The sequence below is a fragment of the Brachyistius frenatus genome, unplaced genomic scaffold (assembly GCF_029030835.1).
Source record: "Brachyistius frenatus isolate BFR_SWC_R1_liver_20210118 unplaced genomic scaffold, ASM2903083v1 Contig_285, whole genome shotgun sequence".
NCBI classification, from domain to species: Eukaryota; Metazoa; Chordata; class Actinopteri; family Embiotocidae; genus Brachyistius; species Brachyistius frenatus.
In genome coordinates this window covers 1-68,240 of record NW_027210884.1, presented here as the reverse complement: position 1 = coordinate 68,240, position 68,240 = coordinate 1, and the positions used below count along the sequence as shown (strand labels likewise).

Here is a 68,240-nt window from a genome sequence, read left to right as displayed (position 1 = left end):
CTCCTCTGAATATAAATACCAAAGCATAAAATTGCTTCAAAGACAGTTCATTTAATTCTTGAAGTAAAACGCTTTGACTAAAAGAGCGTGAAGTATGTGTTTCAATGAAATGGTTTTCCTTTTTCAGTCGCACTGTCGCTGCAAAGCAAACAGGCACAGCAACTAAACTCGCTGCAGATAACATGACCGTGACAGTGGGCTTCGGCTTTAGTCTGGGTTAATGCAACAAGTCCTGAGTCTAAACTTGAGATAGCGTTATGTCCCACCACCCCAAGACACATGCACGTTAAGTTCTATGTAATATGAATGTATTTAAAGCTGGGGTGGTGGTTACTTAATCCCTATCATGGTTAGCTGGTTAAGCCTCTGCTGGGCCCTGCAGTGGGGTGGGTGTTATACATGTAACGTTATCCATTAACGAACGATATCTCTCGAACGATGAATCAAGTCGACGATGGCACACTCACAGATCCTGGATCACCCTCGAAGGCAGAATCGTGGAGTCATTTATTACCTGTCTTGACCCGGTTTTCAGAGATGCAGCGAAGTTGGGAGAAGTTAAAGTCGAGTGTCCGAGCTCAAGTTCATTTTCCTTGTGCGTAGCGCTGGAGTACATCCGCTGGCTGTTGCCATTTACGCACCGCGCCAAGAGTTTCCTGACGTTTCTTAATCTGCTGTGTCTGCCAAACACGCGGCAGTACACGCTCGCATGAGCAGCCATAGCGTGCCTTTCTGACAGCTCTGAGGTCCTCTGGAGCTGTTTACGGATTTCTGGGTGTGTGTGTGTGTGTGTGAGAGCCGAGCTGTTCTGCAGTACAAGTCCGTTTATCTGGACACCGGGAGGGGGAATATCAGAGGCGGGGATACGTCAGCCAATCATAACCAACCCTACGCAGTTTTGGTGCACGCTGGGTAATGTAGTCCAAAGGCCGGACAGCGCGGAGTATTTCCGTTTTTTTTTTTTTTTTTACACAGAGATCATCATAAAACTACCATTGCGTCTGAGGCCGCCGTGTCTGTAGAGTGCAGGTTTGGGCCCCCGAGATAGGTGCCAGATTTGTCCACTCAGGGTTCCAGTCTTGCAAGGCATTAGACTTTTTTTTTTTTTTTAATGTTGTGGTCACGTGGCCCTTGCACAAATGCAGTTGTGCATGCGGATTTGTTGGGAAATTAAACCATTGAGTCCAACCAAAATGTACGGAACCCCTTTTAGCATGTATGTCCAAATGCAGTTCTCATATGATCCTATATTGCCCTGCAGAGACCAAATATCACTGTTGGCCTGTACAGAGAGTGCTATTATTAATAGCTTTATTGTCCACCTCAGAGTAGATAAATTAATAATATGCTTTTTTAAAGAGTAATAAAACAGCTACATTGAAAAAAAATTCCTGCCACACTTTGTGGCGACCCTTACATTGCATTAAGTATAACATTTACACATTTTGAGAAGGAGCAATAGCCTGATGAAAATATGATCCATCACACATACTCAGTTAAACAAGTATAAACACACAGGCTGACAAGAAAGCCTGCCTTTTACATGTAGGCCTACAGTGAATTACAACAAATGACTTCCAGTCTTTATCGGGCCTTCGGGGCCACTGATTGTTCAGCCCGGCTTTCTGTATTTCATTATTAAGTAAATTTAAGGAGGCGATATATATATATATATATATATATATATACAGTGGGTACGGAAAGTATTCAGACCCCTTTAAATTTTTCACTCTTTGTTTCATTGCAGCCATTTGCTAAAATCAAAAAAGTTCATTTTATTTCTCATTAATGTACACTCAGCACCCCATCTTGACAGAAAAAAACAGAAATGTAGAAATTTGTGCAAATTTATTAAAAAAGAAAAACTGAAATATCACATGGTCATCAGTATTCAGACCCTTTGCTCAGTATTGAGTAGAAGCACCCTTTTGAGCGAGTACAGCCATGAGTCTTCTTGGGAATGATGCAACAAGCTTTTCACACCTGGATTTGGGGATCCTCTGCCATTCTTCCTTGCAGATCCTCTCCAGTTCCGTCAGGTTGGATGGTGAACGTTGGTGGACAGCCATTTTCAGGTCTCTCCAGAGATGCTCAATTGGGTTTAGGTCAGGGCTCTGGCTGGGCCAGTCAAGAATGGTCACAGAGTTGTTCCGAAGCCACTCCTTTGTTATTTTAGCTGTGTGCTTCGGGTCATTGTCTTGTTGGAAGGTGAACCTTCGGCCCAGTCTGAGGTCCAGAGCACTCTGGAAGAGGTTTTCTTCCAGGATATCTCTGTACTTGGCCGCATTCATCTTTCCTTCAATTGCAACCAGTCGTCCTGTCCCTGCAGCTGAAAAACACCCCCATAGCATGATGCTGCCACCACCATGTTTCACTGTTGGGATTGTATTGGGCAGGTGATGAGCAGTGCCTGATTTTCTCCACACATACCGCTTAGAATTAACGCCAAAAAGTTCAATCTTGGTCTCATCAGACCAGAGAATCTTATTTCTCATAGTCTGGGAGTCCTTCATGTGTTTTTTGGCAAACTCTATGCGGGCTTTCATATGTCTTGCACTGAGGAGAGGCTTCCGTCGGGCCACTCTGCCATAAAGCCCCGACTGGTGGAGGGCTGCAGTGATAGTTGACTTTGTGGAACTTTCTCCCATCTCCCTACTGCATCTCTGGAGCTCAGCCACAGTGATCTTTGGGTTCTTCTTCACCTCTCTCACCAAGGCTCTTCTCCCACGATTGCTCAGTTTGGCTGGACGGCCAGGTCTAGGAAGAGTTCTGGTCGTCCCAAACTTCTTCCATTTAAGGATTATGGAGGCCACTGTGCTCTTAGGAACCTTGAGTGCTGCAGAAATTATTTTGTAACCTTGGCCAGATCTGTGCCTTGCCACAATTCTGTCTCTGAGCTCCTTGGACAGTTCCTTCGACCTCATGATTCTCATTTGCTCTGACATGCACTGTGAGCTGTAAGGTCTTATATAGACAGGTGTGTGCCTTTCCTAATCAAGTCCAATCAGTTTAATTAAACACAGCTGGACTCCAATGAAGGAGTAGAACCATCTCAAGGAGGATCAGAAGAAATGGACAGCATGTGAGTTAAATATGAGTGTCACAGCAAAGGGTCTGAATACTTATGACCATGTGATATTTCAGTTTTTCTTTTTTAATAAATTTGCACAAATTTCTACATTTCTGTTTTTTTCTGTCAAGATGGGGTGCTGAGTGTACATTAATGAGAAATAAAATGAACTTTTTTGATTTTAGCAAATGGCTGCAATGAAACAAAGAGTGAAAAATTTAAAGGGGTCTGAATACTTTCCGTACCCACTGTATATATATATGGGGCAGTCAGAAGATACTGTTGAAGGGAACTGAGGATAAATGTAGTTTAATAACAGTAATTAAATGGATGAAACAGAACTAAACACTGAAACATTGTTTCATCTTTGAAAAAGACATTTATTAAAATAAATAATTTTAAATGACCACATTTGAAATATGACTGGTGATACCAAAGATGTGCTTAAGATCATCTGACATTGTAATGGGATACATAAAAAAAAAAATGGTTTGAATATAGAATACATGTACTTTTTTGCCTTTTTTTTTACAACTACTTGGTCAGGCTTTGTAGTGAGTGCTGGTATATGCTGTGTTTTGCAATAAGGATCACTGGGCTTGACCGTCAGTAAGTGTAAAAGCAATACATATGCTATCCACTAGATGGAAGTACAATGTTGAATTCGCTTTTTGGAGTCTAGAAATACTGTACTTGCTGTCTTATCAGACATCAAATAGAAATGAACATTTTGTTTGTAATCTTAGAGGATCTTGTAGCATAATCAGCCTAACTTGTACACATAATGGTGGGAAAATGACAGACTGTTACTAGTAAATAAACATTAAGAAGGCAGCAAATCAAGGTACATTTTCTGTCAACAGTGTACTTATATGTCAAAGCTTTTTGGTAAATTCAACTGCAGAGTTGGCATTTTTGTCAATTTCATGCCCTCAGACAATATATTTGTGAAAAATTACAACTTTCTGACAGAGCTGTAAAAAGGAGAACCAACTGTTAGATCTTCTGTTTCTGTTTCCTGATATGGGATATATATTTGAATCAAGTTACCGTATTTGGACGAAAAAGCTGTTTGTTTGTTGAGTATATTTTTTCAAAACCCCTGATGAGTTCTGCCCTGCCAGTAACTATTTCCACAATATTTTCTATTTCATAAATTATTTACACGTGAACCATAGTTAAGAGTGATAATATGTGTTCAATACTGTTCTCATAAAACCCAGTTCGACAGATCTCTGTGTATCTGAACCATGAAAGGAAAATGTGCAAAAAATACCACAAACAGATGATCTGCCGAGTCCTCCTTCATTTAAATGATGTGCAGTGAGATGAGATGCACTTGTGAGAGGAAAAAAAAACAAAAAAAACTTTCCTATCTGGAATTCAGTCATACCAATAATTTTCCTTTCTCTTAATAGTTAGGTGAATTATATTCTAACTGGTTCAGTGCACATTGCAATGAAGCCATAGATCATCGGCGGTGATTTACTTGAGAAATCTTTCAGCAATTAACATCTTGGGTCATCACACACACCAGAGAGGTCCAGCAGTGGGTGGCAGAAGGCCCTCACAGGTCTCCATCAGGGCTGTGATCAGTGAACCAACATGCAATTCCATCCATCATCATATTACTATTTTGTTTACATTTAAATCTAAATGGATTTATTGACACTACAAAGTCCCCTTAGTTGTAATTTGTTTGCATTGATTTCACAATTAAAGCTAAGACACCTTTAAACAGTATGTGCTTCACACCATCCTGCAAATCTAAGACTGCCAGCTTGGATCATTTTGAGCTCCAAATTGACACCACAAACATCTGATCTGTATTCTAAGATCTATAATTCATGTTTCATGAACATGAGGAAAATATATATTAGCATTTGTGGACTAATATTTACATTTTATACTTTTTATCTCTCAGAAGTGTAAATTTCTTTTAAATTAGTGCCTCCTATTCTGCTATAGTGAAAAATAATGTGTTCAGTCATGTCTTTATTGTCTGATATGTGGAAAATTTGCAGCATGAAAATAAACAGTTAAAATGCAGAAAGACACTTGAGGCCCTTAAAAGTGCTTGTGTCACACAAACAATACAGAATGTAGTCAAAGTTGTATATGACTTTTCATTTCAGTTAGATGAATGAAAACCTAAACATGTTGCACCTCATTTTATTCTCTCTTAAGTGACCAGAGGAGTGCATGTCAAATTTATTTAAGAGAGGATCTTCCAGATTTGCTAAGATGGATGGAGCTTTGTAGGATTTGCAGGCTAAAAATGTGTGCTTCCGTTTTGCTCAATGAAATTCTCCAGTGTTGGAAAGCAGCTGAAATGCATCTACTCAAGTACTGTATTTAAAGAAAAAAATGTAGGTACTTATATTACAATTTTGTCTAACTCTATTTACTCCATTTCACTATATTTCAGAATAAATGTGTTTTACTGGACTACATATTATTTATTTAACAGCTTCACTAGTAGCTTTTCAGAATAAGATTTTGTTCAACTCCAGTGCTTTGTTCAAAATATAACAGTTTTAGCTTGTAACGCTTTCCTTGATGCCGCTTGTGTTTTAAAGTTCTCACATACTTTCATTCAAAAAGCTGATCAAGGTCCAGAGAAGTGAGATTGTCCATCATTTTACTAATTGTCTTATTTCATCAATACAAAAAAAAAAATTGCTAGATATAACTTTTTGTTTTCTTTTACAAGTAAAATGCATTAAAACATCAACATTTTTCTGCTCATTGGTACTTTTTTCGTTACTCTAAGTGTATCATTACATTAGTACCGACGTAAATAATCAAAATATGTTTCTGCATGACTGAAAATCCTACACTATAAATCAGTGGAAAGATCAGCACCGATCCGATGATGGATCTGTAAAATAACACAAAAATGCATAACCTCTAAAAGTTATACCCTTCATAGCCCTTTTTCACATTAATAATGCATCAACACATTAGAAGGAAATAGGTCTGTATCCTGAGTTGCCTTTGTTCACTCAGGGTGCTGATAGATGCGAAAGTCCGTCATCTCCAAGGGAAATTATTTGAACATTGTTACATTATGTTAAACAGGAACAGAGCGTCATAACCTTGCGACAAAGCTCCTGCTTTGAATAATGGTTAGAAAAGGAAAAAAATGATGTTGTGTTGTGTAATATTCTGTCTCTATCGTTTTAGTGGACAGGGTATTGATCATAAAGATTATTGACTGCATATTCATCAGTCAGAAATATGTTTGAACACTTCACTGCTCAGCACATTCCCAAAGACCTCTCCAACAATGGCTTATTCAGGTTTCTATTGCCTTTCACCACTCTCCTTTTAGCACCTGAAATGCATCCAGCTCCACGGACCACTTCAGCTGGGCAGAAGAACATGTAATCACAGCCAGCCAAGAATCCTGTGAAAAATGATGATTTCTTCAGTCCATGTGAATCTCAATAAGATTTGCCTTATGCTTAGTGCATTTTCCTATAGTTTTTTTTATTTTTTTTTAGCTCTTTCTCCATCCAACTGCTTTAATGTCATTTTGTCTCTGTATTTGTAGTCGTTTGAGTTCAAAGCCATGTGAAAGCAGTGCTCAAGACTGCGGATGTTGGCAGAATGTCAGTATTGCCACAGCAATCATTTTTAAAATGCAGGTTTTACATACTGCAAATTGGGGGCATAGGTTTGCTCCAAAGCCCCACGACAACTACTACAACAACTATTTACTGACGACATCGAGACTTAAAAGAATGCAGTCGAAGGCTTAAGGCTTAAGCTGAAATGATTTTCTGTACAGTTATTCACTATATGGAAATATGCATCACACAAAAGCTGTGAAATAACCCATTTACAGATGGCCAGCAGTGTTATGATCTGCAATTACATCCAGTCTGGATTTCAACCTTATCAAAGCCATTAACACTGTGTTGCTGTGTCTTGCCACAGGTGTGAGGAGGACATTAGCACAACTGAACAAGTGCCAACCAAAGCTGGAAAGAAGGAGCTTTGAAGCAGTACATCTCTCCTTTGAGTGTTCACACCGCCATGTTCTCTAAATGCCACCTGGGCTCTTGTGTTTGTCTTATTTCACCATAATTTTGTTGCCACCCAGTAAACACAATTCCCTCCAGAGCTTGCCAACAGACAAAAAGTACTCAGTAGTCTGCAGACCGATTAATCCCCTTGAATGGTTGGAATGACGGTGGTAATTATCCTGTCATGACACAGCAATTAAACAGGGGTATTTGAAGCCAGCATAGATTGTAAAAGAGATTCCTTAAATGATAGGCTTACTTCCCACTCTTGTCCAGCAGTATTCTCTCTTATTCTGTGTGGGTGTGATTTACTATCGCAATAGAGGGAACATGAATTTGCATATGGCCAACAGCAAGTGGTGTCACGCTATAACAGCTAATATCTGGAGTTGTTTTTCTGAGCGCTGCGTAATGGAAGGATTAAATATGTTCATCCTGTCCTTCAATTTAATCATGAGCTGAAAGGAAGACAACATTAAAACCTTTACAGTTTAATTTTCACTTGAGACGAGATATGAAGATGTGTATTATTTACACATATCCTCTTATGTCAACATGCCATTTTTTCTCAGTTACAGATCATCTAAGACAACATGTGACAATGACAGGGGAGATTTTTAGTCAAGCATGTCAAATTAAGCCAGTTTTCTTTGGTTGGTATGAAATAAGATTAACTAGAAGGACACTGGAAGAGCACATGCCTCTGCAAAAGAATAGTCCTTTAGTTCTCCCCGATGAAACCAGAGTCCCTGGGAGCTCAATGAAAAAGCTTTGTGTCTTAAGTTTGAGCAAGTAAATGTGTACCTCAGAAGATTACTCAAAGCTATGACTGGATTGTCATATGGAGTCATCATATGTCTACAAATTCCAGTTTTGTCACCACTGAACTTTACAATACTGCCTCCACATCGGGCCTGGAAAAAGGCCCAGTGGATTGGGGGCTGTGAAAAAGGTGGTATTTATGGGAAGTTCTTCCATCTCAACACAGGACACATTATGTTTGATTAGAATTACTGTTGAGTTACAGTGTTGAATTATGCCAAATGTGTTTTTGGAGAATATTATAATTTGACAGTGAAGTTGACCATTGACCTTTGTGTGCATTGATTTTGTAATGAGTGTCTGAATATTTTAGTTATGGCCACAAACATGTTTTGTGAGGTCACAGTGACCTTTGACCGCTGAAATATAATCATTTTATCCTTAAGTCAAAGTGAATGTTAGCAGAAATCTGTGAAAATGACAAACGGACAACCTAACGAAACAAACACATAATGCCGGATGTCTAATATTAACTGCAGCACGCTTTTGTTCTTGTTAGTATGACTGGTAGCGGCTGGATTACAGTAGGAGGCTTGAGGCAGAAATGAGGTGCAACAAGGTGTTTATTCTCCTATAAATGAAAACAAAACAAAATGATTGGCAAACCAAAAAAAGTGGGGGTGGCACTAGCACCTAAGAGCAGCAGCCCTTTATGTTAACTGGCAGCCTGCTACTGACTAACCCTCAAATCCTGATCCACCAAACCCATACCAACAAACAGATTACATACAGTAGGCCTACATTTCACTATGAATTGATCATTTAAAAGTTTCACACATCACATTCTAGGCTATCATCACCCAGCTTGAATTTGCCTATTTGCTTCACCCTGAACCTTTAAATATTATTTAGGCTTCCCATGGACTCCTTTGTCCTGAACACCTTGAAGATGAAGCACAACAGCAAATGTAAGAAACTCATGTTGCACTCATTCAACATGACACAAACCTGCATTTAGACCTCAAAACAAGATATTGAAAGTATTTTCTACACCTTACAATAATCATGAATACGTGTAATTGTAAATTACACACCATAATTGTGATAAATGCGGCATGTGTTGTGTTCCATTTAGTTGTGTGAGCAATGCAAAGGACCTTCATTACAGGTCTAAATGTAGCCAGTGAGACCAGTAGGTCCCACTAGGAGTCAGCAAAAAATATACTGAAATAGAAATCTCCAGAAATTAAGGATTCACTTTTTTTTTAAATCATGGATTCAACTTTTTGTAGATTTGTTGTTGACTGGGATGAGCTGAAAATCACTGGTGACATTCCTCTTTACAGATCAGGTTGATTTCCACTGACTTGCTACAGGTGTCCTAGTTAAAGTAATTTCTGCCCTCGAGCAAGATCTCATTGTGATGCTGGCATCGGTGAGCCTCACTCGGTAAGCAGGTGGTGCAGCTCTACGAGGCTATTTAGTCATTAGTCATATGCATTTGTCATGCAATTTGGGATGCATAGAACCTCCATGTGTTTTGGTTGTATGGTGGAGAAAGCTGGGCATCCTCCTGTTCCCCACTGATCAAAACCTGGCAGCTTTGGAGCTGTGATGCATACATCACACCGAGTCCCAGCACAAGATGTGGAGAATGAATTATTCAATGGTGCAAACAGAAAATAATAGTGAAAGATGATGACAATATGCAGAGTCTTTCTAGCGGTTCAAAAGACAGAATGACTCCAGAAGCAATGCGGTTTTTCACCCCTTTAATGGAAGTACAGACTAGAGCTCTTTGACTCAGTCAAACCATCTTCATCTATTAGGTTGTAAGGAGCAGCACGACAAATTATGTGCTTTTAGATTGTCAAAGAAAGACCACATTATACTTTAATATTCCTGTCGCTGCAGTTTCTCTGCAATAAATGGCAGAAAAAAGGATACATATCTGTCTTCTTCTTTGCATCCGTACTGCATTATATTAGAGGATTTTAATGATCATATAATGTGTGGGAGATGGGGGGAAGTAGATTATTCAAGTGTCCAAGTTTAAGTATCTTTGACTGTCATCTGCCAAGGACAGTTTCCTCACAGGACAGAAACATAACAACTGAGATGTCATAATGGATGATGAATAGAGAGACAATGATGTTTTTTTTTAAATTAGTTCAATCCAGCTGAGTAATGGCACATGGCATTGTCAACTTAACACCCTTTACATGCTCACAAAGTATCTTAAATTATAGAGCGATGATAGTGGACATTCACAATTTGCAAGTAATTAAGGTAAAAAAAATAGTTGTCTGCCTAGGACAGAAAAAGAAGTATGGCATTGTTGTACCGTTTTACTATCATTATTCTATGAAGCAATAGCTTCTGAATTATGTACAGAGAGATGCTACAACTACAATCACCTGTTTATTGCTCAATTATTGCTGCAGAAAGGCTCGAAGGTGACTTTCATGTTTGTGCCTCTAAACAACATCACCCGTAATGTCCCAGGAAAAATGGCTCCTCTGAGATAATAACAGCTGAAGGGTGGTTTCTGCGCTGCTACTGTGTCCAGAGTTTTCAATTTTCACACCAAACACTAGAGTCCAAAGCCCCATCTGTGTTTAGGTTTACTCAACAGCTTTGGCTAATGTTCGGGAAAGATTATGGTTTTGGTCAAATGTAAATAAAAAAATGTCCTGTGGACTACTTCTGTATTAAAGCAAACCACAATCTTTTCCAAACAAGCTGTCAGTGAACAGAATACTAAAATGCAAACAAAACATTTTGTTCTGTTGCAATGTAGTTGTATGGAAACATAATTTGATTTAATGTTTCCAAGACAGAATAATTATAATTATGCATACGCAGCATTAAGGACATGCTACACCAACATCCCAGGTCATCAGATACTACCATTTTGTTACAGCTCACTGGCCTCTCACACACACTCGCGCGCGCGCACACACACACACACACACACACACACACACACACACACACACACACACACACACACTTTTTTTGTCACATTTTGTCAGATTTGGGAACCAGAGCTACGTGGTTAGTTTAGGAAAATGATCATACTTTGTGTTGAAATAAGCAATTTTACGAAAGCCAAAGGGCACCGTGTGCGTCTGATGTCAGTGGCTTTTACACAGCAGTATGTGCCCCAGGAATGAGAATGGGCTACACACAAAATATCTATAAACAAAAACTACTGTAAATTTTACCCTCCAAAGAACTGGTCCAGTTAAAATACATTCTCCATCGCCCAAAGAAAAGTATGTTACGTAGTTTCAAAGAAATGGTGTAAGCAAAAGTCGAGAAGAGTCTTGAAGTCAGCAAAGTGACGCTGATGTCATTGTGATAATGTCATTCGATTCATCCCCTGTATCTATTGAACTGGGCAAGGGTGTTTTATTTGCTCCTGAACATAATTTTTTTTCTTTATTTGAGGATGATTGTTATTTCTTCTTTCAAAAATTCCCATAGTCAAAGTGTACATCAGTCTGATTACCCTATACATGCCTTTTCATGGTTCCTCTGTGGCCTTGCACGCTCTTTCTTCCATCACCCAGCAGTGGTTAATCCACCAGAGAGGGTAGGGGGGGCAATCACAACAGGCTGGATCTTCCACTCACTCTTCATCTGCCAACTAACTAATGTCACACAGGTGGACCTGTTGGAAGAAAAGTATAAAAACTAAATTGCCGCTCATTGCCATACTCATTCAAACTGCGGCAGCCAGACTCATATCCAGGTCCAACAGGAGAGAGCACATTACACATTATTTAAAAACACTTAATTGGCTCCCTGTCCATTTTAGAATCGATTTTAAAATTTGAATGATCACTTATAAGGCTCGCAGGGGGCCGACGCCTGAATATATAGCGGTCCCCCTACGAGCCTACATGCAACCTGAGATCCCCTGGTAGGTCGTTCCTGACCATACCCCGAACTAAACATAAAGGTGACCGGGCATTTTCCGTTCGGGCCCCTCAGCTTTGGAACGACCTGCCAGAGGTGTTTTCACACTGTTTTCTTTTAAGTCACTCTTAAAAACACCTTTAGTTGACTGCATTTCATTTTATTGATTGATTGTCTGTTTTTTTGTCTGTTTTACTTCTGTTGTATTTTATGATTATATATTATCCTGTTGCATTTTGTGTTTTAAAAGTAAAGCGCTTTGTAACTTGTTTTTGAAAAGCGCTATAGAAATAAAGTTATTATATTATTATAAGTGCCACCAAAGAAAATGAAAAGTACAAGATTGTGAGTTTAAACCATTAAAAGAGAACTAGTGTCTCCTTATTCTTGCGGGCCTATATTGACTCTGGATGTGAGTTATAAAAAAGATCATGTAAATATGCACTACCTAGTACGCAGAAACGTAAAGAATTCTCACAGACTAATCAGGATTGTTCACGTAAAGAGATCATAACGTCTTAAAATCCATATTTCTGACAGTTAACCTTTGCTGTCTTTTTGAGCTGCAGCTTTATGTGTAGCCATTTTGCCTGCTGATAGTCTGTTTTTGCAGTTGATGCTCTTGACCTTTATGCTGAGCATCATCAAGTTGCAAAATGAATCTTTCTTTAGGATTAGTAGCTTCATTCTGCACTGGAAGACAGCTTTGCTAAATACATTCCACAAGGGATAAACACAAACAATAATCAATATCCTCTAGAGCTGTGCTTCTTTGACATCCAGCGTCCTTTGGGGACAAGCCATTGTTCTTTGTTGACATCTTGCTTTAGCTGAAGGACGTGGGAACTCCCGGCACATGCAGTGCCTCTGAAGTTAATCCTCAAGCCGTTTATCAATTTTCTGCCGGAGATGGTGTTAGCTACAAGAGACTGCTCAGAAAACGCTGGGACATAAAGATCTTAGGACTTGAGAGGAGAACAGCTAAGAATTAACTTTGAACATCAATTGATAAGAGTGGTTTGGACAAAGGATTTTCTTGTTGATGCAATACTGCAAATGCACATTGATTACAGCCATTGATTATACAATCACAGTATACAGTTTCCCAAGCAGACAAGGGGTTAATGGAATCGTGCCCACTAAGCATTGTGGTCATTAAAGTTTTAGATCGTTTTCCCTGCAAAAATAGATAGGTGTGTTCCTTCAGATGTTTTACACTTTTGACTTTTAAAGGGTTGGGAGATGTTGCAGGAATTTTACTTTTACACTCACAACATGAATTGCTAATTGCATTTCTTGAGATGCTTCAAAATTAAATGTCTTTGTACATACCCACAACTGATATTAAACACCTTATTTTAAAATATGGGTTTATAATGGTTTGTACTGGATAGCTGATAGTGAAGATTGAAATGACAGCAAATATGGTGTCAGACGATGGACCCACTGTTAGACTTGTTCCATATGCGATGTATTAAACATAAAAAAAAATTAAATGTATACGTGAGAGGCATAACAAAAACAGGGACTATAAATTGGTTCTTTTGGCCACTGCAATTGGTTTTGACAATTGATTACCTCCAGGGATAGCAATGAAATTAAAAAAAGCTTCACCCGCTTTTTGTGGTGTAGTTAATTCATTGCCTTACAATAAAAAATTAAAAAAAGCCCAGGTACTGCACACACAAAGATTTTGTTTGACATGTTGAAACACCATCATGTTCTGTATCTTAAGGTTAACTCACTGTCTTCAATTACTTTGAGCCTCAGTAGTTTGGACTCTCCTCCATCCTTGTGCTTCTTTAAAGGAGCTATTAATAATTTCTGCAGAGGTGAAGCACTTTCTAGTTCTCAGAGATTAATGAAAAGGTAGTCAGCTCGTGAATAATTTAGGTTTGTCCTCTTCATTCATTGCTGAACTCAATTTGGACACACTTAACCCTGTAGTTTCTCCTCCTTTCAGCTGAAATCTCTTCAGGATTTGAGCGTAATTGTGAGATTTTCATTACAGGATTGTGAAGCTTGCAGGAGCTGTGGGTTTATTGCAGAAAGAATGAATAAATCATGAGTGAAACAGAAATATATGGTCATGTGAGAGGAATGAATATGCTACTGTATGAGAGGCAGTAATCTTAAATTGCTAAACCTCAGCAGTTTAGCAGTGCTAATAGCATCACTTGACATCTGCCAGCCGAATTTCTGTTTCAAACATCACCTAATAGAATTTATAGAACTGCTTATAATGCATTTTGGAAATATTTGTAATCAATTAAAGATTTTTCTTTACCTCTAAATCGATTGTTTACCAATGAAAAGGCTTAAGTAAGTAAGCAAGTACTAAAACTTAACTTTAGAATGGACTCTCAGAAAGTTTACAGTCCAATCATTGTTTTCTAAAGATGTTCCCACAGCTACAGGTAGCCTGTATGCATCCTTACAAGTAGCACTGAGGCCAATCAAGCGCCTCTCATTCTCGTCAAGACTCCTGTGGCGCAGCACACTGTCCGTTTCTAATAGCTGAAGTAGGAGCAGGAAACTGACATACCTGTCCAGGAGGTTCAGGCTCCTAATTACTGAATTATGACACTGTAGCCTCCACGGTCTGAATATGTTAAAATTGGCTTGGGATGAAGTAACTAATATTACAAATAACTCTTCCCCTCGTGTTTTGAATAGCTGCCCAGTGTAGGAAGTGATTCAGTAATATAAGACCAAGACAGAAAGTCAGACAAATGAAAACAAAGAGTCCGATCAATTTTCTCAATAAAACACCCACGTGCAAACTCCCGATTGTTGAGGATAAGGTTAGTTTAAGGCAGTTTTTACCTGAGGCGTCCAAAAAGTGATAAAACGACAGTAATACCACCAACTAAGATATGTTCAAACATTTTAAGTTGTGGTTCATCCCTGGGAATAAACACTGTGGAGCTAAAATAAACAGTTTTCGAAATACGACTTTCCAAGAAAAGCGGTCTCTTGCCCTCAAGTGAGGGGTAAGTTTAGGCACATGGTTGTAAATTGTGCTACTAATTATGTTGAAGTAAAACTGAACATTTTCACACTCAAGTTAAGCAAAATAAATTTAATAGAGGTGGCTGGCTGCGTTTGTGCAAACAGAAATAGCTGGTAATGTATAGGTGAAAAGGGAACTGATGGTTACCCCTGTGTGCAATCACGCAGCTTCTGAAACGCTCCCGGTAGACTATGAAGGCGTGCAGAGGAAAAAAATAACCGCCTGTGCCCAGTGGAAAATGCAGGTTAGTTCTGTTTTTTTTTTTTTTTTTCTTCTCTCCACTTAAACAGTTCTTAAACCCGAAGATCTTTACCTGCGTGATTCTGTCAAGCGCAGATGAAATGTACAGGCGCTTGTTTCACAAAAAAGTCCTCTGGGATTTTGTCGTGGTTTTATTTTTAGTTTACCTCGTCTGTAATTTCTGGCACACATCAGACCCACAGCTGTGAAGGAGACCCTACATCTTGCACTACTCATTTATCCATTATCCACAGCACAGAGCCTCTCGAACCCGCTGGAATAATTAAACAATCTGAGCGTGGTGATCAAGTCGAGCCTGACCGTTTAGGTTATGAATTATAATATAGTGTTCAGACTTTTGCAGAAGTGAAATAGATCTGAAATTTCTAACTGACAGAAGCTCCAGTGACCTACAATGTTTTATTGTGTTAAATGCCTGTTGCTTCAACTCCTCTCCTGCGTTTCTGGGCACGCTCATGTGATTATTTCCTTGTATATTTGCATGATGTGCATGTCCATTTGCTTACAAAGCAAGGGAGTGAGATCCGATCACAAGTGGTCACTCGAGACGCATGTTAAACGCAGTTTCACAAAATAAATAGATTATTAATAAACTCAGAATGTGACCAGGTATTTAAATTCCAGTAATATTTACTAGTAACTACTAAAACAATAATAAAAGAACATAATAAATGGACAAAGGGACATGGAACCGTTACATGCAATCTGTCTGCCGTCCTCCTGTATCAGTCTACAAAGTAATGCTGAGGATATCCGTCCATTATCGATAACCACTTATTCCTGAACAGGGTCATTGGGGGCTGGAGCCTATCTGACTTGGCGAAGGTGGTGAGATGTCCATGTGAAATGTGAAATACAGTTAGTATAGCTTAGTTGAAAAAAAAAGAAGAAAACCTCCATTTGCCTGCAAGTAAAGAACAAGTTCTTTCCCAATCAGTTTTACTTTTAGTTGCTTGTCCCCAGGTGATCCGAGCTGGAAATGCAGCTCTGTACATGTGGGCAAAAGTACACCATGGACTAAAATATTCCCATCCTTCCCTCGAGACAACATTTTGCATGCTCACAGCAGCACTGCAGCAGTGACATTTTAAAGAGCAATTTGCTAGTAATGGATGTGAATAAGAAGCTAGTTCAACCATGTGATTGAGTTTTCCTCATGTCCTCAATGATATTTAGAAATGCTTACAGCCCAGAACAGTTGTGCTATGAACACTTTATCCTCAGTTGGGTTTTCTCAAGAATCACAGTTATGTGTCTGTCATGACTGTGGGAATGCTCATTTCATATGGGATGATCAACAAATGCACAAGGTGATGATTCTGTTATATTTATTTATAGATTAACAGTCAAATACATGTTAATGATAATCGTTTTTCACTACTTACCTGTATTTGTATCTTGAATAACTTTCCAATTACCCATATTTTGAGATGCATAGATACACCGGCATTGTTATACTTACATCCCCACTGTTAGCATTGCTGAAAGATCAGACCTCAGTGTTGTTGACTATTTCTTTAGTAAAATATATATTTTAATAGTTTCATTTAATGACATTTTATTTCTTTTTTTTGTGTACTGTCATCCATTCACAAATATATAATATTTAAAGAGGACCAATGTTTTTTTTTTTTCAATCCCTTCCGGCCTAGGGTGTACCTTTAAATTATAATTATAATTATAATTATAATTATAATTTATAATTTATAATTATAATTTAGTTGTGTTGTATTAAAACACAACACCAATTTGAATCTAATCTATTCAGTATTCAGCTATCTAAAATGTATATCTGGGTTTCTCAGATGTAGAATTGCAACATTTTAATGTGTCTCTGTTTACACCAACAAGAAGTCAGAAAAACTAAGACGTCAATCTGCAATCAGTTAAGTACTCTGCAGGGCTGTTCAGAGCTATGCCACTGAGATTGTATTGTGTCTGTTATGTGTGGCACAGATTAGAACCCTACACATAGATTAGCACACGTTCATACAACATACCAGGGTAAGCTCTTCATTCACCCACCAGCAGTGGCCTTTGCAGAGAGAACATGCATTATTGACCAAGAAGTGTCTCCAGCATCGGCGCTTGAAAACACATTCTCTGAAAGAGGCGAGCTGCCCTAAAAACTAAACCAGGAGTCACCAGCTGTGAGCAAGTGGGGGCCGACAAAGAGTACAAAGCAATCATCGAGTGGGCAAGGCTGAGTGCTCGCTCCGCACCAGACCAGCATGCTGGGAAAAAAAAAAAAAGTCTCAAAGGTCACCATCCTGCTTTTACAGATTAATTCTAAAGATCAGGCGTTTAGCTGTCAGAAGGACTGTTGAATCTAAAGTAAGGACACTGAAGTGTTAAATTCTTTTCAATAAACTGAAATGTTTCTTAAAAACAGTGAAGTGAAGTTTATCCTGATGGAGCTTTGTGCCTTTCCTTTATGCAGACACTGGGAAAGCTGAGAGGGGTGACTGAACAATATGGAGCCATGAGAATCAGTTTTAGTCAGTCAATATAAGGAGTAATATGAGTTGCTGGTGAGGTATACACACAGAAAGTTAAGACATTTCTGGGAAACTGTGCTTTCTGTTTTTTCAATCTACGAACGCTGAATAGAAAATCACAAAAGAAACACACTTGGACAGTTGATGTTTTCCTGAAAGCCACCCCACAAGTAATCAAACATTGCTCAGTCTCCTCTTGTTACCTCTGATCACATCTAGCATGCGCATAATTTGTCAAGTTTAAATGACAAAAATAATTATATGCATGCACAAGCACACGGATGAAGCCATGTGCACCGCTAATGCTGCTCTAAGAAGAAGTCTACAGGCTAATGCATGTAAACAATACAGGTTTTAAATGAATCCTTCACAGTTTTTCCAGTTACGACTGTCTGGAAAAGCAGTCCACTGAGACTCAGCACTCAGACCCTGGGCTACAAAAATACATATTATACTTTTACAGCCGCATAGCTTGTTGATTAGCCATAGTTGTTTTACCACTTTCTCGTATCCTACTGTTATAACTTATACAGGATTTATAGAGGACATATTTGGTAAGAAACTCCAGGCACCTGGGAAAAAGGCGGGTCAAAATCCCAAAGGTAAGAAAGACTTTACAAATATTTTATGAGGAAGGAAGGAAACACATTAAGGTTTATCAAGCACTAAAACATCTGTATTTCTCTGAGACAGAATTTGATTCCTAATCATTTTACCCCGGAAATGGACAAAACACATTTGAAGATGGACTGACCATCCCGAATCAATGTCGTCAGTGTAAAATTAGTAGGAATAGAGTGGCACTGTGACCAATTTGTCAACTCAGCTGTGACTCACAGGATGTTACTTCCTCATTAAAAGCACATTTAAAGACCTTGAAAGCGCCAGAAACAATAATACGATAAGTCAGCCGGAAAGAACAAGCTGCTTGGTGAGCAACCTTATGTGCAGTGCTTGTATAGTTGTATATAGAACAGAACATGGCCGCCAAGACTTACAACAAACTGAACAAAACCCTGAAATGACAGACTGAATCGCCGTTGAATGTCAAGCCATGTAAAAGTGCAAAATCATAGTGACTACACATCTTTGAAAAGGACTGAACAAAGTGATTCAAAGTGACCTAAGCCTCTACTTTCATAGCAACAAAACGTAAACACAGCATCCAGGTTATTGTACTTGTAAAAGGAATGTGTGCCTTCTCAGCATGACATCGTGTTGTTGAGCCAACTTTACATTTTTTGGGCCAGAAGACCTTTGTTTTTTGTTTTTTGTTGTTGCTGGAGCTGTCTTGGAACCAGGGCAATTTATGCACACCTGCATTGATTTGAATGATTGGAAAGTAAATTATGCACACTCAAAGGTCCCGATGCAATTCACTTATTAACACCACAGCATCAGTGACATTTCAAGCACATTGCTTTTATCAGTGTTGTTTATAAAGGAATTGCATTGGGAGCTTTGAGTGTGTGTAATCTACTCGTGTCCTCAAAATTTTTCCAACACCCGATTTCGCTATACTAGATGAGTGTTCTTTTTTCACTTTAACATTAAATTCTTAACTAATTATCCACATTTCCAATGCATCCCCTGATATGCCGATCAAGACGCCCCAAAAACCCTTGATGCTCACTGCCGAGATCGATGAGGCTGCAACATCCACCGTTGGGGTGAGTATCTTGGCCGTATACTGTCAATAGTAAAGTGTGTATATAAAGCAAACAAGGGCTACTTTTAGGAATCTAAAATACTGTATGACATATTTTGATTTAACACTTTTTTGATTACTAAATAATTCCACGTGATTTGTTTTTCGTAGTTTGGACGTCTTCAGCTTCAGTTCAACAGCGTGGAAAATAGTGCAAGTCAAGAAAACCCCTTGAATGACTCGCTGTGTCCAAGCGTTTGATTGGTCTGAACAGATCCTAAAAACCCTTTCAGACAAACACCTCTTTACGTAAAATTGTTGGAAAAATTACTGAGGCTTGGTTCAAAATCAAACATATCGGACATTTATTCCCGCAAGAAGGAGCACATGCATGCACCCTCAAAGAGAGGTGTCCAGCAGTGCTCCACGTCACTCCTCCGTAGGGCAGCTTTTATACAGTGTGACAAACAGTTGACAAGTCACCCCCATTCCCTTTGTATCTGCTTTCGTATGGTAATACTGAGTTGGTTGTGGGTCACAAGATAAGGACACAGGGGAGTCGTCAATTAGATGCGGAAAGTAAAACAAAAAGGAATCACTTGCAAATAAGAGAGAAAACAAAAGAAACCTTTCAGAGCCTGCTTGACAAAGAGACTTTCCAGAGCCACAATGCAAACAAGAGGAAGAGACAAATCTTTTTTCCCATCAAAAATGGTCGCATGTTGAAGTAAACCTCACTTTTATGTAAAAATTACAACAGAAAAATGACTTGCCTCTGGTAATATTCAGGTAAAATTTCCAATACAGCACATGTCTAAATTGAATGTCATCAGATAGATAATTATTAAGCTTAGTCTCCAAATTTTATTTTTCACCTTGTTGCGTGACAATGGCAAGAAACGAAAAGAAAAAAAAAACACTCACGTATACAACCACGGTAACAAATAGACCAGCTGGACTTATTATCTCTTAATAATAAATGAATGATGGAGTGAGTTTTTGACTTTCTCTCCCACATCAGGTGTCAAATGTCAAGTACAGGCGTAAGTCCTTGAATGTCCTTGCATGAACCCAAGGGAGGCATTAACAGAAATGACCAAAATCCCTGTAACAGCTAGATAAAGCCATTAACCTCATGCGTTCCATGTCTGTAAAGGGTTTATAAAATGTAGCAGATGCACATTTTACATGAAAAGCAGGGCAGAAATCCACCACCCACCACATCAGATTATGTGTTCACTTATTAAAGCATGGAAGCTTTACTCACAATCAGCAATTAAAATTACTAATGAGAATTTGATTGCAAGCGTGAAATAGGTACTGTTCTTCAGATGGTAATCTATCCCCAGTGCAATGCCGATATGTTGAATCTTGTTACATAGGGACTTGATCAGATTTCAAGTAACACAACTCCTTTTCTATTTTCATGTCCAACTCAGCAACACCTCAAAATATCTGTCATGATTCATTCTTGATACGTGCATTAGATGAAAAACAAAAAAAAACAGTGTTTTGTTCTATTAAAGCTATCACAATGAACTGCAAAGTGCATTGGATGTGGGAGTCCGGTCTGAAAGCAAAAGGCTCCGTTGAGGCAGAATAATGAGAGCGAGACTGTTATTTAAGGACTGGAGCCATGACAACAGAAGACCACTGCTGGCGAAGGGAAATTAGTTGTGCTTTTTTGAGAGAGAATTAAGAAACAGACGGGGATGTGATGCTATATTGGTCTGCATGACATGCTAGAAAGGATACATGTTTTTGAGTTGAGGACAGTGAACTCGAATGACAGATGTTTTGTGGGAAAAGCTGCCCGCACTGTCATTTGCTGCAAGTTCATTTTTGTTACCAAAGATGTCTGGTAACACAGCATGTTCCAATCAGCGAACCCTTTGAATTTGACAGACTGGATTCATACTTACACAAAGATGGTAGAAACTCTGAAGAAGAAATATTGCACATTCACATACTGGTGAGAAGGTCTGGCGTCTGTTGTTTTGTTCATGTGGGAACAAAATCAAACCCATAAAAACATGAACAATGCAGAGACTGACACAAAGATATTATATTTTCATACTAACAGACTTCAGTTGGGATTGTTTTTAAGGTTAATGTAAAATAATCCCTTACATTTTCCAAACATGAAATAATTATTTTTTTTAAATGGAAAAAAATAATGATATTTGTGCATTGGATTATTTGAGATGGTGGACTCTTAACGTCCAGGTAACTCAAACAAGACACATTTTTGTTTAATTCATTTTTTATATGATACAGTCCACACACAGCTCAAATTTGTACTGCGCAAAGTAGTCCACAGATTTTAAGGCAATTGTTTTAAGTAGCTGCCTCGCTGGAAAAAAAGGACCACTTTATATGTTTATAAAAAACAGTTCCAATGCTGAGTCCTAAGAGACTGTTGAGTTCAGGTAAAAAGATCTGCAGTATTCAATTGAACATAAAGCGATGACCAAAGAATTTGGATTTGTATGAATTAAAACAGGAGTCATGGAAATGTTTTGGTTTAAACATGGAAGATTATACATTAGCTGCAAAAACATTTGATTAGATATTTATAGCACAAATTACTCATTTGTGAGGTGGCATACATTACATAAAATGTGAACTTATATCAGCACTAATGATAATTACAGGCTCATTCAATAACGTGGATTGGGGATGTTTTTAATTCCTTCTGGTGCCAGTGGCTGCACCTGCAGATTTATGGACCATAACCATCTAGCTACTTGCTGAATGTTTGTGTACTCATGTGAGCACACAGTCTTTCTTGTAAGTTGGTAACTTTCGTTTCAAGTACGTTTCGTAGGGAAAGAAAAAGCAGATGTAATCCTTGAAAGCCATAAAAGTAGATGAGTTGGGATGCTCCCGCTGGCCAATCAGATTTATCTTGCTGTAATTAATAACAAAAAAATGTTGATGTGTTTTGTCGTTGTTATCCATGCCATCCCATTTTCTATCCGTGTACTTCAGATAGCACATCCAGACGTCTCAAAACCAGGATAAGGGCTTATCTGGTTCCTGAACCCAGAATCGGATATTTACATGCGTAAAATACAACTGATCATAGCATGTACAAGAACTCACTGACTTTTTAAAGCATGACCGTGATCATTCTCTAATCTTAACCATGTGTTTATTACTGCAATAATGATAACGAAGCTGCTCTTAGCTTAACAAAGCAGTTACATCATAAAACACCGGTGACCTGTAGGGATTTTTGGAAGGCCCAGACAAATAATGTTGATGAGAGGAGATTCCTTGTGTCACTCTGGATAAACAACATATTTTGTTCCAATAAATCCACAGAAAATAGTCACGAGCACAGGTGTGAGCTCATCCAACTGAAATCCCAGCACACACCAGTGAAGCCTGAATTGTCTTCCTTTATCAATTATCACTTGATCACGAATCTGTGAGCATACAAGGCATTTCACGCGTCTCCCTCTGAGTATTGGTTGAGTAGCATTTTGTTTAATTAAAGAAAATTTGAATTATAAAAACGAATAATGAGCTTCTTCTCCTCTCTATTGTTTCAAGTTGTCATGAACCGAACCTTTAAAACTAAAGTCTTGACATTTGAAAACACCACTTTAAAAGAAAAAAAAGAGGAATCATGTTTTCCTCTACAACCAAACCTATTCACATGCCGGCACTCTCACTTACCAGTGGGAACTAATTAAAATGACTAATTACTAGTTAAACCATTCTTTAATCCAACGCTATTTACCATCAAATCCTCTTCCAGACACACACACCCACAGACACATATGTGCACTCTGAGACTGAGGATCGTGGGAGATCTCTCTCGTGAAGCATCAAAGCACACAGGGGGAAGTGAGGTATTGACAAGGAGGTTCTTATGTCTTTGATGTGTTTATTTACAAGTTGCCATCGATCAAACAGAGAAGAGTCACAGCAGTAAATCAATTGTGTATTTTTAAATGCTCATTTTCATAACACCTGTGCATTTCGAGTTGAGATCAGTTCGTCTCTTCCCCTTTCAAAGGTCATCACCGATTCTGGTCAGCAACTTGTAATTTCAACCTGTGTGCATCCGTGCCGTACAGAAGGAGTAAGGCTGAGTCATCTGTAATGGTTGCTGATGCATAACATATGAAGTGCTATATTTGGCTGAAGTCAATGTCAGCTAAATTATCTCAATTTCCTGTCACCCTTGCACAAATTTTACGCAGGCTTCTTGAAGGTCGATGAACAGTCAAACATTTAGTCCTCCGGGTTTTGCCTCCAAAGTGCAAACACATTTTAAAAGTTTGAAGCTGTGAAGTCTTGCCTCACTGCACACCCTTCGAAACATGACAGCACTAACGCTTTACATATCACTGCGTCTGATCAGGCTCTCAGCCAGTGAAGCTGACATATCATCATCTGAGACGGAGGATGAGGAGGTGGAGGCAGGACGAAGGAGTGAGAAGGAGACAGAGAGCAACAGCGGGTGGGGTGGTGTGTTTTTCAGTATTGAGTGTGCGTGGGTGTACGTAGCCTTACTTTGAAGCGTGTTCCCGCTGGGGACAGCACTTTCTCACAGACCACTGCCTTCGGATTGTGGCGAACATGATCCACGAGCACGGATCAGCACGGAAACTTATATGGCAACATGGAGATGAAGATACAGACAGATGGATAGATGAACAAACACACATACACACACACACGCACACACACGCACGCACACACACGCACACACACGCACACACACACACACACACACACACACACACACACACATAGAGAGAACCAACAAAGCCATTCATCTAGATTAAAACACTGACCCATGCATCGCCCAATCTCAGTGAAATTAAATTCTGTTCTTCGGTCTGACCAATCAAGCATTGATTTCTCAGTGCTGTACAAGATGTCTGCAGGACGGAGCAGTGAACCGCTCTGACACCTTGAAGGCATCGTCTGTAGGATTTTGTACAGTTGAAAAGCAAATGTAGTGAGCAAGTGAAAAAAAAACCTCTTCTAAGGATGTCTGTAGATTGAAAAGTTGTTTTTATTATATTTCTCAAGGTCTTCTGAGGCTTTTAACAACATGATTATATTTCTTGTACATACAGTTCATTTTTAAATTAGTATATTCTAGATTTTTACCTAGATTTTTATTGTGTCATTTTTATTGCTTACCCTGTATCTTTGCATGCTGCTGTAGTGGAAAGATTTCCCCTTGTTGGATCAATAAAATTAATCTATCTATCTATCTATCTATCTATCTATCTATCTATCTATCTATCTATCTATCTATCTATCTATCTATCTATCTATCTATCTATCTATCTACCTATCTACCTATCTATCTATCTATCTATCTATCTATCTATCTATCTATCTATCTATCTATCTATCTATCTATCTACCTATCTATCTATCTATCTATCTATCTATCTATCTATCTATCTATCTATCTATCTATCTATCTAAAGACCCCACTGCTGTAGCCTATGTCTAAAAAGCAGTAATTGTAATGTAAATTAATGTAATGAAATGAATAATGGAATATGAATGTCCTTATTGTCTGACCTAATTTAAATTAAATATGTGGAAAAGCATAAAACCTTTTCTTTGCCCATTTTGCCAAAAGATGTATCCTACATAAATGCTGTTGCTAATGTTTGGAGTCAAAAATGTCAAATTACACACACACACACACCCCACATTCACACATTCACACACAGTTTCCAGCACTTCAGTGGACATTGACTAACACTCATTTCCTGGACACGTATGCCTGTTTTAGAGTACCTAATATAAGCATGAAATACCCAAAAGATGGAGGGTATGGGGACCATATAAGGGCATCATGTCCCAACAAAAAGACTAGTCTGTCACAATTGTTTTACAATGACAACTTTCACAACGTATCAGTTCGATTGAGCACTTCTCCACTTCCATTTAAATGTGTTAAACCGATATGTCGGAGGAAATGATTGGCTGGAGGAAACCATACTGTCTCATTTATTTATTTATTGGTCTTTTCTGCAATTAGAATGCACCCCGCCAACAATTTTAGAGGGCTGAGCATGGCACATTCAATGAAGAGGCCATCAATGCCATGTGTGAAATGGATGTAATCTTGTTGTTAATCGGCTGCATGAAATTGGGGTGAGTTTCAGATGATAATTTAGAACAGGTTCAATACCTCAAATACATGTTTACTGATTCATTGTTATGGGGATGTTATTTAGTGGAGTCTTTCAGATGCCACTCCGGCCTTTTCATGGGAACATAGAGACATTGTATTTAACAATTCCCCCAAGTGTCTTTAATCCATAAAGACCAAGGTTGTTTAATTTGGTAACAAAATGGTCACTTTAACCTTGTTGTCTATTAAAGCTACTAGTTCTTAAAGTTACGCAACCTTTGTCATCATGGCAACAGTAAACATGGTTTTAAAAAACTGCCTTGACTTGTGAATGCAAACAACAAAGACTCCTGCAGTTAAGTCCACTGTTGTATCTAATTATCCACCCAACATGCCTCTTTGTAACAAGGAAAAACTCATATAGATGTCATTTGAAGTGCATCATTTTATATGGGACACCAGATTGTCATTATTGTTACACCACCACTAGATGTCCCTTAACTTTAAAACTTAAGTGTGAGTCATAAAAAGCTGCTTGCACAAAAGATACACTATTTGGTTTGGGGTTTTTTTTGGAGGAGGAGAGGTGTTATTTCAGGTGAATTTATTTTATTTATTATTATTTTTTAAATCATATGGTTCAGGATTTAACAATAACATGATTTAGTTTATGAAACCAGTCTCCACAATGTGACTACTGTGTAATCAGTCTCATGCCCCCAAAACAAGCAACGCACACATAAACAAACACATGCGCTTTGCTTTGGTCTTCTCACTGACTTTCCCTGTCTGTCTGTGTTGGAACTACCAAGACCTCAAATTAGTCAATGAGACACTTTTTATTGTAGCCTTCTCTGTACATTTTCCTCTCAAATATGAAGTAATTTGACTGTAGAGATTCATCTTTTAGTCAAACATTTGCTTTCTTGGTGTTGCAACCTATGACTACGTTGTAGTCATGATGTTAGCTTATATTTTCCAATTCAAGGTATTTCTCCAAATGATCCACCCACAGTATGGCTCCGTTCTTATCCAGAACACATGCCACCAGAGACCAAATTGTAGCACATTAAATAAGTTCACAATTGCCTACTACATATACTTTGAAGCAGGCTATGTTTGCTGTAATCATTCTTCTTGTTCATAATGAGGAATGAACAAGAGCAACATAGGCTCATTGACAATCTTCCAAATATTCCAAAGGCTGGTATGAAACTTCACCATTCCCTCAATGTGTTTGCTGTCCTCCCACTACAACAGGGAAACAATGTCTGTGGAAACTCAAAGAAAACATTTTGTACAACCGCTTGACTCAACTAAATCAGCTGCCAAAGCATTGTATTTATATGACTTTTTATAAAGAATGAATGTGGATTTTGTCCTGCATCATTTACACTGATGGTACTTTGTGAAGGGAGTTATGATATTGAATCCATCAAGAAGTTTTAGTTTTGATTTACCTTTACTCACACTAATTGAAGTAATGATTCTCTAAGCAAAAAAACAAGTTCTTTTTTTCATGCACAAGTTTTAATTCTAGCTTCACAATGACAGGAGCGGGCAGGATAACTGGAACACAGGAAAAAGCAACACATCACTTTTTGCACAATGAAAACAACGGCACAATAAATAGGAATAACTGTAATATGACGGTATGTACAGGAGTCAATGGAGTGTCCCAAAACATCTAGAGTCCTTGAAAAGTATTATATCAAAGTCTTGAATGCAGGGCTTCATTGCAAATTGTATAGGCTCCCTAATTTTAATTTGTATTATTACAATTATTTGCTTTTCCCTATGTTTTTACTTTTTTTTTTTTTTTTAAGATTTTCAGGCCAACAACAGTTGACTGATTTTAGAGAATGTTAAATGGCTCAAACGTTTGTTGTCTCCTCTTAAGTGCTACTTTTTCTGCGAGTCTCCCTGCCAGACTTCAGCTCCATCAGTTCCACTTCGTGCTTTGCTGCAGTCTCCAGCACTTTCTGTTTATTGTAGAAGACAACGAAGTTATTAATGATGGGGTGGATGGGCAAAGCGATTGCTATCACCCCGCAGAGAAAGCTCAAGGCAGCGTTGCACTTGCCGAGGGTGGTTTTGGGGTAGATGTCTCCATAGCCCACCGTGGTCATGGTGATAATGGCCCACCAGAAAGACTGCGGGATGCTCCTGAAAAGGGTCTCCGGGTGGCTTTGCTCCATGGTGTAGCCTAGAGCTGAGAATACAAAGATACCCACGCCCATGTACATGAGGAGCAGCCCCAGTTCTTTGAGGCTCCTCTTCAACGCGTAGGTCAGAGTCTGCAGTCCAGAGGAGTGGCGCGCCAGCTTGAAAATACGCGCGATACGCATGATGCGAAGCGCCTGGACAGCCTGTTGGACGTTTGCCAGTTCCATCATGGATGAGGTGCCGAGGTAGGTAAGGGACAAGACCACGTAGAAAGGAATGATAGCCATAAAATCGATAATGTTCATGAAAGAAAGCACAAAGTGCAGCTTGTTCGGAGAGGAGGCGAGACGCAGCAAGAACTCCGCAGTAAACCATAACATGCAAACGGTCTCGATCGCCTCCAGATTAGGGTTCTCCACCAATTTCCCCTCGGCGTTCGTCACCTGGATCTCCGGGATGGTCCCCACACACATCACTACTGCCGAGACCAGAATGGAGAGAAAGGAGGCGATGGCGATGATGCGCGCCGGCAGGGAGGAATCTGGCTTCTCCATCAGCTTCCACAGAAACCTCTGGCACTGCTGGGTGCGCGTAATGCACTGATCCACCTCCAGATCCTCCAAAATGACTTTCACTTTGTTTGAAATCTCTTCCAGCTCTTCTTCCTTCTCACTTAGGTAACTTTTACAGCATTCATCTAAAACACTCTGGTCTATTTTCCAGAACTCCATCTCCTTGACGAAACAGATGGGGCAAATGCCGCTTTTAATGTGGATTTCATCAAAGTAGTAAACATCGATGATGCACTTGAATGCATCAGGATCCCGATCAAAGTAAAACTCTTTTCTGCCCGGATCGAAATCATCACAAAGTGAAGAGATAACTTCCGAATCCTGAGTTGAGCAATTCACCAACTCCGCCAGTCTGCTCTCTGGGTAGCGGTTCAAATCATCCCCGAAAAGCACCACTCTAACTCCACCAATATTTACAGCAATCTCCCCCTCGGCGCACAAACCAGTTCTGTATTTTGGTTTCGGAACTGTCCACATTTTATAAATTGTTTTACAGAATGAATATTTATTCTAAAATGCAAAAGTAACGGGTACTAACCAGAATTAAAGCCCATTATCTCGGCGCGTAAAATGTTTCTTCTCCAAACCCGTTTCGCGCACTGAATGGCACAGCTTGAGCCGTCAGGTTTTCCGAACACCTCTCTCTTTCTCTCTCTCAGTCTCTCTCTCTCTTACACACACACACGCGCGCGCGCACGCACGCACACACACACACACACACACACACACAGTTCAGATTTAGACTGTTGAGTAAATACGATCCTGTCGTGTATTTGATGAAAGACCTCTTTTACACAATGCTTATCGTCATATTTTTCATCTCAAAGTCGACCTAAACAAAAATATTTTCCATTCGGCATCATGAAGTAAAATCAAGTAGCCACTTAGTTACTGTAATTGAAACAACAGTTACTAATATCCAAATTAAATCTTTCAATAACATATGAGTCAAATATCATTTATAAATGCAGTGAAACTGGTTGCTGCACAGCAGAGATAGTGCTCTCTGGTGACTGTGTACTGTATAGCATTCAGTGGTGGAAAGTAACTAAATATATTATTTTAAGAAGTAGTACTCAAGTAGCTACTGCATTAGCAACAATGCAACTCCACAGCTGACAGTTCAGTCTGAAATTCTGGTGTGTCACAGCTAACAGTTATGTAATCTGGAGCAGAGGAGGGAAGTGCGCACCAGAGACCTTTTTATCTCACTCCTTTATAACACTTTTTTTTTCCCCCGAACACACTGCTCCTTTTGGAGCCACCAAAGACTTTGTCCAACTTTTTGTTGTTGGTGTTAGTTGATAGCTAAAAATGGCTGTTGTTCCCCATTAAAACGTACCTCCACCTTGACAAGCTAAACAGTAAAATACTATTCCAACCACAGTATAATAATGCAATGTATAATAACATTATCAGCCACAAGAGTGATGACTATACTTTGTTACTTTTACTTGAAGTCCTGAGCCTTCAAATTTCTGTGCTCGTTGATTTGGCAACACCTGGATTTACCAGTGGCTGAATGCTTGCTGAATGGCTGGTCCAGACAAAATCCTTACTGCAAAAAATGTTGGCAGTTGAGATTATAATTTAAATAAAGATTTTGATTGCAGGACTTGTAATGGAGCATTGCTATTTAATTGTATTGGTGCATTCTGATCAAATATGACTTAAAATTCACGATATCCGGGGACTGCATAATGCACTTAAAAATGTACAGGCCTGTTTCATTGGATAACATGTGACATGAAGAAATCCACTTTATTAGTGTGATGGCTTTACAATTTCTAGTAAAAGTGTGCTCTCTTGACATGTTTGAAACTGTACACTCACATTGACATTTACAGCTTAAAGTCCTTCAAAATAAATCCCTGAAAAACATTGATACACTGATAAACATATTTAAATGGTTCCACAATTCCATGTGCAGCACATCACAAACTGTTGTCCACGTGCAGCTGGCATTGTGGTGAAGATAACCCAAATACATCCACTGATGGGATTATTTACACCACCTTCCCAAAAAGTCAGTTATTTCTGATTTAAGAGAAATGTTGAAAACCAAGATATTCAAGGATATATTCTCTGCTGGATGTGTTTTATCTCAGCGATGAGGGTCTTCATGTTTCTGGCTCTGATTGGCTAGTCTGGAAGAAGCCACAGCATGTGTGACAGAGCCCTCTTTGCGTTGTCATTCACGTTGCTGACTGCTAGCTGATCTCCAACACGTTGGTGCTGATATGGAAGCAGATGTAAGAGAAGTACTCCTGCTGAGAGAGGCCTGGGATGTCACAGCTCACCTGATTGGCAGATAACAGAACAGCGTCACACATGCCTTGAACCAATATAAACTGATCATTGTACCGCAGGAGAGTTTTTGCACCATTCAAATTGTGTTCTACGTATTTAATGCACCATGGGTGTCTTCCCCTTATTTGAATGCAGTAAAAGTGCCTGCAGTACAGTTGCACAAATTTAGTTTTTCTCTCTGTGGTCTGGCACAGTCATGGACAAATTTGCATGAGACAGATGTCATTTCATGTAGGCTGAGCAGCAGATGGTTGACAGTGTTCTTCTTCACGCAGGCATCAATATGAAATCTGGACTATCTGAACACTCCACTTGCTGGACTGTGATTGCCCTTATGAAAGTGAAAAAAAAAAAAAACAAAACAGTATCACATTCCCTCCAAAATAATCATCACAATTAATTTCTGAAGAAATTTACTGTTGACTTGGTTTTTTTGCCTGATTCTTGATCGTAAAGCCTTCAGTATGGTTGAACCTTCCAAACACTGGATGCAAGCAACAGGTTAAATGAAATAAAGCTCTAATCAGCAGGCTCAATCAGTCAAATTATTATATGCCTGGCACAGAGGTCTCATAGTTACAAATCCACAGACGTAAGAGCAACAGGTCATTCACACATCCAGAAGATGTGGACCAACATTAACTGGAAAGTTGTTGATAATGATCTGGATGCTCATCATCATGAGCGACCACTTTACCGTTAACATGCAATTTGACCCACTGTTGAAGAGAAATACTGAAGACAGCGCCTTAGATATTACCGGCACAACAATCAAAAGTGCAACGCAATCATGGTGTCTGTTGTATATTTCACTGTATTAACATTTTATGGGACTATTATGATCATTATTGTGCATTAAAATGAGGCGCATTTTAATGTCGCAGGTGGTCAATGCGGACCCAATTTTAACCACTTATACCACTTTTGTTAGATCACAATGGATAGTAGATTTTTGAGGCTCAAAGCGATATTGATATTTGAGATTTTAAAAGATCAGATTTTAGCATATTGGTGGATATTTATGAACTGAAACACAAAAAATAAACAAACCTTTTTGCATATGGATAACTTTGACATACGTTCTGTGAAAATGTACTAAGGGGGGACATTTTACAAGTGAAAAATAAACTTGTCAGTGCTCTCTGGTGGACAATGTCTGCAATGGTGCCACCATTTTTAAAATGATTTAAATATACAGTATTTTGTGTATGTGAGTACAGATATAACTGAAATAAGCTAAAATTGGTATATAATACCTGTCTGGCTTTAATTTATCTATATCTATATTATATATTTTACTGTTTTACAACAATGTATATCAGTTTTTAAAATGGCCATACATTTTGTATTTATTAACTCATGATATGTCATCTGAAAAGTATCCATCGCTGTAATATAAAAAAGAGTGTAGTAAATAATATTTGGCTCTGAAACATAGTGAGCTGAATGTATACAGTGGCACAAAATGTCTACATCAATAAAACTTCTTGAAAATTGGGCTAAAGTCTTCTGCTTATTGGTTGATGCTCTGTTGTAGAAAAAAAAGTTGTTACATTCAGACTGAAAGTCCATCATTACTTTTAGTCGGCACTGGCTCAGGTTTCATCATGTCACTGATGTTTCACAAGCTCACCTGAGTCCGTTCTGTTCCCATGAAGGGCAGTGAGATGTGAAGAATTAAAATAGCTGGTGAGTGGAAGTTAAATTGGAACGATCTTATCACAGATACTGATGTGTGACTTTGTATGTTGACGTATCCTTCTGATTCTGCTTTATATGGAAATTAATGTAATGACGGCATAACGATAATCAACATAAATTCAGTGAAGTTCAGTTTGGCCTCTTACATCTGTCATGCTGGCAGTGGGGTCCAGATGCATGAACAGTGAGGAAAGTTCTTCCCTCAGTTTCTTTGAGTGCTTCCTGTCAGTCTGCAGCAGAAGAGCCTGATAATTCACAGGTAATCCATACCTGAGAGGAGATATCACATGGAAATCAAACGTGCCATATTTTTCATGAATGCTGCGAAGGAAAATGAAAGCAAATCTCTGCCGTCATCGGCACTGACCTGAGGACTGATTCCACAAACACCCTCAGTGCTTTCAAGTGAATCCAGGCAATGAACACCCCACTGAAATTCACCTTCAGCCAGCGTACAAAGATCCCCTGTGGAGGAGGCATGAACATTTACAATACACAACAACACCCACACACATCTAAAAAATCTCTATAGCGAACATACATAATGATTGACTCACATATTGCTCCTTTTTGAGAACATTAAGCTGCTTCATGTCCTGCAGCGTCTTCTCCTCCAGATCAAAGCTGTACTCGCGCACGATGAACCTGTGAAGATCATAGGCTACACTATGGTAATTGACACAGACGACACAGCTTTGACGTGACTCTGTATTTTCTGGCAATCCATCCTGCTTACTTGCTCTCCAGGGCTTTGGCTTTGAATTCACACACAGCTCTTTTGAAAAGTGTCACTGAGAAGATTCCCCCTTCTTTATCCTCATGCAGCTTCCTGATGGTCACACGAAATAATGATAAAAAAAAAAATCTGTGATATCTGAGTGATATATATCCATATTATATGTTATCCCTGCTAAATCGACACTATGCGGATGAACAGCCAGGACTTGATCTACTGCTAAAACCTGGACGGTTAACTCATTCAACTCTGTTATTGTCCTTATGCCATTTCGTTTGTCGGTCCACAAAGCGCTCTATTTTTTTCATGTAATTTAGTCTACTCTATGCTTCGTGTCCTGGCATGACATCATAAATCATTCAAATATCATAAACTTCAATTGGCAACATTTTATCCACTGAAAACAAACTTTCCTTTCCTGCTGCTGATCCAAGCCGCAGACTCTTACTTTCTGCTGGTAATGGAACACCTGCGGTGACTCAGCCTGACCTTTCGGATGCTGAGAACAGGTACGATTCGCTTCTACCTGGATCGAGTGGAATGGCTTGTCTCACGGCCAAAACGCAGCTCACCTGCTCGACCGCGGGACAACAAACTTCGACAAGGATTCATAGGTCCTCTCCCACTGCAAGTAACTCCCTCTGTGACCAGAAACATGTGCAGAAACACAGTTACACATGAAGAATATCACAGGAATACACACACACACACACACACACACACACACACACACACACACACACACACACACACACACACACACACACACACACACACACACACACACACACACACACACACACACACACACACACACACACATGCTGTGTCACTGACCTGGTCACCACCACCAGAAGAGTGGTGAGGTACTCTGAGACCACCAGGTCTTCTGTCCTCACAATTTCATTCAGACTGAAAGTTTGCAAATTCCCACTGAAAAGCCAGAAAACCCAGTTCAGTTGTACACAGTAAATAGTTGATAAAAAAAAATTTTTTTTTTAAATTCATTTATATGATACTGATGTCACTCACTCTTTGTGCTTGAGGCTTTGTAAGCTTGCTTTCACATTGTTGTAGGCTGCAGCACGGGATTTTAGTTCTGTCTCCACCTGGGAAACTTCCTGACAGACATGTAGGTATAAACAGCACATCTACTTTAAGTATGTAATGTACAGCATATATGTAATGACATTTAATAATTCTGTATCCATGCTGCTTGCAAAACTGTTCATCTTAATTTAATTTACATTCCATCTAATCTGGTCGAATCTAAAGTCCCTCGACATCAGTGTCAAAGATCAACTGATGAACAATAGTATAATAACTTCTGTGGCATCCGTATTGTGCTGTATTTGCAAGGGACACATCTACTTTTGGGAAATCTATTTACATCTTAAGGATTTTTATAAAAATCCCTCTTATAAATATTTGTTGGAAGATGAACTCAACTAAAGTCTAACTGTTTTATTGAAGACTTCACTGTGACTTTCACCTGTTTGTTTTGTTTGTATCTCCGAAGTTGCCTTTTAATTAGTTGGAATGCCCCTTTGTTTCTTTGGTAATAAGGATCTGTCATAACTATATTTACATATATTTATCCTTATATAGCCTTGTTCATTTATCCTTACTGTCACTTTCACAAGTTTGTACCTTGTTGATGATGTCGGCCAGGCTGGAGAGAGGCAGGGCTGTGGGATACTTGGCTATGTCCCACTGAAACTTGGTCACGTAGCTCATCAGGTCCACTGAGAAAAACACACACTGGAAGTCATGACATGACTAAAAACCCGCAGCATCACAATCCTGAACACCACACAGAGGCACGGGAGTGTCTTTCAGAAAACATGGGAACAAGGGACTGTACACATTTTTCAAAAACAGCACACTTTATATGAGTCACACAGCACTGCACTCCAACTCAAAGAGCAAATTGACAGCAGATAAAATACCCCTCAGAGACTTCAGGTAAGTTGTCAGGGGTGACAGGACGGCTCTCTGATTCCTGCTGTGGTCTGATGGGGGAGAGTGATCAGAGATGCTGCTTAGCCTGGTTTGTGTTTGGGGGTCGTTGCCCCGTCCTACTGCCTGCGTGCATGAAGCTACAGCACAGTCAAATGATCCATCTAAGCTGTGTTTACATATAGAGCTCTGTAGCAGCTCTTAGTCTCATTTGCAATGTGCATGTAGCCTGTGGCCTCTGTTCACTTACTTAATGAGTTTCTGTTCTATGTAATAAACACCCTCGGCATGTATGTGCACGTGGGTGTGACTCACCTCCATTGGCTAAGGCGTTTTCCAGAACTTTGTCACCGGACTGCTCCATCACCTCCCTCATACACTGACATGTTTTTTTGATCACACTGACCAGGCGACAGAAAAAGTAACATTATTACAGAATATTTATGTTATATAAACAGCATCTTTTCCCCAATTTCTTATGTGATGGACGCCATAAGCTATTATTGTCGATCCATGGTTTATTTATCATAGTAAATGCCTGTGACTGAAAGCAATGGATCACACTAAATATAAGCTTTTGGACTAAACTGTAAAAGAAATATGTCTGGTTTAATCCACACATTTTGTGTTAGCATCCCCGCTTACACTGATTCAGCTGAGATACACCTCCAGTGAATTTAAAATCAGAAGGGAAAAGTAACCGTCAGCTGCCCCTGACCATCAATTAATCATGGCACAGACCGGGCATAAGCTCAGTGTTACTACTCTTAATGAAGGACAAAGCTGCACATTAAGCAACAAAGCTAAGAAACAAACGGGTTTTGTCTGTAAGAACAGGTCAGTGAACACGTTCAGCTCGCTTCATCATTTTGTGACTGGACCTTTTTACCTTTCAGTCAGTGTGTCAAGCTTGGAGAGATCATCTGACACGCTGAGTAGACTGTCCAGTATTCCCACCTGAGGTCACAAGCATAGGCGGCGCAGTTAATGTCACTGTGACCGCGTGTACAGGATGTAACATCCATCTGACATCACAGAGAACTCAAATCAAGCAACAGTTTTGCTTTTATAATCGCCTGTGAACTTACTAGCTTGTTAGGATTCAGCCCACATGTCATATTCAACACCGCATTATAAAGTTTTTAATGTTTGAACTTAAGCGAATCGGACAACAGCAGTTACAATGCAATTTCAGGCAGGCAAGGTCAATATTGATCACGTTGAGTGAAATGGGCCAGATGGAAATTTTGCCTCAAACTGTAGAGAGCAACCTGAGCCTATATCCCTTCACCAGAGAAGGACACCAAACACCATCACTCTCAACTCTACTGTACTGCTATAAACACAGAGGAAACACACAATATTACCTCTTTATTTTTTTTAACAACGCTTCCCTGAAGTACAAAGACACCCTCTTATCTTGGCATATGACAATATGTACTCAGTGTAATTTACTTTGCTCCTTCATATCTGTCAATAGCACATGACACACAGCCTCACCTTCAGTTCTGGAATGGCGAACTTGGAGCAGGAGGCCAGGTTGGTTTTGGCAGCGGTGCGCTTGAGTTTCTCTACACTGGTTAAACTGGTCTTGTCCAGTGGGACAGAGATCAACCAAAAGTCTGTCATGACTCCCAGTGCTTCGCATAGAGATCACCAGTCTAAAATCCTCTCCACAAGAACAGGATTTGGCACGAAACAGACTGTGGACAAAAGCAAGCAAATGGAAATACAATTATCTATATCATCCAAAACATAACAATATATCTATATATCTATATAGATATATAGAATATAATTACCTATATAATCAGAACATAGGAAGCAAACGGAATACAATTTTCTATAACTATCATTGAAAACATTAGCTGGGTTTTTATAATAATCTGATTTTGTAATGAAAACCTGCAAAATTCTGCAACAGAAACTTAAAACGAAAAAGAAAGCTTTCAAAAGGGGCTTTACCTTTAGTTTATCTTCATGACCGTCCTGAGAGTAGGAGAGTCTGAGCAGCAGCTCCACCTGACACAGACTGACAGTCAGCCCTACTGTTCTCCAGGCAACTCTGGCACAGGTTACATTACTGCAGGTGATCTGGGCAATTATACCTTAACCACAATACTTGAAATTCGCAACGCTGTCGCTGAATGTTCAAAATAATTCATATTTCAGATTGACACTATTCATTTGACGTGCTGTTTTCTACTGAATACATATGTGTTTGCCTATATATGGGAACAATTAAAAAAAATAAAAATAATAAATAAAGAAATCAGCTGATAATGGTACAAGTGAATAGATAAATAATTAGTTATGAAAAACGGCGACATAGTTAACCTTATTATATTTACGCGCAATCAATTAGTTAATATAAAGTAAGATACGTAGCCTAACTCAATTAAGTTAACGTCGTAGATGGAATAAAACAAAACGTGAAAATGAACTCGAAATCGATTTCATCAACACTAAACTTCCCGTTCAATGTTTAAACCCAGAAAATTCGGAGATGATGGGAACTGTGTGCAATTATTGGGGCTTTCTACACGGACCTATTTGGCGAAACTCAACCTCCACTTCCTGTTTTGTTTTGTTTTTTCTCTCTGAAGCAACAACGTGGATTCAATGCAGCTCACCGGTGCGCAGTGACCGTGTTAGAGCCCCCATTCACGTTCAACCATGCAGATATCCAGTGTAAATGATGTGAAGATTTACAATTTAAGCCACGGGAAGTCTCTCCCAGAGGTAAGATGTCGGGCTCCTAATGCGCAGCGATGTTTCCCGGAGCTCGAGCTTAGCTTAGCGAGCTAACACAAACTCACGTTCAGTGACACGCTGCCTTATTGAAACCTCAAATAAATAAACGGAACTAATTGTTTTGTTTTGACAAAATCCTAATCGGCTCCGTCTCGTTGATACAGTGGCTGTCAGATCGGAAGAAAAGACAGCTCCAAAAGAAAGATGTTGGTGAGTTAACAGCGATTTAAACTTTTTTTTAAAAAAAAACTGCTTTATTTTCTCTATAATGTGTTTTTTTTTTGTTGTTTTTTTTCCTTCCAGACATCCAGCGCAGGATCGAGCTCATCCAGGACTTTGAGATGCCGACAGTGTGCACCGCCATCAAGGTGTCCAGGGATGGTCAGTTCGTCCTGGCAGCAGGTAGATGAGCTCTGCACACTCAGTGCTCCACAAAACAAGTGATGATGACATGATTTTGTCCCTCCGAGGGGACATCCTGTCTCAAGGTCATTTCTCTTTTTATTCTCCTCTCTTTCCAGGCACTTACAAACCCAGGATTCGCTGTTACGACACCTATCAGCTGTCCCTGAAGTTTGAGCGTTGTTTGGATTCAGATGGTAAGATGGAATATCAAAATTAATCATTACCTTTTTATATATACATATATATATATATGATTTATGATTTTCCTTTCCTCTCTCAAAGTTGTGGCCTTTGACATCCTGTCTGACGACTACTCGAAGGTGAGACGCTGAGAACTTCAGCCGTGCTGCTGGAATTGTTGGTTTTGATGTACGATCTGGTGACATGATACATGCAGATATGCCAGTTGGATTTGGTTTATAAGGTTCATGATTTGTTAATGCTTAGTATTGTCGTGCCATTTCTAAAATATACAAAATGCAAACGGTACATTTATGAACAGCGGCCTGATTCGCACAGTCGCCTCCCGAGGGTGGATATTGAGATGCGTCCGCCACTCGAACACCCGTTGTGTTCGTTTCAACTTTTTCCGTTTTATTTCGGCGACAGCCTCATGAAGCCGGTTAAGAGCTTGTCAACGGTATGCAAAGTTTTCATCAAGGCAAACCGTGGCGATTTTGAGGAATTTAAAAATCCATCCACCTATCGCCTACACCCGCTTTATCCCGAACAGGGTCACGGGGGGGGGGGCTGGAGCTTATCCCAGCTCACAGAGTACACCCTGGACGGGTCGCCAGTCCATCACAGGACCAACACATAAGAGAAAGACGGAAACAAAGACCATTCACGCCCTCATTCATACCTAGGGGCAATTTGTAGAAACGCCAATTCACCTGAGACGCATGTTTTTGGATGTTGGGAGGAAGCCGGAGAACCCGGAGAGAACCCACGCAGGCACAGGGAGAACATGCAGACTCCGCACAGAAAGGTCCAGGCCCGGATTCGAACCCTGCACCATTTTTGCTGTGAGGCGACCATGCTAACCACTGTGCCAACCAGAATTTAAAAAATACGAAACATATTTTGCTTTGTTTGGTACATTTTCTGGTTATTACATAATTCCCTGTTTTATTTAATAGTTTTCAATATTGTCCTACAATGTAGAAAATGGTGAATATAAAGGGGGGGGGGGGATCATTGAATGAGAAGGTGTGTTCAAACTTTTTACTGTTTTAAACAAAACTGCCTTATTTTCCCACATATCTTTTGAGAATACTACATAGCTGCCGGGACAGTTCTCTTCACATCTTTTATTGGGTAATCTTGATGTATATCACACTTGGTTATGGTCAGATAACACTGTGACATTTGTTAAAGTGTCGAACCAAAATGCAGAGTGATTTTTCAGGATTTTCATTAACTGTTGCCTTTTAAGTTCCTTATTTTGTTGATTTCTGTTTGTCCGTTCAGTTGGTGTTCCTGCACTGCGACCGCTACGTAGAGTTCCACTCCCAACACGGACACTACTACAAGACGCGTATTCCAAAGTTCGGACGGGACTTTTCTTACCACTATCCTTCCTGTGACCTCTATTTTGTTGGGGCGAGGTAAGAATTATGATTCGACGTTGTGCACCGAGAGCAGGCGGCAACCTCCCGGGCTAAAACACGGTGCGCCAGAGCCTGCAGTTCCTCGAATGGCCATTGGACGCTGACTCCAAAGAGCGAGTCGATCCTCTTCGACTCCCGTGTTAATGTGCTCAACTTCACAGCAGAAATAAACACGTTTACAGCCTGGTACAAAAAATGTGTTCGCTGTCTAGAGCTAATTACACCGTAATAAACTTACGTTTTATATAACTCACTTATTTAAATTGTATTGAGGCTTAAAGTTATACATCATTTAAGGCAGGGCTGTTTTGAGTGACAGGTGGGTGCTGTCTGCAGGTTACACACATTGTGCTGCACTAGCTTCAGCAATGAGGATTCATTTGGACCACCTCACCTCAGCTCAGCTCAGCTCAGTCCACCCCAAAACCACTTTTTCGCACTGCAAAGATGGCAACGACCAGAGCCACCCAGAACTGAGCTCTAAAACTGCTCTTCAGGAAGCCTATGCCGCGTGAATATTTTGTATATACAGTCTATGATTGAAACCTAGTTGCATTCAGGTGTGTTTGTAGACTCCTGTACGTGTCGTGGGACTACGCTGATAGAGAGAGTCCATTAATGGTTTGAATGTTGTCTCTTTCAGTTCGGAGGTGTTCAGACTGAACCTGGAACAAGGGCGCTTCCTTAACTCACTTCAGACTGATGCCGTGTAAGTACAGCAAAGCATTTCCCTGAACTGCTGACAGATTTTAGGTTCAAAGATAATCCTTTAATCTGGTGTGTTCTGATAGGAACTAATCAGCTGTCATGGCTCTCAGTAGGACCGTCACCATCATATTTTAGTTGATGTTTAATTGTCATACGAATAGTTGCTATTTTTTATTTTATTTTTATGTTTATTGTTGCCACTGTTGTCGTAAAACTATTCCAGTTTAAAAATGCACATACACCTTGTAAAGGAGTTCATTATCAGCATCAAACACTGGAACAGATAAATGCAAATTACATTTCTGTTTGCCTTTTAGTCTTCGTAAACAAAAAAAATACACTAGGTCATTAAAACATGAATATCAACTTTATTATTCAAAGCCTATGACTGAAATATATAAAGAAATTACTGACTGATAATCAAAATAAACAATGTACTATGGTGGCGCTAATGTGCGATTAAACCACAGCAGAAAAAGGGGAAGCAACTCGTCAAAACTAAAACTGGGGAAAACAATGTCGATATAAAGATGGAAATATTTTGGTTTTATCCAGCTGTGTTCATACAGATTAACGGAAACGATTCCAACAATTACGAGAAATGATTGCAGCCTGCTCAAATAATCGTGATCAGACGATTCTCCAATAATTGTGACAAACTTGGCTCTCAGCTGATGTTCACGATGCCTCTTTTTCGTGACCAGGGAGAACAACGTGTGCGATATCAACCCCGTCCATCATCTGTTTGCCACAGGATCCTCGGAGGTAACTGCCATCACAGGCTGTGTGTGTGTGTGTGTGTGTGTGTGTGTGTGTGTGTGTGTGTGTGTGTGTGTGTGTGTGTGTGTGTGTGTGTGTGTGTGTGTGTTTTCAGAAGAACGAAGCGATTGCACGGTTTTAACCTTTCATTGGTTGTTCTCAGTAAGAAGCCAACAGCTTTAACAAAAAAAATAAAAGAAAAGAAAAGAGGGTGCTTTGAAAACTCCGGTATGAAAATGTAGCTGCACACCGAGTGTTTTCATATTTGTAAAGAAATAAGTTTGGTATTTTCCAGTTTTGAATTCCCCAGTGTCCTCTTCACGTCACACACCAGCTGGGCTGACAAAAATAAGTGTTTCGCAGGATTTCTGAGTGTCAAAGTTCAACTTTTTTCAAACCGTTTTCGTCTCACTTTTAATTTTCAGCTGCCCACGTTAAAAAGTTGCCGACTACAGCTTTTTATTAGTCTTAAATTCTGTCCCAGTTAAGTATGGCAGGGTGTTTCTCCACCATTATAACATTCGGGCTCAGCGCCCAACTGGTTTAACAGCACCTAAGACAAAAGAACGTTTGAAAGTTTGAGATCGTGGGTTGTGTCGCATATTGATTGTGCAGTCAAGAGAAACGGAGAGAGAGAGAGAGAGAGAGAGAGAGACTGGACACCAGAGCAGAATATTTTGTACAGCTTGTGTGTAGTATATGAAGTATAGCTGTGTGAGTATATCAGTACAGTGTGTGTACAGTTCAATCTATTTGTCATTGAATAAGTGCTGCAACTCCTTAAGACCCAATTCAAGTTCCCTCGTCTACTCTCCTCCTGCTGAAGAACGCAAAGCAGGTTAAACCTGAAGTTAGCGAACCAGACCAGGCGGACGTGTACGGTCGAGCGGCTTATCTTCATTTTAGTGACAATCGCAGCTGAGCTAAACAAAGAATGGAGAAATGTCAGGCTGCTGAGTTCAGTTTAGTTTGTAATATTTATTAAAACGAGACAAACTCTTGTTTAGTTAGTTGCTGGCCGCACCCTCTTCCCCCCCTTCCCTCCCCACCCGATACCGACTGATGTCTGTGTTCTTCTTTCTTTCTAAGCTTCATTCAGTATTTTGATACCAGTCTTTATTAGTGAGATAATATTTAGTTTGTCGTGACTTTGCTGTCGGGAACATTGCTGCTGCTGTTTGAACAATATTTTGTTACACTTAATGTAAATAATTCTATTGTAATCCTGTTCTGAATTTTACCGAAAGGATAGGAAAGTTATTGTCCAAATCCATTCACTATAAGCCTCGTCTTACCAATGTTTTATGGTTATGATTTGAATTACACGCAGTACATTTTTCAAAATAGATGATGACAGTTCATGTTAAAATGCATCATTTGTAGTTGATTAACTTCCCGCCGCGACCGCAGCGCACGAGATCCTGCAGAAACCAGAAGGGAACACGCTGCATGACCACTTGTCGGACTGTGTATCATTTCCTCTGTTCGGTCACCAGGGAAGGGTCGAATGTTGGGACCCTCGCGTTCGGAACCGAGTGGGCTTACTGGACTGTGCCCTCAGCAGCCTGACTGAAGGAGCAGAGTAAGTACAGAACTGTCAAATGATTTCAGATCATCCTATCTTGACAACGCGTATGTAGCCACGTGTCACTTTTCTCCACTGCCTTCATCATCAAGAAAAACACGCTGCAGAAGTATACTGATTTCTTTGATTCAGAGTTGGTATACTTCACTGCTGCAGAGGAGCTACTGTCAGTCTCTGGGACTCCTTTTACCCCCTTAAAACCAGTATTGTGTCGATCTGGTGACATTTCCGGTTGTGTGTTCTTTGACAGAGTTCAGGGTTTGCCTTCCATCACCGCGCTGAAGTTTAACGGCTCCCTCGCCATGGCAGTCGGCACCAGCACCGGTCAGGTGAGCCAGGAGATTCTGTTTTATTTGAACACACTGTGGACGTGTTTTTTTTTTAATTATTATTATTATTATTAGGCTGCTTTAAAGAACTGTGAAATAGAATACACTTATTTTAAACAAAGGCTGTCTTGTATCAGTCTGCTCAAGTGTCAAACGGTGGTCAGAAATCTCCATAACACTGCTCTCTGGCTGCATTGCTTCCTGTCTGGCTGTTTCTTGTTGTGAAGTGTGAGCTCCCCACACGGCGTGAAATTCCACCTCTTCTTCCTGTGATTAGTCAACTCGCAGTGAAGGTGGCCGGCGTCAGAGAGTCTGCTCTAAAGAGTCTGTCTGTTCTCGAAATGAGCTCCGTTTTCACTGAAAAGGTCTCGAGACGGCGCCCTTAATGACGCACAGTGTTTGTTACTTGCAATCAGAAAAAGCGAGAAAGAAAAAAAAAAAAGTCCTCACAGCAGTCCGAGGCAGCATATACTTCCTGCAGGATTCAGAAGACTTAAAGATGTTCTGCTCCTCTTGGTTTCTCCTAAAGGTGCTGCATTACGACCTGCGCTCCAGCCAACCGCTGCTGGTTAAAGACCACTTCTACAACCTGCCAATCAAGTCTCTCAACTTCCACGACCAGCTGGACCTGATTGTGTCTGCGGACTCCAAGATAATAAAAGTCTGGAATAAAGACACTGTGAGTAACAGCCGTTCCAAGACCTGACCCGTGCTGCATGGGAATGATGTCATACTAAGGGTTTGATTTCAGCTTCAGATATAAGAAGTTTATTAACCATTTCGTCGTTTCAAATCCCTGGAAAATGATAAGATGTTGTCAGAAGTCTGTCCCTTTTCATGCAGTAGACGTGAAAACGATGCTTGCTCAAGTGTCCTGGCTGGATCTGAGTCAAGTCTTTCTGATGCCAATGATCTCTCATCTATCTTATCTGTTCACAGGGCAAGTTGTTCTCCTCCATCCAGCCTCAGACCCACATCAACGACGTCTGCATTTACCCTAATTCAGGTGAGAACAACTCGGGGAAGTTCAGGGGAAGTTCAGGCATCACAGCAGCAGAACAGCAACTATACTTCTCTGAGCAAATACACCAACACTAACATGAATAGGACTGCATAACAATGAATTGCATTGACACAAAAATACCAGCTGCTTAAATAATTAGATGCATTTCTAAATTAGCCCGTGAACATGAAGAGAAATGATTTTATTTAGGTTGAATTGGTCTTTTAGTTCACAAGTGCACTTCATGCAGCCACTTTCCACCTCTGGGTGGCGCCATATTATAGTAGAGTTTACTCTTTGACGTGACACTTCCTCTTGCCTGTGATTGCCCGTCAGTTTATCCAACATGACATTAAATTGTACAGTCGGTGAACATTGAAGTCATTGCTGACATCATCCATGTTGACATTAAATTGATGAGGTTTCATCCTTGTAGCTGTTACAGAACAATGACTTGAAGCCAGTTCCCAACATTATAAAGGTCACAAATTCATATGCTTTTGTCTTTGCTGCCTTTCAGTTCCCTGAAAGCTTTCGAACACTCATTATTAAGGCAGAAATTAATTCTTAAATCTTAAATCTGTTCCACAGACCAGTTTTCATTTTCAAATGCAGAGGAACGCTCAGACATGCAGGAGTAGAACTAAATACAGCGTTCACAGATAAGCTTTTTTCAATGACTGTCCTTCATCCGGCCGCACCCCGTGTCTCTTCAACAGGTATGCTCTTCACTGCCAACGAGGATCCCAAGATGAACACCTTCTACATCCCAGTGAGTACAAAGACATTTACACTCATTAACACAGGTCGTGTTCGCGTCCTGCTCACCGGATGCTGCGCTGACAGCACACAGCTGTCTACACAAGTGTCCGTGATTCATGTGATTGTTTAAGGACACGTACGGGCTGTTTATTTTTCTCTATCCTTAATCTGATCGTCACGAGGTCACTGCATGATGAGGGAAGCTGGAGAAAGCTTGTTGTCATCGACAGTCTGCCCTGTGATTTTACAGCGCCGGTTATTAGAGAACATGCGTGTGTACAGTAAACTAGACTTTGCTTTGTGTAAATGGGTAAATTCCTGGCATGGCTGACATTGAATTCATCATCTGTGGCCTATAAGTCCGACATTAAAGAGAAAGTCAAGGTGAACACATTACTTTACATTCCATTACTATTTTGAATTCATGCCGGATCTACTGCTACTTTGATGAGCAGCTAATCGTAGAAGTCATTTTTCAAGCACAAGTACCAAAACTTTGCTCGTTGCAGCTTCTTTCTCTTGTGTGGTAGTAAAATCAATGTCTTCAGATTCTGAACTGTTTGTGGGGTTTGACAAAATATTTAAGGATGTCACTTTGTGCTTTAAGAGATCTTCATACGTTCTTAATAGTAAAAAGTTTAAATTATTAGTAATGCTAATAAGCTCTATTTGCAGTCTCCATTGTTGTTTTTTTTGTTTTTTTTTAAGCTCAGGGTTCATCAATTTCCTAAATGTGCACAAACATGTTATTATTATGACGTTGAGGGAGTTTGAAATTCTCTTTGAGTCTTTTCCAAAAAAAAACCACTCAGATAAAGGTCGTGTTATGTTTACAGTTGACAGATTTATCGATGTTTGCTTAACTTTAAGACTCAAGGTTTGATGACGTCTTCTGTGAAGCTGTGAGGATGAGTTGAGTTGAGTTCAGATCGCAAACACTGATTTGGCCCAGAACACCTTCTCATACCAGAACCTTTTTATGTGACTGTGATTTATTTGTCTTTTTTTATAGTGTCAGTTTTAACGTTTTTAGTAATCTACCAGATAAGTTTCAATAAACTGCTCTCAGCTCCTCGCGTTACCCTGATTGTCTGGAGGTTTTATCAGCTGAGTGGTGATGACACTGAAGAACAACGGGGGGGAGAAGGGGGGGGGAGGTGGGCGCTGGATTCTGTTTGACTTCGGCCTCAGCGGTGGGACGTCATCATCTGCGTGGACCGACAGATTGCACACAGCAGGCAGAAACAGTTTAGTCCATGTCATCCAATCCTTTGACCCCAAGTCAGTGGAATGTCACAGCGAATGAGCTGACCTTTGAACTGCCCCTCTTCAAACGACTTAACTCATACTTAGCTTACTGTTTTGTTCAGTGGTTTATATGTGGGGGTGGCTGAGACATCCATGATGTGAACTGGATATTCAGTTTCAATTTGAACTGAATTTACATCCATGGATGGATAATCACTTATTTTTCGGATCACAGCTTTGTGGCCCGGTTCAGAGCGATGCCTGACTCTGCCTTGAAGGACAAACCGCGCGCCACGCTTCCATTGAAAGAGTTATTAAATCAGTAAAGCCACAAGCAGCTGCCTCGTTACTACCGAAGCCTCATTGCTGAACTTTAAAATGTTTCCTCGCCTATTTCTCACAGAATAGTTGCAGTATTGTCAGGTTTGTACAGAGAGGAGGAAAGATTATTTTCTTCTTTTTTTTTTCTTTTCATTTTGCCTTTATATAGTGTGGTAGCGACTGACAGGAAATATTGGGAAAGAGAGAGAGAGGCAATGACATGCAGGAAAGGTTCAAACAGCCGCGAGTTAAACCAGCTGCTGAGAGCATTTCACCCAAACACTCCTTGATGTAGATTGTAAGAATGTTTCTTTTGAGTATTGATCTTGTTAATAACCATGAGTCATTTCACTATCAAAAGAAATGACACACTACAGTGCACCTATTTCCATAATCATTTTTAAACTACTGGCATGTCTGTAATCATCACAAAATCCAAGTCAATTCAGCTTTGGAGCAGTAAATGAAATAACTACATTTGAAAGTTTAATAACAAACAAACAAAAAAATCTATTTTGATGCTTTTCCACAAATGGCCAGACATGTTTGAATATTAAATTTGAGGCCTCTTTGGAGGACATTAATTATTAGTAAGGTATTATTAATTTGCTTAAAATGACTGTAAAGATCAATCAGTTCTTAAAACAGGTGCCAACAACTTTTGCGTTAGGAATGAATCATCTTAAATTCAAATTGCTGTTGACCTCCGGATCACTGCTCACTAGAATCTTACAAGAACATGATTGAAATCCTTGTTTAAAAAAAAAAAAAAAAAAATCTAAACATGACTATATAGCAGCGTGAGAATTGTTCACACAGAAGTAACAGATGTTTTGATTGCGGAAAGAAATTGTCCTTTATTGTTGTGAACATATTTCCATGTATATTTTTCTAAGTTGCACACCGTGAAGCGACTTGACTTCAGATGTTTGTACTGTATCACCACGTCAGCATGGTTCCTTGGAAAAAAAGGGAATTGGCCATTCATTTCTAACTGGAAGGGAAACATGAACAGACACAGTTGGCCTATTTTTGTTTCATCAAATACACGACAGGTTTCGTATTTACTCAACAGTCTAAATCTGAACTGTGTGTGTGTGTGTGTGTGTGTGTGTGTGTGTGCGTGTGCGTGTGCGTGTGTGCATGCGTTCGTGTCCAGGCTCTGGGCCCTGCCCCTCGGTGGTGTTCTTTCCTGGACAACCTAACGGAGGAGCTGGAGGAAAGTCCAGAGAGCACAGTGTATGATGACTACAAGTTTGTCACCCGGAAGGACCTGGAAAATCTGGGTGAGACCTCGCGTCTTGAATTCTACTGTATAAAGTTCACACGGCGTGTGAAATGCATCACCGTAAAGCCGTACAGCCAGCACAGCAAAGATTCCTCCAAAGCCAGCGGGGAGTTTCTTCATTCAGTTAGAAAGCAAAGAGGGCTCGCTATAGGAAAGGGTAATTAAATCCCAGCCCTGAAAGTTATACCCAAAACTACTACGAATCATTGTGAACCTCTCCGCCGCCTTGAGGGTTAGTTCGGATAACGAGACTATCTAAGTAGAGGCCTGGTTAATAATTGAGAGGCTCTAGGTAAGAAAAGTAGAGTGGGGGGGGGGGGTAAGGCGGTTCCAGGGAGTGGACACTGCAGGGGTTGAATGAACATTGGAATGCAGGCTCAGCAGTAAAGAGATCAAATGACAAGAAGAGGGGAGAGGTGGTTGGCTGATGTGGAATAAAGGAAGGGGGGAGGAAGGAGGGGGGTAGCAGTGTTGATTTACAGGAGCCGTGTAATGTGGCCCTGTTATGTAACCGTGAGGTGGATGGAGCACAACCCACTGATGGGAGTTCCTGGGGAGAGCAACTTATTCCACATTCTCTTGAGTCCCTACGTCTTCTGGTCAATTACGTAAAGTCATGCTGATGTAATGCTATTTTACTCCCATTTCAATCCTGAGACAAGCGGAAGACTAGAATAAAATGTAAATCTTCATCGTTCACCCTAAACTACCCAGAGATATGTCGTAACTCCTTTTCAAATGCATTTATCTTCCTTATATCCAAATCACCTGCTTAAAAAAAATGTAGTATTTATGTTAGTACATGTTAATGTCAGGTGTCTTGAGACAATTTTTTTTAATTTAAGTTGTCGTTATAAAACGCCCATCTAAGATTTGATAACATATGACAATCGACTGTCTTAATTCAATATATGTCCTCTTTTAATCAAACACTTTGAAGCTGTTTCATCATTTTTTGTTTTTTCGAGGCAACTTTTCTCTCATGTAACTCCGAAAATAGAAATAACAACATTTATTCTGGCTGCTCACTGAGGTTATATTTAAGCACAGCTATGCTTTGAGTGCTAACATGCTTTTGTTTTCCATTTTAGTTTAGCATGTTATCATGTTAAAAACATGTTAATGAACACAAAACGCAAAGCTGGATGATCTCATTAGTTCTGCAGGGATTTAGACATAAACCAAACTACCTGACAAAATAAAAGTTTGGCCTCAGGATCATCAAAAGTTATGGCATTTCATCTGGAGAAGGTTATAAATGTATGCGGTCAATACCATTGCAAACCATCCATTAATTTAAACATTTCTGAACCACAAATGAACACTTCACGTTAGCACCAGAGGGAAAAATCAGGGGATCCCCGAAGTCACTCGGATTCATCTACTGGGAACCTTGAATTCTCATACCAGGTTTTGTGTATTTACAACTTCAATGTCGTAAATGCTGAGATGTTTCACTTGTATCTGCTGAGGTGCTACGGCAAGAGATCATTCCCTAAAATTCATCCTCTGGGCACCGTAGATATCTAGACCCATGTTTTGGGCATTCTATTCAGTAGTTTTGTAGATATTTCATTAAAAATTTAAAAAAAAAAAAATGTCAAGGTCAGAGAATCACAGAGGTCTGTAGGGTTCATCCTCCATGAATGTCTACAAAATTTCACAGCATCCAGTTCAATATATATTTCAGGCTGGACCAAGGAATCTCTATACAAAGTTCCGCGTATGCTTTAAAGATTAGTCTTTGTTTTTAAAACTGTGTAGAAAATCCTGACTTTAATTTGAATTTTTTTGTCCTACTTGTGCCAGGTTTGTCTCACCTGGTGGGATCATCTCTCCTGAGAGCCTACATGCACGGCTATTTCATGGACATAAGGCTTTATCACAAGGTACCCTGTTAACCGCCGTATCGACCTCATTTTCTGTATTTTAAATGTTTGTCTGAGACTGATCCCAAACACAAGACACAAAAGCTCCTCCGAACGTTAGGCTTTGACTGTTCTGCTGTTTTGGTTTGGCCGCAGGTCAAGAGCATGGCGAATCCTTTCGCATACGAGGAGTATCGCAAGGATAAGATCCGCCAGAAGATCGAGGAGTCCAGAACCCAGAGAGTCCAGGTCAAGGTGAGAGTCTGGTGGTTACAGCATCAATCATTTTGCAGAGCAGATCTCAAGCCCCTGAGAAGTTGTGAGAAAACCACGCAAATCACATATCGCACTGCTTTAAACAGTGAAAAATTAGACTTAACCGGTTTTTGATGATGTCAGTATGAATGTGTGTTTGTGATTCACACCTCGAGGTGATCAGATCACAGCACCCGCTTTCTGTGCATGAAATGATGTGGACAATTTGTTCCCACTGAGACAGAAGCTGCCGAAGGTGAACAAGGAGCTCGCTCTCAAGCTGATGGAGGAGGGTGATGACGAAGCAGAGATGACTTCCAGGAAGAAGAAGGGCAAGGTGGGAAACGCGATTACCGAAATCATCCTTGTTCTCTGAAATTATATGAAGTGATAATTCTTAAGATGCTGTGTTTCTTCATTTATAAGATTGGTAACTTTGTCTTTTGTGAAATGAGACTCAGTTGAAACTATAACCAAACTTTGATTGAAATTAAGATTTGTTTTCCTGTAGGCAGGGGGGAAGAGAAAACCACACAATGCTGCATTCCCAGAATCAGTCTGGTCGTCTTAACCGACAACTAAAACCATTTCTGCCGACTTTTTCCCCAACCTGCAGGCTCTCCCCAGCATCTTGGGAGACGACCGTTTCAAGATGATGTTTGAGAACCCGGAGTACCAGGTGGACGAGCAGAGCGAGGAGTTCCGCCTGCTCAACCCCATCGTCTCCAAAGTCGAACAGAAGAGGAAAAAGAAGCTCCGTCTGCTGGCTCAGCAGGCGGCCGCTTCCCAACAGGTAACGCAGAACTTTATCGTACACAAAGCGTGTGCCGAAACGCAGTGGTAAACTTGCACTATTGGCTCCCCCTTATGAAAGGGAAAATCGGTATGGAGGAAGAATTTGAATTGGTTTGTGCCAGAAGCGCGTTGCATAACTTGACAGTGGTTTCCAAGATTCCATTGTTCTATTAGAAATAGTGTGACGCCGTGACGCCTCCAGACGTTGGTCATGTGTTTCTAACTTGTTCGCATGCCTCTGCAAAGCGAGCTGCGTTCGCCCGCACCGTGTTACATGTCACGTTCATGGCATCCGGCGCGCCAACATCTTCTGTCCAGGCGGCCGAGGACGAGGAGGAGCCCGAAGGGAAAGGCAGCTCCGAGGAGGAGAGCTCCGACGACGACGATAAGAGCTGGGTGGAGGAGGTGAGGGAACAGCGGAGGTTGCTGTGGCAGGAAGGCAGAGATCGCCGGCGGCAGGAGAGGAAGGAAGGAGACCGCAACACTGTCCTGCTGGAGAGGGAGCAGAGCGGAGGAGGGAAAACCTCAAACACGGCCGAGAGCAAGAAGTCGAGTCAGCTTCAGTTTTATCAGATCAAAGCTGGGGAGGAGTTCCGCAGCTTTAATGACATGGCCCGCAAGCAGAAGCTTCAAAAGTACGTCTTTGGAAATGTATTGATGTAACTGTTTGATGTGCGCTGGCTTAGTCGTGGGAGAAACCCAGACTATCGCTCCGATTGCCTCAGGGTTTCCAGAGGAGCACCTTATCTTCATGGTGATAAAAGAAACTCAGCGGTCACAGTTTTGCGAACTTAAACAAATACCAAACACACACACACACACACACACACACACACACACCCCCCATGAAGCTACAGATCACCACATTGCGGTGGCGAAACCAGTGATTAACACACTACACTATAGTTCTGTGACTGTGCTCTTCGTGTACCGTTTGCTGTATTGTGTCTTGAGTGTCATGTGTTCTTCCAGGACCTCTCTGGAGGACCGCCTGAAGCTGGAGGAGCACACCGGACCCAACAACGTGGCTGACACTGCAGTGGGCAGCAAACAGCTGACGTTCACTCTCAAAAAGGTACGCTGCTTCATTTGGTGCATTTCCCGTCGTCCCGGCTGTAAATGTGCTCTGTCACTGCATCATTCAAAGCAGTTGGAACATTTCACCTTTTCCACGGCCGAGACAACGCGTGCGTGAGACGGTCTTAATATCTATCGCCAGTTTTTTTTTTAATGTTTCGCACAACCGAAATCAGCTCCTGCGCTTTGTATACGCTCATCCTTAATGTATCGAATAGGTATGTTTTTGCTGGAGCTCCCTTCATCATGCATATCGTTTACAAGTCCATAAGCCAGCGTGAGGTACCACCAATAACATATTCAAGACAGTTGGAACTACAGTACAGGAGGGGCGATCAAAACATTCTGAGACCGCATCTGTTGCATGTGAACGGTGCGCAGCAACACAACGGGCACCGAGCAGGAGGAAGCCATCGTACCCCAAGCACCTAAATCACACAAGAACTTTTTATATCTACCTTCTGCAGAATGATAGAAAGCTGCATAAGCGCCGTGCACACGAATATCCTCATGTGTAATGAAGCAGGGAATCAATATCCATAGAAAACATTCAAAGATAATCGGGCCGCATCATTGAGATATATGCCAGATTGAAGATATGGAATTATCCTTTAATTAGCATAATGACAATAAATCGGTCAATAATATAAACCATGTAAGGATAAGACAAAGGGAACCGCAAGACTCTTTTAAAATAAAAAAAAAAGTACTAGTTGTTGTACAAAGAGTGTTGTGTTGGGTATATTATCACCTGACTGGGGTTTAAATCTGACCTGGACCCTATCTGGAAGAGAGGAATGTCTTGTTTCCCCTCAGCAGACGGCCTTTTAACGCGCGCTATTCTGTCGTCCTCTGCAGTCGGAGCAGCAGACGAAGCAGCAGCAGGCGGAGCGGGAGCACCACGAGGAGCGGAAGAAGCTGAGGCGCTCGGCCGGACACCTGAGCAGCGGCCGCGGGAGAGGCTGGGGCGGCAGAGGAAGAGGACGAGGAAGAGGCCGCCGCTGAGGAAAGGCCACCAAGTCCTCTGTGACAGATGAGGCAGATGCTGCAGAAGCCTCACAACAAATCTACGTTGTGTCGCTTCTTCCAGGAACTCAGCTCTGGTGGTCTGATTTTAAACTCTGATCAGCGGTGGGAAGGTTGGAGACATGCTGCACCTCTGGAAAAGACAGAGGCTGACACTGATGGACAGACAAGGCTGTCCTGCTCCCGGGAGGGGGGGGGTCTGGGCCGTGTGTTTTAGTTATCTACAAATTCAGAGCATATAAAAAAAAAGTAAAAAAAAAAAAAAAGGTTACCTGTGATATATGAATGTAATACCAGGAGCTTATCCTTAAGTGTCCTTCGTTCATTGTCGCAGGGGTGGCCGCAGCGGGAATAAGACATGAAGAGCTGAAAGGACTTGACGCGACCTGCTTTGTCGCATCTATTTTCTTAAAACGGCATATTGAAGCACATTTCAGTTAATAAGGGGAGAAAAGGAACAAACAATTTGGATTTTTTTTTTTTTTTTTTTTTTTTTTTTTTTTTTTAATGCTATTTGATATTACTGTACATTAATCCAACATTGGATTAACAACACGTGCACTATATATTATATTTGGTACAACACATTTGCCTGCCTACATTGTCTTTTTGTTGAAAATCAAACTCCCCCCCCCCCCCCCCCCGGGCCAAAGCGACTGAAATTATCTCAGGGCCAACTAAAGAGGAGCATGCTTCCTCTGCAGCAGATTACTGCTTGCTTATGTCAGCAGTAAGAAGAGGGAAGGAGAAAAATGTGAATGAGATAACACCCCCCCTACCCCCCCCAACTGCAGTTCTTGGAAAAAGGAAGGACTGCCTGGGTGTCCTTCCCATCCCCCCAGTGTGCCGATGGCGTGAACCCTCTCTCTGCTCCGGCATTGGACCGTTTCAAATGCGAGGGAGGTCCATTTTAGCCCTCGGCATGCCGACCCTGGCCCACCCCCCCACCCCCGCCCCCTCACTCCCTCTACCCCCCCCCCCCCGGGCTCATTTGATGTCACCATGCTTTTCCACTGTGATACATCTGTAAGGTTTTGTGACAGCAAGGCGAACACTTCATGCAAGATAATTGTAGTAAACTGGCATTTAAGAGACAAGTTGTACACAGGACGTTTGCTGCTAGAGCCCTGGAAGGAATAGTTTACATTTTTACATTTACATATTTCACTTTCATGTCGTAAGTTGAATACAGCCAGCTGCTCATTAGCTTCGTTAAGTTCAAATAAGAACCTCCACAAAAGAAGAAGAAGAAGAAAAAAAAAGTTTACACTGCTCAGACCACATTCGGAGGTGGTTCGGGGTGCATACAGTTGCATTTGCTTTTAGCAATGTCAAAATAAACGTGTCTTGGGCCACGTTGAAGGACCTTAACTCAACTGATGTCCTTTGAAAAAGTAATTGACATAATTAATAGAAAGAAAAAAAAAATACCTGCATGACTAAAGCAACAGTTTACTGAATAAAAACAAGCTGTCTATCTGACGCTTGTTTCACCAGAGCCTCATCTGTGTTTTGGGTTGTGTTGGACTTGGTTCTCCTGCTAGTACAAAGTCAATATGTGTCAGCCCCCAGTCCTGCGTGTTCTTTAATGAGGCAATAGGAGAATATGTCAGGCTTCAAGATATTTATTGAACAGCAACAGAATAATCAGTTTACAGAGCTCTGGGTCCAGACTATGTTTCCCTGACCGCAACAGAGTATGTGTCAGTTCACGAAGTCTGACCTCCTGACCCAGTCTTATAGTCCAGACACCAAAAAGTCATGTGTATTGATGTGTCCTTTGTTGGTTGGTGGAGGCGGTGGTTGTCTTCCTTCACACCCTGGAGTCCTCCAGACAGCCCGTCTGTTCCTGTTTATGCCTCAAAGAACAACAGTATGTGACCCCGCAGGTTGCCGACCCCCTCCTGTGACCTTTTGGTTTGGCACAGTACTTTCACTCTCATTCACACATTCACAACCGCACCCTGTTGTCTACACCTTCATTCACCACCTTTCGTCTACACCTTCATTCACCACCTTTCGTCTACACCTTCATTCACAACCTTTCGTCTACACCTTCATTCACAACCACACCCTGTTGTCTACACCTTCATTCACAAACACAGCCTTTCGTCTACCCCTTAGGATTAATAGTTGACAATACGACCTATATATAAGTAATATGATATGGCATATATATATATATATATATGTTGTATTATTGTAAACATAACCTAGCACAGAATCGCACAGTTGTTGTTTTTTTTTTTTTCCTTAGTTTATCTCGTTTGTAATTTCGGACACATATCAGACCCACAGCTTTGAAAGATGTCGGTAAAGAGCCTTTCTAGGGTGACGAGGAAGCTTTAGGATCTTTAAGGCTGTCATCAGTTCAGTGTTTAGCTGAGGCCTTGTTGACAAAGCTTCAGCCTAGTTTACTTCCTTGTGTTGGGACGCCAGCGACACCGTTTCTCTGTCGAACAAATGAACATCATTTAGCTAGATGTCATCTGGTACAGATCCAGGCAAATGGCCTCCTTTTTTTTTTCTCTCTCACAATGCTTCAGCTTCCCCATTTCAACACGCAATTAGGCCACAGGAAGTGGGTCAACCAAAGCTGGTTGAAGATTCTTTTGGAGGTTTCCACATGTAATGGTTACGGGTACCGCTTACTCCAATTAGAGCTGATCACAGTGTTTTTCAGATTGAATTATAAACCGTCGCTTTCATCAGATGAAGGTTCATGGATCCATCATGGTATTATTCCCTGTTTCCTCAAAGGAAATTTAGTCAGGCAGTGTGTCGATTACTCTGAAGACACCATCTACAGTCCTCGTCAGCAAATCATTTTTAGGTTTAGATTGGCATTCATTCAGAGGTTTGACTCGATTGCCATAAAAAGCAGCATGTACAGAATGTATGATTACCCCAGAGCTTTGGTCTCGACTGAAATAAGTCAGCACATGTGTCACGAGTCCAGGGGTTCATTTACCCGATAGTACAGCCGCGTTAGCTCATGGATGTAATTGGCACAGACATTGTAAGTTCAATGAATACTTACACACATGTTCTGATATGTGATTCATCAAATGCAGAGCAGCTCATGCGACAGAAACTCCTCCCGTCATTAAGCACTGGAATGTTGAATAGGTTTAGATACAGTCGTGTTTCCTTTACTCCTGTAGGTTGTAGTTCATTACATATCCCTCCCATTTGTTTTGTTTTTCACAGAGCAAATGGGACAACCACGACACCCAAAGTGTAAAGCTGTGATTGTTCTCTTCAGTCTGCGCCTCTCTCCTGCTAAAGGATCAAAGGAATGAAATGTGCTGACGCAGCCTGTTCACCGAGCGTCAGGCCAACCCAGGAACGCACAAAAGATGTTCCAGTGAAAATAAAACCATTTTCTCTTTTCTTTTTTTTCTTTTTTTTGGTCTCCACTCTGCCGAGTGAGCAAACTCTGGGCAACTCAAACTTGAAACACGAAGATATGATGAGTCAGCAGAGAGCCAGATTAAACAACTGTCTTCCCATCGCTCCAGAAACAGCTGATAAGTGGGCAAGTGGGGCAGCCGCTTGGTCAAAGGTTACTTTCATTATTACAATCGTCTCATGTCACGAAGGCTGTAATTAGGGATAACTGTAATTATTTATTTTCCATTGAACTGAATTGTCATGTGATAATAATGATAAAAATGTTATAACTGGCTGTTCAATCTTCCCATGACATAACTCCTAACATAAACTGAGGTCACTGCAAACCTCCAGCGAGATTTGTATTCACAATGACTGTCTGCAATGGCACTAAATAGGTTTACAGGAAACATTCACAGTCATACTGAAAGTACAATATACTGTACTTTCAGTCTAACTGGAAAGACAAAATTACAAGGCACTGATTGTGTGCACACTTGGCAGTGGACAGAAGGCTTCGGGTTTAATATGGCATAATCTCTGCTCTTTCACTTTGTACATGCAGTGTAAGGAGGGCATAGAACAACCTATACAGTCAATGGTAACAACATTTAATGGTAAATTCATTGTGACCTTCAGGTTAAAGACGCACATAACACAAGGCACAGCAGAGCTACATTCCCACCATGACATAAAATCCCTCGATGGGGTGGTAGTTCAAGAGTGTGCTGTAGGAGTTGTATCTTGTTCTCTCATATCCACGTACGGTATAAACTCACTGGCATCATAGTTTCCAAGCATTTTATTAGAAACAATACCAATACTGGGTTGGGCCTCCCTTTGCTGTCAAAACAGTTCTTGTCATGGATTACACAAGATGTTGGAAACCTTCCTTTGAGATTCTCCTCCATGTTCACATGATTGCATCATTTCTGCAGATTTTAACAGTCACACTGCTTGTCTCCTGTTCTGCCACATCCCAAAGGTGTTTTACTAGAGTCATCACTGAGTCACTGATGACTGGGGAGCCCACTGAACTCAACTGAACGCAACTTTAGCTGTGTGATCTGGTGTGTTATCATGCTGGAACCATGATTGAGTGGTATAACTGCAAGCCAAGAAAACATTCCCCACATGTTTTACACCACCAGCAGCACAGCCTGGATTGTTGACGCGGAGGAGGTGTTCCTAAAGAATTGCTCAGTGAGTCTATATCCATGGATAGGTGCATTTGACACAATTCAAAACCCCACCATCCGCAGTCTTAAGCAGAAATGGAAATTCATCAGACCAGGTTTGTTTTTTTTTGTCTAGTCTTTAACTGTCAGGTTTTGGTGAGCCTGTACCAACTGCAGCCTCAGATTTATATTCTTAGCTGACAGGTGGAGGTCTTCATGCTGTTGCAGCTCATCTGCCTCGGGGTAGGACACGTAGTGAGTCTGAGAAATGTTTCTGCTCACTGCCGTTCAGTTACTGAAGCGTTTCTGTCAGCTCCAAATCCAATGCTTGGTGTGAACGTGACACTTCTGCCAACCAGAATTTCATGCCGCCCTGTTGTAACATTATTGAATGATTGGGAAATTGCAGAAATGAGCAGGTGTTCCTAAAGAATTGCTCAGTGAGTCTATATCCATGGATCGTGGTGAAGTGATGTGGGTCTTATGGGTTTGTGTTTAAGAAGACAAACAGTCTGAAGAATGCTGGATTCTCTGCGAGGCTGTATTTGGTACAATGGTACAACATTTAACATGTCGACATGCTTAAAGACAACAGGCCTTTTCGAGAGCAGATATTTAAATTGACATACCAAGAAAAAGCACGAGTGTTTCTAGAAACACTATCAATGTCAATGTTCAGTTCAAGTGTCCCAGTAAACCATGACTGTGTGACAGTGAGCCAGCAGAGGCTAACAATGGGACTTACAACCATTAATTATGAAGTCAGTAGTTATGCAGGTGTTCAATCTTAAATCAAAGTGTTGGAGAAATAAAAAAAAATGACTTACGTGAGAGAAAAAGGCACGTGATTTCCCAAGTCGCAAAAATGCATCCTGACTGGAACATATATTGCGTCCTTGTGCATTTCAAATAAATACCCATCCAATATTCGTAAAAAATATTCAGATGCAAACAAAAATGACAGCTTCTCTAAAGTTGTACAAAGTCATTCTGGGTTTAAAATGAAGACACAATCTGCTGTCAGTGATGATGTCAATTATGATGACTGACTGATTGACATTATATATTATATATTGATATTATATATATAAAAATAGACCAGTAATTTATATATTAGATCCATTTAACCTAACAATAACTGAAATACACAAATGTTAATGTTTCAATTTATTACAAGGATACAACAAATTTGGTTTAGTTTACTGCACTAAACGTTTTTGCTGCTAAAATTAGTTCTTTAAGTTTCAGAGTTGATTCCACTGTGCTGTGTAACTGAGTCATTTTGCTGACTTTATGTCTCTTTCCCTTCTTGGGGGATTTAAGTGTTGACATTATCCCATAATTACCACTTGTGGCCATGGGCTCCACTGTTAAAGGCTGTCCTTTAAAAGATTGTTAAGGTTTAATCCTGCAATTTTTGTACAACAGAAACAGAGACGCGCATCTAAAAGTAGATTAGACAAGTTTTCAGGAAGGCAACAGTAGCTCATCCACTTGGTGAATGAACTATAGATGAGCCCAGTCAGCAGACGCACCGAAAAGAACAAACCTTTCATTGACTTTTTTTGTGGGAACGTGCTAACCAGTTCAGTCAAACCTAAATTATAAGCCACTCACTGTCTGCGGATTTTATGAAAACACAGCTCTTGACATTTACTTCTACTATTTCCTTTGGAATGTCTTTGTTAGTCTCAGTCTTGTTTGATGTGTTGCATCTTGCTTTCCTTTTAAGTCAGCCTACAGTGACACAAGAAAACCAGCATTGATTTGCGTCTAAATTCCGTGACTGCAACGGTTTTTAACTCTACCCAGCTGTCAGGTTAGAGTCTGTGGCGTAATCAGAGCTTTAAGTTTATAAGGTTATCTATGTGTTCAAACCAAGTCACGCTGTCTAGTCTGACAGGATAAAATGAAGCACAGTCAAAGAGTAAAGAAACACCACACGGGCCATCTGATTATGTGGATCTAAAGCCCTGAAGAGAACCACTTGGATTTCCGGTCACATAAGTATCTGTCTGGGCCAGCCGGATGCTCAGCTATATTGAGGTCAAGCCCTTTGGGATTTTGCCTGTTAACCTCTTATGAAGCCTGAACACCAGCATTACCACGCCTAACAGGCTGTTTCAGTGAACGGGTTCTTTTAAAGGAATGAGTGAATCTGTTGCTGTTTTTTTATGCAGGTTACATTATTCTAAATCAGAGTCTGCGCTGGAGACGTGGTTTTGAGATTCCTCCTCCTGCCCTGCCCAAACGTGAGCACAAACCCTTGAACTTCATGTTGTCCAGTCGCTGAAAATCTGGATCGTCTTTTGACTGTCATGGACGTTTGCTGTGCACTTATCAACGTCTTGTGTCGCCCTTACGTCCTATATTTAGAGCCCATCCTAATGTAACGGAAACACAGCAATTCTAAATTCCAGGTGCTTAAACACTATTGAAAACACAATTATGAATATTATATTTCACTTCTGTCAATAGCCCAAAATCCTACACACTGAACCTTTAAAAGAGTTTATGCCGCGTTGCCACTCAGTCTTACTTTGGTCCTTTTCTGTATCGCAACAAAACACTCTCCTACCACCCAAAAAGCATTTTCCCAATCAACCACTATTCTAAGAAAGGTATCTGTAAAACTGTTGACACTTCCAAATGCAAGCAAGGGTTGTCTTTAATCTTTCTATTGTAATTTTGTAATCTGTGGAGGATTTATATATGAAAAACTTCCTCAGGGCTGAAAAAAAGTGAATTTTATTTGTAATCTTTGAGCAAGTGTGAACATATGGGCAGAGCAAGTAGCACGTGTGCATTTGGCTGCACAACGCAGAAGCAAACCCGGAGGCATCTAAAGTTTTTTGGTCCACACGCCAGGTGAGCAATTTTAAATTTAATTGAGCCGGTGCTAATGCGCAATACACAGACATAAACAGACCTTTTCGTTCATTTCAAGTATTTAGTCTGTAAACATTTTCTGGGCTACATTTAGTGAAATGTAATGATAGTTGAACATTTCAATTGATTCTTCAGTTTAACTGAAGCAGGGAAATCACCCCTGAAGTGCATGTTTTAATATCACATGCAGAAACTGAGATTTAAAACCAGCCAGGACCCAACTTTATCCAAATTTTCTCCAGCTTGCTTCAAATAAAGCAGAGCGCGACTTGTTGTTTGTTTCATGAAGACGAAGCGCATTCTGCACTGCGAAACTGGTTGAAACAGGAAAATTAGCTAAAGAAACAGTTAAACTGACAGCGGCATTTAATTGTGCAACTATGAGCTAACAAAGAAGTGAGGAGCAATAACAAAGCCAGATGCAGTGATACAAGCAGAGCCACCAAATGTCCTAACACTGCATTGTATCTTGTGGGTGGCCAGTAACAATCATCATCCTTGTCCTCGGTGAGGTCCTGGAAATGTGGGGGCTTGTCCACAATGGTCCACAGTAACATAACAGAAACTCCACACAGAGCAGGACATTATAGGAGAAGGGTGAAGGAGAGGGTAGGAACATAGGAAAAGAAAAAAATAACACAACTGAAGTGATGAGAAACAATTTGCTATATAATTTGTTTCAATGTTTTATGATCTTGTGATTTTGACCAAGCTGATAAACATCTGCCGAAAATAAATCCCCCCCCCCTCCCCCTCTCAAGTGTGGACCCACTTCCTGCCTAACAGGCATGGCTCTGCATCAGGCCGTGCCTGCTAGAAGAAGTTCAGATGCAGAGCAGGGCTATAAAGAAACCTTCAATATATGAAAATTATCATGTCATCATACAAGTTTGCCACATAACCTTATTTTGACTTTTTGACCAATCCAAAAAGGCTGCGCTTTTTAGTTTTTGATCATTAAGCTACAAGGAAAAAATGACTTCATTCACCAACCCTTCAGACGATGGAAACCCTGTTGTGCTAAGAGTAGAATGCCATCTTGATTGTAACCTCAAGACCTGGAAAATATATTAAGTTAAGCCCACAGATGTGTGGTCCTGAAGCCCTAAAGCTTCCTGTTAGTGCCCTGGAACTGATGCGTGTGCAAAATTTCCACATGTGCTGGTGGATCACTGACCAAATTCTTCACTTTCCTCCATTTGGTAATGTCTGCTTGCAAATGAAATGTCCATGGAAGCAACCTTTGGACTGATTAGACTGTGTGGTAAGGGAGACATGTCTGGGGTCACGGTAGTAAGATGCTCCGTGAGGGTCTTGATTTTAATCCTGCACTTATTTTTAGTGGTTTACAGTGGCATATGCATTTTTGTTGTTGTTGTTGTTGTTGTTGTGGTGGTGGTGGTGGTAGGCACGTTCTGTACAAATGTAAACATATATAGATAAATAAATTTAAAAAAATTCCACTTCCTCAACTAATTCTCATTATGTGTCTACAAAACTTTTAAGACCTGCCGTGACATATAAACCAGTGTTGACACCTCACCATTTCTGAGTCATCCTGTGATCTCCTTTAATCTCATCAAAGCAGGTCAGGAGCTGCAAATCAGAGCCAACAGACTGTCATAGTCTGCCAGTGTGAATGAGCACCTCTGGGATTAACTCAAATGCAGTGCTGGTCTAACGATCACCATCATAAAGTCAGGTCGATGATATTTGCTGGTGAAGGTTTCTTTTGCGTTAATCCTTGTCCGAAACCCAAAGATTTTCAATTTGCTATTATATATGAAAAGGAAAAGCAGCAAATTTAGTATATTATTAAAGTACAGTATTAGTTTATTCATTTGATCCCATGTTTATTATAAAATGGTTCTGTAGTTCTCTATACAATCTTGCAAGGGCTGCAGACAGCATGCCTGCAGACAGCATATTGAATTTAGGCACAAAAGAAAATACTCAAATTTACATCAAAGATCATTTTTCAAAGGTTCCCCGCTACATAAATTTCCGCAACTTGTCAAAAGAGGTCAAGGTCTTAGTTTAATGTTAGTTTTAACATGGAAAAAGTCCCAGCTGGAGGGGGGGGGGGGGGGTGTAAACGATCCCGTCCGTGCTAATTGGTGCCCCCCCCCCCCCCCCGGTCCGTTATGTCGGCACGACGCTGCAACGACAAAACTTCGGTTCACGCAGGTAGGCGGGTCGGTTTGAGCCGGCTTTGTTTCACCGGTTACTTTTCGTGTGCGGTAGTCCTCACGGTAGTCCCCCCCCCGTCCGTCCGTCTTCCCCACCACGCGGATGAGGTAACGAGACTAAACCGGTTCCTACGTGGATAAGAGGCCGGTTTCAGCTGGCTGCGTTGCCGTGGAAACGAGCGCTCTATAAATACGGTCGGCATCCATTGCCGGCTTCCACTCCGGTTTCAGTCCTGGTTGAGAGAAGGCCGTTTACCTTCAGCAGCGCGCTTCGTCGGGAAAGGGAAGTGCTGCTTTTCTTTCTTTCTTTTTTTCTCTTTTTTTTATCCCAGCGTCGGGTCTAATGGACAAACTCTTTGTAAATGCTTTTTAAGGTAAGTAAGAACCGAATTATTACTAAAAAAAACAAAACCTAAAAAAAAAACAACCGTTGTTTGATCTTAAATCCGCGTCAACTGACACAAACTGGCACGCCGGTTCGGTTATGGCGGGTTTAAATGGGACAAAGAAAGGGGGGACTTGGTTGGTTAGCTACTCACTGGAACATTTAAGTCGAGTTAAATTTAAAACTTAATCGCTCGGGAGTGTTAACACATATTACTACGTGGCCGGTGCGACAGACTGCTGGTTAGCTCGCTGGCTCGCAATAACTAATGGTTAACCTTGTTAAACTAACCGGCAAGAGGTTGGCCTGTGATGGTGGTAGAATTGGTTTTGTTGATGTTAAAGAAGAGCAAGCTTTTTTTGTTTTTGTTTTTGTTTGACCGTTAATTTCCATAAACCACGTTTAGTACATGAAACGCTAAATTGCCTCATGGCGAAGCGCTCGAAGCGGAACCGGTATATTTAACGTCGGCGTCATTTGCCGGTCGCTGATTGGTTCGTTTCCATGGCATTATTTTACGATAAAGGCGGATCTTCTTTGTGATTGGTTTAAACCCGGACGAGGGCGGGGTTTAAACGCTTGGTCCTTTTGAATGGCTTTTTCCGGTGCAGTCCGTATCAAATTGTCGTGACAGTTATGAACAGAGCGCTATTAAAGAGCCGAGAACTACGGATAACTGACCGCAGATGTGTTTCTGTCGTGGGTATGCTTTAGTGTAATATGTAACTTTGTGCTAAATTCATAAACGTAAAAGTCTGAATTCCTAATTGTTAAGTAAAATATATTTATATTGTAATGTGTGTTGCTTTAAACTCCCTTAAAGTATCCAGTGTAACCTGATTTCTTTTCCCTGGTTACAGTATATTCACTCTAGGAAATCACACACTGGCTGCTCAGCAGGCCCCGGCCTTGAGTCTTATTTAAAGGGATTTAACTTCACTGGTGAGCCACCTTGGCTTCTCTGCACCTGAGAGACGGCAACGCCAAATTTCATCTCTTTCATATCCAAGTAAGTGTCTCGCATCAGTTCAATACGACATTGTCATCTGAACATAACCCACCTGTGACAAAAACTGTCATTCACTCTGTTGAGAATAACTCGAGTGCCCTTTTACTTTACTGAGACTTTCCCATGAGGTGGGAATAAACTAGACTTGAGTCATCAAGCACACAAAAGACACTATTCTCAAAAGCTGAGTGTTCTGTTCATGCTTCCTCTTCTAGTTTACGAGTGACCAATCAAAAGGACCTTGTGACCATGGACGCCACCACGCCCACGGAGTTTGATTTCTCCTTCCTTGAGGAGGGTTTCTTTGCTCGGGATATTGTTGAGCAGAAGATCAATGATTCATCCATGACGGTAAGCATCCTGTGCACAGATGGCCCCATTTGTTAGGGGATGAATGTCAACAAGATGCAACCAAAAGCAAACTGCTTAACTTGAAACGCTACACTCTTGGTCAGGTTTCGGATTTTTGCATTGTCTGATTTCTTTTTGTTGTCCTCCGTGAACTGTTTAATTGTCTGTGGCGCAAATGACTGGCACTGTTACAGTAACATGATGCATTTTATTGTTGCAGTGTATCCTATATTGACAGATTATGTTAGTTACAGGACTGAATTTGTTAAATGCTTGTGTGTTTTCTCTCCCCTGGTCCATTACAGGATGACAGGGATGCCTTCTACATCTGTGATTTGGGAGATGTGCTAAAGAAACACCTGCGCTGGGCAAGGGCCCTGCCTCGCATTACCCCTTTCTATGCCGTCAAATGCAACGACAGCCGGGCTGTAGTGATGACACTGGCAACCCTGGGAACTGGCTTTGACTGTGCAAGCAAGGTGTGTTTGGACAAATTCCATAGCTCTAGATGTTCTCAGAGGAACACAATACAAAGCTCTTTGAAGATCAGCTGAAATTGCACTGGCAGCTCGTATTTTTAAAGTGGCACTTTTTTTTTGCTGACCGTTTGCATTGCCGCCCTTTAGACGGAGATTCAGCTGGTTCAGTCTCTGGGAGTGGATCCAAGCAGAATCATCTATGCCAACCCCTGCAAGCAAGTTTCTCAGATCAAGTATGCGTCTGCCCACGGGGTCCAGATGATGACTTTTGATAGCGAGGTGGAACTCATGAAAGTGGCCCGCTGCCATGACAATGCCAAGTATGACTTTTTGGTAACTCGAAAGATTTAGTTTTTAATCTGCTGTTGCTTCATTTGAATCCTTTTCATGAACTCTCTTTCTGCTTTGTTCCCAGGCTGGTGCTGCGGATTGCGACCGATGACTCAAAGGCAGTGTGTCGTCTGAGTGTTAAGTTTGGGGCTCCACTCAAAGCATGTCGCAGTCTTCTGGAGCGGGCTAAGGAACTGGGGCTGGATGTGGTCGGTGTCAGCTTCCACGTAGGCAGTGGCTGCACTGATCCCGAGACCTACTCGCAGGCCATTGCAGATGCCCGCTGTGTCTTTGACATTGGAGTGAGTTGTGACTGAAATGCATATGCAGCTTTAATTCATTTGGGTTTTCACCCAGCAAAGTAAAGTAACACTTGATGTTGTCATCTCCAGGATGAGTTGGGCTTCAACATGGATCTGTTGGACATTGGAGGTGGTTTTCCTGGTTCTGATGACACTGAACTTAAATTTGAAGAGGTATTTTGCTCTTTTCTTTCCCCAAATGCTGTGTTGTTGGCTTGCAGAATAAATGAAAAGACACAGCGCAGCTGTGGCATCATTAGTACGAATACAACCGAAATGCTTTAAACTGATACTCACCTGTGGACAATGTTTGTTTTGGTTTTTTTTTCCTTCCAGATCACGGCAGTAATTAACCCAGCGCTCGATAAGTATTTTCCAGCCGACGCTGGTGTCAAGATAATTGCTGAGCCAGGACGCTTTTATGTTGCCTCTGCTTACACACTGGTTGTGAACATCATTGCCAAAAAGGTCATCATGGATGAAGAGTCCAGCTCTGATGGTAACGGCCTCAATTAAGAATAAAAGAAAAATTCTATTGAAAGTATATCTAACATTTTTCAGTACTGAAATGACTTAATTTTTTTGTCCACAGAGGAAGACGAAGGGACCAGTGACAGGACTCTGATGTACTACGTCAACGATGGCGTGTACGGATCCTTCAACTGCATACTCTATGACCATGCTCACTGTTTGCCAACACTGCATAAGGTAAGTGGATTTCAAGGATGGAAATGGCAACGACGTTTCTCATCGTACATGTAGGTCAGTCAAAGGTAAAACAAATGAAAACTGGTCCCCTCATATGTTTCTGTTCTTATAATTGTTTTTGTTTTTTCTCCAAATACTAATAGAAGCCAAAGCCAGACGAGGTCGTGTACCCCTGCAGTATCTGGGGCCCAACATGCGATGGCCTCGACCGCATTGTCGAGCAATGTTACCTGCCTGACCTGCAGGTGGGTGACTGGTTGGTTTTTGAGAACATGGGTGCCTACACCGTGGCTGCCTCCTCCACCTTTAACGGCTTTCAAAGACCTGACATGCACTACGTCATGTCCCGCCCTGCCTGGTAAGTTGATGCCACAGAAGCTCAAAATGCATGTTATGGATTAAAGAGGAAAATCCGCAGGTTTAAGTGCACCTAATGTTCCTACAGAATCTAACTGTTATCTGTATTGGTTTTTTTTTGTTTTTTCTTCTTCTTCTTCTTCTTCTTCTTCTTCTTCTTCTTCTTCTTCTTCTTCTTCTTCTTCTTCTTCTTCTTCTTCTTCTTCTTCTTCTTCTTCTTCTGCAGGCAACATGTCCAGCAGATCTGTTCCCAGGGTATGCCAGCTCCTGCGGAGGGGTCTTGCCTGTTTGAAGTGCCAGCCGGCTGTGGCCGAGAAAGCAGCTTGGACATGCCCACTAAACCTTGCCAGGCCCATGTGGTTTAAACATAGTGTGCAATGCAGCAATGTTTGTTAGATCTAGCATCTTTTCTGAATTATAAGGTTTTCTGTTTTCCAAATGTACCTGAAATGTTCAAGGCCAGTTACTTGACAGAAGGAGAGGGACATGTTTGCACACATTTCTGTGTTCTGTATGGAAGCTGGGGATCAACCCTCAATGAACTGAGGCTGAATCACACTCTGAGTGTCTCTATGGGTTCCAGGCAAAGTGTTACAGGGCAAGTCTGTACTTAAAGTTGCTGCTGCAGTCTTCCTGCCTTCATATGGAGGAATGACCGTAAGCACTTATTTGCTGAACTGGAATAGTGTAGGGGAAAGAAGGAGTTACTTTGCAAAGTAAATCAAAATTATTATTATTATTGTTTTTTTTTTTTTTTTTACTGAAGGTTTCCCACCTCTGCAATATGCGCAACACTTGAAAGTGAGGCAGTAGTCCAAGAGGTGAGTGGGCTATTCATGCTCAGCACAGGCAATCACCAGTGTCAACCTTCACAACGAAGAGCGGTCAGTTTATTGATAAACTGCTGACCCTCGAGGCCCAAGCTGGAGTCACATCCCGAGCTAGTAACTCACAAAGAGGTGGTTGGAGGGGTGATTTAATTCCTCACAAATGGCTGCTATGTAATATTGATCTTTTCCGTGATCTCCTCTTCCATACAGAACCCCTCAAGTGTTAATCCTCAAGATGTCAAGAAGTTTCATATTTATTGTTATTTACTGGAATATGTGTAATAGTTACTTGTGTATAGTTGTGCGTTTGCTTTATCAATGCTCCTCCGCTGATCACGGCTAGGACCACTATTCCCCATGCAAACATGAACATGACTCACAGGAAATACCATGCATGAATCCAACTCTGCATGTTGAAACACCATATGGTCTGAGGCTGTGCTGATATTGCGACGGGACAGCAGTGTAGATACTTGTACTCGATGTGCATTTCAGCTACCGGTGAACGTTGTGGTCCTCACATTCCTCCCCGTCACTCCCAGACAACAGGAGCCACCAAAACGAAATCTTAAAGATTAACACTTCAAACATAGGGACTCAAAAAGCAGACTGCATCTCTCTTCCTCTCCTCCTCGTTTTGTTTTCTTTTTATGTTTTGTAACTTGTAGAATACAAAAGAATCTGTTCGTAATAATAATAATAAGAAGAATAATAAGCAGTGTTTAACATACATTTGGAATGGATATGAAAGAGATGGGATTGCTAATTCGTAATGCTTTCCTATGGAAACTTTTTGAAGTTTTGTATTTTTTTAATAAATAAAACATTAGGTGCAGAGCCGAATTATTGATGTTGTGTGTTTTGTACTACAAAAGTATATAAAGAAAAAGAACTCATTGATTTTATTCTGAGCGCTATGGACCATAAAGAAGGTATTCACTGACGTTTCAAAAGCGCCATCTAGGGGTGCAAGATAGAAATGTATCAGTACAACCTCCCCAGCTTTGCATATTCTTTAATAGTGACCTGGATGGATTGTTCTTCTCTTTAATTAGGGCCCGAGCATCGGTGCAAAAGCCCTATTGTATTTCGTAAAAATGTTTCTTCTCCTTACGTAAAGTGATTTTCCTTTTTGGAGGCTTTATCATATTCATAAACTCATGAAAGTGGATACACATATGTCTCCCGGTGAAAAATTTGGTATTCTAGTGGGAGTCGCGAGTGGGCGCGGCCAAACGGCTCGAGAGCGCCCCCTAAAGAGATGCCCCGGTGTCC

General features: G+C 40.7%; 5 protein-coding genes across 7 annotated transcripts in view; 2 read left to right on the top strand and 3 right to left on the bottom strand.

Moving 5' to 3' along the window:
* The window catches only part of mocs1 (molybdenum cofactor synthesis 1), an 8,038-nt gene extending 7,262 nt beyond the window's left edge, over positions 1 to 776 (bottom strand). For all 3 annotated transcript variants that reach the window (XM_069722302.1, XM_069722303.1, XM_069722304.1), the window contains exon 1: positions 515 to 776. In XM_069722302.1, coding sequence (XP_069578403.1) covers positions 515 to 721 — 207 coding nt within the window. In that variant the 5' untranslated portion in view covers positions 722 to 776. The remainder of the gene's footprint in view (positions 1 to 514) is intronic.
* Positions 777 to 25,931: 25,155 nt separating this feature from the next.
* On the bottom strand, positions 25,932 to 28,687 carry LOC138635013 (voltage-gated potassium channel regulatory subunit KCNF1-like). Its single transcript, XM_069722311.1, has one exon. It carries the CDS (start codon positions 28,541 to 28,543, stop codon positions 27,224 to 27,226), a length of 1,320 nt encoding a protein of 439 aa, XP_069578412.1. The 5' UTR covers positions 28,544 to 28,687; the 3' UTR covers positions 25,932 to 27,223.
* Positions 28,688 to 30,019: 1,332 nt separating this feature from the next.
* LOC138635004 (V-type proton ATPase subunit C 1-B-like) lies at positions 30,020 to 36,821 on the bottom strand. The gene is made up of 13 exons (XM_069722298.1): positions 36,738 to 36,821; positions 36,273 to 36,475; positions 35,662 to 35,729; positions 35,088 to 35,173; positions 34,464 to 34,558; positions 33,846 to 33,934; positions 33,651 to 33,746; positions 33,386 to 33,454; positions 32,814 to 32,906; positions 32,635 to 32,722; positions 32,445 to 32,542; positions 32,224 to 32,347; positions 30,020 to 30,366 (listed from the first exon to the last, which is right to left on the bottom strand). Exons 2-13 carry the CDS (start codon positions 36,399 to 36,401, stop codon positions 30,277 to 30,279), a joined length of 1,125 nt encoding a protein of 374 aa, XP_069578399.1. The 5' UTR covers positions 36,402 to 36,475; positions 36,738 to 36,821; the 3' UTR covers positions 30,020 to 30,276.
* Positions 36,822 to 37,359: 538 nt separating this feature from the next.
* nol10 (nucleolar protein 10) lies at positions 37,360 to 53,152 on the top strand. The gene is made up of 21 exons (XM_069722310.1): positions 37,360 to 37,514; positions 37,691 to 37,736; positions 37,830 to 37,928; positions 38,048 to 38,125; positions 38,214 to 38,251; positions 39,402 to 39,538; positions 40,185 to 40,250; positions 40,954 to 41,014; positions 42,505 to 42,590; positions 42,844 to 42,922; positions 43,452 to 43,601; positions 43,862 to 43,928; positions 44,645 to 44,697; positions 47,416 to 47,542; positions 49,354 to 49,433; positions 49,569 to 49,667; positions 49,912 to 50,004; positions 50,284 to 50,460; positions 50,781 to 51,097; positions 51,435 to 51,537; positions 52,398 to 53,152. The coding sequence occupies exons 1-21, from the start codon at positions 37,449 to 37,451 to the stop codon at positions 52,542 to 52,544; spliced, it is 2,169 nt and encodes a 722-aa protein (XP_069578411.1). The 5' UTR covers positions 37,360 to 37,448; the 3' UTR covers positions 52,545 to 53,152.
* Positions 53,153 to 62,344: 9,192 nt separating this feature from the next.
* odc1 (ornithine decarboxylase 1) lies at positions 62,345 to 67,808 on the top strand. The gene is made up of 11 exons (XM_069722300.1): positions 62,345 to 62,588; positions 63,460 to 63,608; positions 63,824 to 63,959; positions 64,265 to 64,438; positions 64,586 to 64,758; positions 64,854 to 65,070; positions 65,161 to 65,244; positions 65,407 to 65,569; positions 65,663 to 65,778; positions 65,922 to 66,136; positions 66,362 to 67,808. Exons 3-11 carry the CDS (start codon positions 63,858 to 63,860, stop codon positions 66,498 to 66,500), a joined length of 1,383 nt encoding a protein of 460 aa, XP_069578401.1. The 5' UTR covers positions 62,345 to 62,588; positions 63,460 to 63,608; positions 63,824 to 63,857; the 3' UTR covers positions 66,501 to 67,808.
* Positions 67,809 to 68,240: the final 432 nt, after the last annotated feature.

Excerpts from the sequence above, each read along its gene's own strand:
- odc1 (XM_069722300.1), top strand. The coding sequence starts at position 63,858 with ATGGACGCCACCACGCCCACGGAGTTTGATTTCTCCTTCCTTGAGGAG. Across the intron at positions 63,960-64,264 it reads TCAATGATTCATCCATGACG|GATGACAGGGATGCCTTCTA; the intron begins GTAAGCATCCTG and ends GGTCCATTACAG. Across the intron at positions 65,570-65,662 it reads TGAAGAGTCCAGCTCTGATG|AGGAAGACGAAGGGACCAGT; the intron begins GTAACGGCCTCA and ends TTTTGTCCACAG.
- nol10 (XM_069722310.1), top strand. The coding sequence starts at position 37,449 with ATGCAGATATCCAGTGTAAATGATGTGAAGATTTACAATTTAAGCCAC. Across the intron at positions 49,434-49,568 it reads ACATAAGGCTTTATCACAAG|GTCAAGAGCATGGCGAATCC; the intron begins GTACCCTGTTAA and ends GTTTGGCCGCAG. Across the intron at positions 51,098-51,434 it reads CGCAAGCAGAAGCTTCAAAA|GACCTCTCTGGAGGACCGCC; the intron begins GTACGTCTTTGG and ends GTGTTCTTCCAG.
- LOC138635004 (XM_069722298.1), bottom strand. The coding sequence starts at position 36,401 with ATGACAGACTTTTGGTTGATCTCTGTCCCACTGGACAAGACCAGTTTA. Across the intron at positions 33,935-34,463 it reads TGGCCGACATCATCAACAAG|GAAGTTTCCCAGGTGGAGAC; the intron begins GTACAAACTTGT and ends CATGTCTGTCAG. Across the intron at positions 33,747-33,845 it reads CAAAGCCTCAAGCACAAAGA|TGGGAATTTGCAAACTTTCA; the intron begins GTGAGTGACATC and ends CTGGCTTTTCAG.
- LOC138635013 (XM_069722311.1), bottom strand. The coding sequence starts at position 28,543 with ATGTGGACAGTTCCGAAACCAAAATACAGAACTGGTTTGTGCGCCGAG.